This window comes from Centruroides vittatus, unplaced genomic scaffold, assembly GCF_030686945.1.
Source record: "Centruroides vittatus isolate TY-2023 unplaced genomic scaffold, ASM3068694v2 contig_2871, whole genome shotgun sequence".
Taxonomy (NCBI): domain Eukaryota; kingdom Metazoa; phylum Arthropoda; class Arachnida; order Scorpiones; family Buthidae; genus Centruroides; species Centruroides vittatus.
This window is the reverse complement of record NW_027121823.1, coordinates 1-54,330: the sequence shown is the minus strand read 5'-3', so window position 1 is coordinate 54,330 and position 54,330 is coordinate 1. Positions and strand designations below refer to the sequence as shown.

The window sequence follows — 54,330 nt, the reverse complement described above, 5'->3', positions numbered from 1 at the left end:
TTAACAAAATTAAAATATAGCTTATATACTGGTAATATTATTTATTTTTCAAAGACATTCATTACTATTTTTACTATGATGCATTTTTCCCTATTTATAAATAACTAGCAGACCCGACCACGCATTGTTGTGGCTCAAAATGTATCTATTGTAAATGTATAACACTTCCCCCGTGGGGGGAATTTCAAAAAATCCCTTCTTAGTGTACATTCTCTTGATGTACCCTATTAAAACGCAATCAAACACCCATCTAAAATAGTATAATAAAAGTTGAGTTCTTCACAGTAAGCCTTAATCCTGTGTCTCTCCCTCACACGGAAATATCGAAAAAGCCCTTTTTAATGTATATTTTATGGACAAAGTGATTAATACGGGCATTATTCATAATGCCCAGGCATTATGAATAATGAGCAGCAAAATCGGGCATCGTAATAAATTTCAATAATTTATCAAATTGACCAGTCATTATGAATACTGCTATCATATCTAGTCGGGCAAAGTGGTGTTAATAAATTGAGGAGTGATCATACGACATACGCTAGCCAATCAACACTCAATTGCGCGTACGTATTGCGTTTAGTATCGAATTTGGCGGCAGTCGCGACTGTTTGTACTCTCGACAGATTCCTCCCGGAGGGGAGCCACCGGCAGGCCGCCGATTGTTTAACGTCACTAGTTATTTATTCACGGTAGTTCTTGAACACACGTATCAATCACCAGTCTGTATCAATATCTAGTGACGCTAAACAATCAGCTGACTGCCGGCGGCTCCCCTCCGGGAGAAATCCGTCGAGAGCACAAACAGTCGCGACCACCGTCAAGATAGTGCACATAGGTAAAATTTTGTCATTTAATTAATATAGTTAATATTACTTAGTTTTAAAAGATTACATGTTTTTTTTAAAATACTTTGAAATAATTCACAAAAAATAAATATTTCTAAATGAAATAAGTGGAGGTTTTTAAATCAAATTTTAAATTCGGTACTAAACACGATACGTACACGCAACTGAGTGCCGATTAGCTAGCGTATGTCGGATGATCATTCCTCAACTTATTATTATCACTTTGCCCCACTAGGTGATTAGGCAGTATTCATAATGACCGGTCAATATGATAAATTAATCAATATTTATCACACTGCCCGCCCTCTTTGGTCATTATTCATAATGACCGGGCATTATGAATAATGCCCGATTAACCACTTTGTCCATAACATATATTCTGTTGACGTAACCTATTAAAACGCAATCAAAAACGCAAAAGACCGCATGTAAAGTAGTGTAAATAGAAGCCGAGTTCTTCACAGTAAGCCTTAATCCTGATTTTCTTCCCCACAAGGAAATATAGAAAAATCCCTTTTTAGTGTATATTCTGTTGACGTAACTTATTAAAACGCAATCAAAAACGCAAAAAACCGCATGTAAAATAGTATAATAGAAGCCGAGTTCTTCACGGTAAGCCTTAATCCTGTCCATCTCCCCCAGTGGGGGGAATTTCGACATGTATATTATATAAAAACACGTGCGTATTTGAATGCAACATCGTGTCAAAATTTCAAAAGAATCGGTAGGAACAAACGAACGTTATATTTTATTTATATAGATAGATAGAAAATGATCTGCTTTAGTCCATTCTCACAGAAAAGCAAACTTAGGTCGTCGGAAGTTAGCGCCATCTGTTGGACATAAAAGCCTTAATCCATATATAAAGATATTTTTGGAAGGGGGGAAATGGTGGTATTCACATATGCCAGAAACCTTCGCGAGAGTGTATTAAACAACTTCCCAAAGTTTCATGGCAATCGGATAAATGGTATAGTAATGCATGAAGGACAAACAGATACACAGCAGACATACATTCGTTTTTATATACAGGGTGTTTTTTTTAACTGACGGTACTCAGAGACATCTGTAGAGCAATCTAACAGCCGGACTGTCGCCAAATTTGGGAGAGTGACTAAGGACGACTGGGAAAGAGATTCCGAGAAGAAAAAAGTAGTACCCAAATTCGCCGCTAGGGGTGGATCAGCGCCTGGGGAGTGGCACGACAATTGGAAATGATGCCTTCGACGGTATGGCAAGTTCTAAGAAAAGTTCTCAAGTTCTATCCATACAAGATAAGCCACCTGCAAGAATTAAAACCAAACGACCATGCTACACGGTTGACATTTGCTCTGACATTTCTTGCTGTTTCACTGCAACAGCGCCAAATTCACCCCTACCGGCAAATTTGGGTACTACTTTTTTCTTTGCGGAATCTTTTTCCCATGTCGTCCTTAGTCACTCTCCCAAATTTGGCGACAGTCCGGCTGTTAGATTGTTCTACAGATGTCTCTGAGTACTGTCAGTTTAAAAAAACACCCTGTATAAGATTAGAACGAATAATCCATACAGAAAATAAAAAATACTTTCTGTAATGTTTTTCAATTTTAAAATTTATTGTATGTAAAGATGGTCAATTAACTACAAATGTAACTTACTAAAAATACATAGTTAACTATTCTCAACATAGTTAACTACTAGTTACAATTCTAATTACTATCCCAATTTAGTAATTCAACTACTAGATAACTTCAGTAAAACCTGTGTAAACCGGACTCGCACGATACCAAATAATTTTTCCAGTTTGGCAGGTTTCCGTTTTAAATAGGTTTTTTAACACAGAAAATCGCTGTGTTCCGAAGAATTCTTTCTTTTTTGAACAGGTTATACTGTACAGTACATGTTTAGTTTCCACTACTTTTAACTCATTATAATGGTAGCAATTAGGAATGAAAACAAAGACTGCTGGAAAAGTCCAACAACAACATTGCCAGCTTTTTAAATTAGTTGGCAAGAATTTTCAAGTTAAATTGGGAATTTAGGAAACAAAAATGTTAGTTTGAGTGTGTTATACAGCTAGCGGCATGTAAAAAAACATGTATTTTTACAATAAAACACTACCCTCGCCAGTAGTGGTGTAGTGGAACATCTGTTTTCCCTGTCGAGATAAACTTAAACACAACGTTAGATTAAAAAAAAAAATTGGAAAAATTTGTATTTCGAGACTTCAGTTTAAAAAGATTTAAGTGTTTAATGATAATTTAACACTTTTAATACTCTATTTTTGTGTAGTTTAAATGTAGTTAACTAGTAGTAAAATTATACACAGTCTTTATAAGTAGTTAACTACTCTTTATGTAATTAGTGCTCATCATTAATGGTATTCTCTCTCTCGCTGCGTGCCACATCAGAAATTCTGACGTTGGCGAGCACCTGGCGCAGGTTAATAAGTGGTTAGTTAAGGCAACAAGGTATATCCTGGGGAAGTTACAACCAGAGTGTTTCCCGTTACCTTCTCTGGTATGCAATGTAACGCGATGGGAAATGCCTTCCGGGAGGTCTTGTAAAGGAAACTGTGTTACAAACGTGGAGAAAACTCGGAAAACTCCAACGTAGCCAGCCTGTCCGAGCACGGCGCGAACCGCACGACCGAACTCCCAGCGTTTAGCGACGGAACCGTTCGACCATTGGTGGGCCCGTTAATGGTATTAAAATATACATAAATATTTAATTAAAAATATTTAATTTTAATTTAAATAATTATAAAAATAATTAATTTTCCACATTTATTTTATTTATAAATTAATTAAATAAATCAAAGATAATAATTTTGTAACTTACGATGACCAGATGGAATAGGCGGAAGACACCATACGTTTGGAGTTGCACAGGTAACACCAGAAGCTGTTCTTGTAGCATTTGTTATTAAAGTTTGCTCTATAAATTTGAATGCACAAAATAATTTATCTTCTGACACGGGAAGATTATTAATTGTTAGAGCAAGCTGAAAAAAATGTTAATTTTATTTATTCAGAACTTCTTTCTATAATGGCAATATCAATTAAAACAATTTGAAAATCTCGTGCTTATTACAAGGTAATGCTGTAAAATTCAAACATTTTTAAATACATTATTGCTACTGTATTTCATAATCATGCAATATCAGAATACAACTGAACTTGAATACATCTTGAACAATTTATCTAGTAATTTAGAAAAAATTCTCAGTTGTATTTATTATATTTATGTTTCAATAATAATTTAATATTTTATTGATATTTTTGTTACAAAAGGAATCAAGAATTACACAAACAGCATTCTGAAAACATAGATTAGTTTTTTTACACAATTACACTGAAAAATAATATAAAACTGAAATTAATCTTACTTTTTAAAAGCAATTACTACTTACCGTTCGAGCAGTTGTACTTTGGATATATTTTGGCTGGATTTTGGTTATTGTTATACATTTGTCATGTTTATAGGATAGCCAATCAATTGTTTCTTGAGAAATACCAGCACATTCTTCACGTAAACTGCATCTTTAAAAGATAATTTTGAAATTTTAAATATAATCCAATTAAAATTTAATTTAATTATACTATATCAACTAAACTAAAATAATTATATCTAATAAAATAATCGTTGATTTTATATATGTGCATATATATTTGTGAAATTTTGAGCGTTAAAAATGGCTTAAATTAACTTTTTACTAATAATTTTCGATTATTTGTATTAATTGTAAATGTAATAAACTAATATAAATAAATTCAAAATACTCCTGGATCTGTCCTTGTATTTGAACGTGTCTGAGCCCATTGTTCTATTTCAGCAAATGCCTAAAGTTGTTCTTACAAGCACCATTAGTAAACCATTCTTTTTATCTTTTAAGCTGTATTCCATAATTATTTTTATTTCATATGATCTACATAAATCCAGCAACGAGTTTCATAATTTTCCTTGTTGTTAAAAAATTTAATTTTAAAAAATAACTTTTATATTATTAATCATACAGATAATAAATAGTGCGTGGCGCCATCTGTTAAGATTTTAGCATAAAAATTTTTATAGCAGTATTATTAATTATTATAAAATGGGAAAACGCATATTTTTAGGGCAGAGATGAGTTTTCTAAAACAAATAATTGTAGGCTAAATGTTAATTACGAGTAAAATCTTCATCAAGTCCGATTCCTGTCGAGTTATGACAAAAGTACCTCCATTATCATTCCATCCTCTCGATTTTTAACCATTAAAATTTAATAGTATCAATTTCCCTTACACAGGCGCTACCATGCCAAATTTCATTTCTTAATCATTATCTCGTCCTGAGATATTAAACGACAGACTCCAATACACCCAAACATACACATTTATATACATAGGCTACATATCCACAGATGTTCCCCTCTTCGGTTTTGGCGTTTTTTGAATTCAATAGGTTTCAAAACGTAAACGATTGTAAAAAACTTAGAGGGTTTATTTGACACGATTCCAATACTTTCTCTTGATATGTATGCATAACAGCTGGGAAAGTAAAATAATGAGAAAAGTGATATTCAATAAAAACTGTTTCAGTCATAAAAAAATATTATTTATCGACATCCAATAGTTTTCGTGTCCGAAAAGTATAAAGGCAGAAATTATAATTTCCGTTGAAATAAATAAATTACTCATTGAGACTCAAATAATATTTGCACAAGCCTAGTGAACAATTTGATCGAGTATTTTTATTGTGATGGAATTTGTCACTATACCCGGAGATACCCTCTGAGATAGTGACAAATTCCATCACAATTTTGAAAAAATTACAAATAACCATTTTTAAAGATAGAAGAAATTCAAATAGATAGATTGCCAAACATTTTGTTTGATCTACAACTGTAATTGACAAATTTTGCGTTAAAAAGTGATAAGTATAGCACCAAAAGTCAACAGAAAGATCATCAAAGTTATCAGCAAGATATAAATGTACAATTATTACGGAAATTTCTAACAATTGTACAAATTTGAGATCCTTCTTATTATGTCCAGAGGTCTGTTGGCACCTCCAAATGGTGTTTTTTCAAAGTAACTTACGTCATTCGTTTGTCCATCATTCTCCCACTTTCAAATAAAAGTTATAGCCCATTCAAATTTTGATCAGTTTTACATAACAGCATCCCAATTACATTTTTCAATAAATTATGCCATTAGTTTGCTTGCTTTTTAAACATAAATGAATAAAACAATATTTTGCTTACATGGTAATAAATTAGAATTTAAACTGTGACTATTCAGATTCAAGCGAGTGAATATTTCGAAAGAAGGTTAAGTGAGCGAACGAAAATAGACAAGTTATTTGTGACATTATTAGAACGAGTAAACTAAACAGTAGCCCATATAAAAAACAAATAAAAACAACAATTTGGCATTAATTCAGAGATAATGAAAGAATAAAAGATATCGTCATAATTGGGTAACAAACAAAATTTCGAGTTTACTCATATAATTTTATAAATTAAAAGAAAAAAACAGTGTTATCTTGAATTCCGTATAGGTAATAGCTGAATTATTCTTTTAAAATATACTCGCTTATTTGTTTTCCGGCTGTTATGTATACGTAACAAGGGAAAGTATTGGAATTGTGTCAAATTTGACCCTTCAAGTTTACTGCAGTCGTTTTGAAACCCCCTGAACCCAAAAATGTCAAAACAAATAGAAAAATATTTTATGGACATGTGTGTGCTAGCATCTATTTCATTTAATATCACATGATTGAGTAATAATTAAGAAACAAATTTTAGCATGGTAGCTTATACAGTGTATAAGGGACATTTATGCTGTTAAATTATGGTGGTTAAAGGTCGAGGGAATGAGGAACATAGAAAGACAGACTACGTTCATACCTCAAGAGGAGTTGGACTTACTAAAGATTTTACTCATTAGCATTTACAATTTTTTTTATAAAACATCACTACCCTCAAACTTGAGGTTTTTGCCATTTTATAATAATAATAGAAAAGTTTTCAATAATAAAATGTCATAACAGTGGTGCTATATACAATTTTATTTATTATAATTTTAAGAAATAATGTAAAAGTTATTTTTTAAATGAACTCTCATAACAACTGGGGAAGTTAAGCAACTCGTTGCGAGATTTTTTTGACAAGGCCATATTATTTATTTTACGTCAAAAACAAAGTGCGAAAACTTGTAACTACGATAAAAACAGACAATATTAGATATATTCGAGAGCACAATTTCCTGTTATGCGAGCGACATATTCTAGTTTTCGCTTGTGCCTGATTTCACTTTCCAAGACCAAACTCTTAACTTTACATGTGCTCAATTACTCGAGGGATCAACAACAAAAAGTCTAAACTCTAAAAAAGTTATCAAGATATGAAAAACAACTTCTCATTACGCATGTTATCATTAGTTCTACTTCACTTAATATACACTTAAATCTGCATTACAAATAAAAACGATTCTATTAAGGCATTGCCCGATGCCTTCCTGAGAAAGCACCTCTATATTACACAGTCACGAGCTATTGTTAGTCTTTCGAAATCTTTCTCATCAGGGCCGGATTTACATAAGGGCATTTGGGGCCTGTGCCCAGGGCCCCCACAAAATAGGGGGCCCCACAAAACTAAAAAAAAAATTATGTTTAAACATAATTTTTTTTCTATTACCGCGACAGCCTAGTGTGGCCTAATCATGAGGGCAACAGGCAGAGAAAACCAAACCCGGGAAAAAACCTATGAAACATCGGAAAATTTCGGGAAAAAATTTCACATAGGTATTTTTCAGTTAAATTAAAATAATTAGTTTTACACAATAAAATATATGTATATTTACAATAACCTTATTTTTAAATGAAATTTACAACTTCCTAGTTCAAATCTAATTGAAAGTACAGTATTTTGTGTAAATTTTTTAAATCATCAAATTTGCCTACTCTTAAAGGGGGAAGGACTCCCACCGAATTTGTGCCCAGGGCCCCTGGATTGGTAAATCCGGCCCTGTTTCGCATAGCACATTCGTAATAAATAGACTAATTGAACAGTTTACTGGTGGTGTCTTAGGCTACGAATTTTAGAACTAGTAACAATACGCATTCTGGATTGCTTACTATATTATTACGGTCCTGTTCTAGTAGAGATCAGGGTCGTAATAACATAGTAAGCAATGTTTGGCATTGATGATGAGATTAAATAGATTATTTTCTTAACGTAATTCATAACTGTTACAAAAATATGCTTTATTTGTTTTTCATTATAAAACACATACTTGTTTTGTACTGTACACCATCCACAAAATGGGTCATTTGCACCAATGCAATCATCACAAGTATTAAAATTAAGGCACTCTTGTACTTTCATTTTTGTTACCTAAATATTATAAAAATATTAAATAAAAATCTTTAAAAGTTATTTAGAATATTTCAAAATATATTATGTAAAAAGCAACTTTAAAATCATACTTTATTTTTTGTCATGACGTAAATGTTTTGTTCTTTATCAAACAGCATATCAGGGTTGACAGCACTTCCTTCATCAACTATAATATCGCTATACTCATTTGCTGTTGTTGCAGATTCAATTATAATCTGTTAAAACACTTTATTTATGAAAATAAAATTTAATAATTGCAATATAAAAGAAACTTCCTTGCCTTTTTTAAATGTCCTGTTGATGTACCTAGAAATGCTACAGTATTTCTAGGTACATCACTATTGTCATGTATAGGCATTGCTGAAACAGCTGTCAATAAAACCCCACTGTATTGTAAGACTGGCGATGTCTTAACTGGAATAGTTCCTCCTAGTGGGTTATTAACATCCAAACCGCAAAAGTCATCATCAACTTGAACTTGCTAAATTAAAAAAGTACATTGCAGATTATTATTTGTAAATATGTTTTCTTAGTACAAAACCAAAATGAATAGGTAGTTGTATAACTTTTTTCGTTACATCTCAGATTGAAAAATAATTTGATAACAATAAAACGATTGATAACAATAAAACGATTGCAAAGAACAAGTAGATTGCATTAATTTAAATTGAAATTTATGTATAAAATAATGGAATAAATTCTAATTATTCTACACGCAAAAAATTAATTGATAATCATAGATGTATTCAAGGCACAGCCTTCCCTACTGTCTCCTTTTCGTGAGAAAAAGATATACCTGAATATACTTGAACAACTGAAGCACAACTGAAAAGAAAATCAAATGAAATACAAGTAGAGAAGATGATTTGGTTTAATGACAAGCTTTGGCAATCTGCCAAGGGAAGTTTTCTATTGGAAAACAACTCCTATTCAGATGTTGGATACACGAAAAAAAACTCAAAAAACTCCATGCAACAGACCTGTTGATTAGGAGCAAACCCGTGGCCTACTACCAGTGTTCAGTGGTGTTATCTACTGGGTCACTGGTGAGTATCGGAGAGGGTGGACATATCTAGATCTCAACGAAATTTTTGAAAATCTGACTTGGACTTAAATCCACTCTCCCAAGGAAGCGACTCATATAGTTTAGCCCAGTGATTCCAAAACTTTTTTGAGCCACCTTGGTTCCATAAACTTATACCCAACGCCCCCTAACCTGATTTTCCTCGTGTGAGTAAGACTTGGAAACATTCTTAGAAAGACTTTCCTGTGAACATTGTTATCCACATCTGGAAACCATCAAACGCAATCTTTCTTCTTACCCGTTTTAGCAGAAGAAAGGGAAAGGTTGTTCGGTGACCCAACCCTCGCCTATGGTTACCGTTCAGCATCTGCCTCTAGCTCCCCCTGCCGCCCCTATTTACTCACTGCCCACAAGGGTACTGTAGCGCTCGCTTTGGGAATCACTGCTTTAACCAAACTTCGAATATTCGAATGTTTCAAATTTTCAAATACCCTGAATACGTAGTGAACTCAAACTCTGACAATACAAAGTTGAAGGAACTTAAAAATTGGCAATTTGTACTAACAAGTTTCGAATTAAAAAAAGTTTACAAAAAAATAAGTCATGCCATCAAATGGCAAGAGCCAAATTTTTTCTCATTCGGTTTTATCTTCTTTGAATATGTTAAAAAAATTTGTGTTGCTCTACGAGTTTACACAAACGACGACGCAAAACGCGTTCCTGGTGATGATGTATCTTCTGCATTGTCACTTTTCTCGTGTGACTCGGGGAAGCTGGAAACTGTGCTTTATATCAAATAACCTAATACACCATAATAATTATCGACCACGACACACTTCGTATTACATATTAGCCAAACTTTAACATTAAAGTGCCTATTCTCATCCACAAAATCGCAAATATATTTCGCATTAACGCGGACTTCTCATAAATCGATAAACGCGATAAAGTTTGACTGTATAACTTATTTAGTTAAATATTAAATAAGTTATTATTTTAATATATTAATCCTTAAAAATTGGTTTTCTTTTTACAGTACTATTAATAGAAAAAGATTACTCTGTTTGCTTAATAGATTAAACAATGCTTTATGGAATTTTTTACTCTTCCTTCCATGCCTATTTCATGATTGCATGGATTCACCCAGGTTCGTAATAAAATGGTTTTTTTAAAACTTTTTCCGCCCTGTGAGCACTAAGAGGGTCTTTTTTAGCAAGCCCATAATGGGGCGGCCGGATGTTGAGGGACAGAGTCCGACATATCCGAACGGACCACCATCCAAAAAATTCATGGGATTTTCGTTCCGTCCGCATTCATTCTCGAGCGATAGGCTTCCACCTTAACCGCTCGGCCATCCATTCGATTTTATTATATAAATATTTAAAAATCAATACGGGAATTATATTATTGGAATTTTAAAAATTAATACCCATTGAAATATTACTTACAGCTTGTAAACATGGTTGACTAGGATTAATGAAATTTAATCCTCGTTCACCAACTCCATTAAAACAATCTTGAATATTTTGAGTAAATTTTCGATGGATAGCAGATAATGCATAAGCACACAATGCAGAATTGGCACTAGGTTCAAAGTAGGTATCACTGTCAGTTTTAGATTTTGCAAAAACAACATATAGTACATCATCTTGGGCAGTAATACCTAAACTCGCAGCAAGTTCTGATCCAGGATGACCAACATATCCTGCCTGAGCAAGATTATAATGAGTTCCGTCATCAGCTCGACATTCAAGAGGTACTTCTGTATAGGAATAATAATGTACATCATTTTGACAAATGCGAATCAGTTTTGAAATAAAAGGTTTAGGTGACGATGTCTGTTTTCCTTGTACAGTTATAAAATATGAAAATCCTTTTGCGCTAAATCCAAATACATATTTAATGGGATAAATTTCACGCGACATGCTATTAATCATAATTTTAGTTCCAGTTGTGACACCTGTATGTGCAATTGCAAACATGTTTGCGGGATCCAAACTTCGACTGCTGACGGCTGGTATATCAGATCTGTAAAGTTCATTTCCAATGTATGATACACCAACGTAAAGAACATGAGTACGAGATAAGTCTTTTGGACCAGGAGCAATAAATGCTACAGTGGATGCAGTTGCGTTATTTGCTACTACAGATTTATTAGCTGGAGTTTCATATAAAGTCACATTTTCTACATCATGTGATGTACAAACTCCCTGAAAGAGACTTCCACACGCTATCAATTTGCTTTGAGAATAATCTATCGCTAACACTTTATTATAATAATTGGTTGATAATTTTTGTTCACCTGGACACACCCTTGTAACTGGACAATTTGGACTGTCTTCTCTTGGTCCCATTTCCACAGATTCTTGATATTTTAAGTCTTTAGATAATTGAAAAATTCTATTAACTGCCCCAATATACACTTTTCCAGTTTTCACGTTTACAGCAAGTTTATTAAACATTTCTACATCCTTATTTTCATATACTTTATAGTTAACATCTTCTACGCTTCCAGACGTTAGCTCAAAAGCAATTACAATCGTAAATACTAAAATCTCCAAAATATGGAGAAAAATAGATGGTCTCCGCATTTTTCTAAAGCGTTTCTTTATCTGTAAAAAAAAAAAAAGAAAAAGAAAATTGAACAGTATATTAAATCCTTTGTTAATATTAATTTCTTACCACCTGTCTATATCATTGCCGAGGTATAAAATTTCTAAAACTATACTTTTTCTTGTGTTAATTTAATAACCTATGAATTTTTGTGGACTGTTAAAAAATTTTAAATTTCTTCAGTAATTTATTAATAACATTATGTTTTTATTTAAATAATTATTGAATAAATGAAAAATAATTGAGTAATACTACATGTAAACTGTTTTGTGAGGTAATGCATAATTATAGGAATATAAAAATATGTCTAGAAATAGGCATATTTTTTATGCCACAGCTTTCTTCATAAGAAATGCTCATAATACCTTCCACGTGCATCTATGCACGCGCGGAGACGTCAAAACCGACTTCTGCATTCTTTCGAAGGTTTCAGGCCTTCCACAAATGATAATGCAGACGTCGATAGTGCATTGCAATAGCATCGAATTGTCTTCAGGTGACTCCACAGATAAAAATCCAGAAGATTCAGACCGGGCCACACAACTGGACCTACTCTAAATCACAGGCTACTTATCCATCTGTATGGATATGTAGTCTATTATTTAGTACAGCAGGCGCATGTTGATTAATGTGAACTGGAGCTCACTTTAATGAAGTTATGTAAAAGAGTTAATAAGAGTTATGCAAAAAATTTATTTTTCACTTGATACTATCATAAGAGGTTTGATTTCTCGAAAACCACCTTGTTCCGGACATGTTTATATACCTTTCCGTAGTTGTTTCCCTGTAAAATTCATCCCCGAAGTTTGCTTCGGGTATGAATCCCACTATTTCGAAAACACCCTGTATTTATATACATATACTGTATATAATAATTATATGTAATAATTTATATATAATTTTTATATTTTATTGTAAATAATTTACGTATATAATAACTTGTTTTGTGAACTGAAATGTTATGGAAATAACACTTATTTTTAGTTCTAAATTTCAAGAATATTGGAAAAAAATACAACTTAATTGACGTCAACATTATCTTGTAATGAAAATATATTATAATCTTTTCAAGTTATCAGGAAAACAGTTCAAAGAAATGAATTAATCTAACCTATATTAGTTTCTAATAAAGTCAGTTTTTATTAATAAACTTGTAAGGATCAATAGGCCAGATATAAAATGGATAGTATTTTTTTATTAGTGTATTTTCATTTTATTTATAACGTAGCCTATACTGTATATGTTACAGAATAAAGGTTAAGTAAAACAAATTTTATAGCCATTCTGATTAAACTTTGAACTTTTATATCATGTTTTGATAAAAGGATAGTAAATATGAATAAAATATGGCTACACTTCTTAACAAAATATGCTGTTTGTAGCAGCCTAAATATGCAATTAAAGAAACGTTGCATAATTTAAAAATTTTTGGTCAAACATGTTCGAATTATTTGCTTTTGTACGTAGTAGTAATTCACTACATCTATTATGAATTTAGGCACTAAGGAATTATAAGGAACTAGGAATCCTATGTCCTTGGGACGTGGGTTTTTAAAAGGTTCCGGCATCTCAACTGCCTCGGTTATCTCTCCACACTTTCCCGATTGGTCATTTACTTGTTTCCAGGCCAACCGGACATGTTTATCGATCTTTAGGACTTTTATCTTTACATCAGAATTGCGTATTCTCTCTTTACAGCAAGAATTTCTAATCGCCCATTTCTAACGTATTATTTTTCCAGCTGTTATTTATAATACGGGAAAGTATTGGAATTGTCTCAGATTTGACCCTCTGGGGTTTTTTCTTTTTGCGAATCTCGACGTTTTGAAACCTTTTGCCCCCAAAAAGTAAAAAAAGGGAGGGAATTTCGTTGATATGTGTATGTGGGTGTCTATTTCGTTTAATACCACAGGATGGGATAGAGATCAAGAAACGAAATTCGGAACAGTAACTTTGTATATATTAGGCATTATGTTTTTAAATTTTGGTTGTTAAAGGTCGAGGGGGTGGGGAGATAGAGGGGATCATGTGTCGTATCTCGAGTGGGGTCGGACTTAATTAATGAAAATTGTACCCATTATTGGCATTTACAATTTTTAAAAAACTCATCTATATCCTCAAAATTAAGCGTTTTTTGCCATTTTATAATAATTAATAATATAAAAGTTAGTTTTTAATGATATCTCACAACAGATGATGCCACAAATAATCTTAGCTTTGTGCTAATGTCCTAGTGTTCCTCATTAAAAAATCCAGCCGCGGAGTGTATAACTTTTCCGGAAAATCCGGAAAAGTTATGTACCTCGTGACTGGATTTTTTATGAACCTAGCTTAATTCGTTCTCAGTTTGATAATTTCTGAGAACCTTGGAATGAGAGTTCGGACTTCTTCCGAAGCTAACATTAATAGCCATTCATTTGTAACATAGGATTAAGTTTTTTGTAGTATAGTTTAACATTGGAAATTTTCAACGGAACAACAGTAAATAAAGTTCTTTATCCACTTTTATAACAACTTAAAAGAGGTTTTTCGGAAGTGTTATGTCCTTCAAATCCGACGGTTTACTGTAATTGATTTCGAACAGTCCGAAATATTGATGTAGGCTTTGTCGCAGATTGTACCTTTACTGAAGAGGGATCGGCGAGAATTCCGATCCGAAATGCATTTAAGTAAAACATCTGAGAATTAATCGTCTTCTGAGTAATTTTTGAACTCGGGTGAATATCGGATTCGAAGGACATAACATTTCGGTTTATTTGCCCGAAAACTCCGTTTAAGTGGTTAAACTTACGATTTTACCTTTGTTTTTAATGATTTCCTGTTTAATAGTCCTATCCAAATTATAGTTTTAACTTATTAGAAACTATCTATAATTAATCGTTATTAGATGCTAACATTTTTACCATAATGTACAATACTCGGTAAACATCGCATTATAATCTAAATATACGATTTTTATATTTATAAAGAATTAAGTTTGACATTCATTTACATTAAATTTAGGAATTCAATTTTCACTGTTATCAATTCATCACTGTTCAATACTTATAACAGTTATAAAGTACTATATGTAAAATTTTTTTATCCGACATATTCATAGAAAAAAAAAGGAAACTTACATTTGCTTCTTTTACAATCAGTTGTTAGGAAGCAACACTTAGAAGCATCTAATCAGTGACATGTAGTGCACAAGATAGAAAATGATTTGCCTTGACCTAAGAGCTGTCTAAATTGATTTAACCTAAGGTTACTATGACGGATACTTCTAGTCATATCACGTGGTTATATAACTAGATGATTATAAGCGTAAATTTTTTAAAGAGAGTATGCTTGAAAAATAATAAGAAACTTAAAAACCTATTTAGTTCATTAATAATTTGCAAATTTCAAACCATAATAATAATAATAATAATAATAAATTAAAAGTATTGTATACAAAATTTTATAAAAATATAATTAAAAAGAGGAAGAAAGAAAAATACAAATAAATGATATAATTATTACTATTTTCATTTTTTTAACTTTTTTATGTAAAAATCAAACTTCTCCTATAAGAATTTTTTACGCCCATTATGGGTTCGGCCAGCCTATAATAGGAATGGTGGGGCAATGAAAGACGTGACCCAATATGTTTGAGACAGACTGTTCCTAAAAAAATGACAGAGGATTTTTTAGGAACAGTCGGTTTCGATCGCCCACCGGTGACCAAGTGGATAAACTACTGAACACTACTAGTTGTTTGCAGGTTCGCGCTTCATCAACAAGCTGACCATGTGGAGTTTTCCGAGTTTCTTTCACGTATTTAACACCTATGTACGTTTCCAATAAAAAGTTCTCTCGGGAGGGACTCTCTTTGGCAGATCACTCGTGTGTTAAATTACCGTATCTCACTATTCTAAAGCAGATTCCATACAGGATCCCCCAAAGAGGTAGGATGGCTTCTTAAAAATTATGATTGAATATAGCCTGCCTGAATATATTGAATATGTGAAAATAATCTATTTATTGCTGCTATCACTAACAGTGATGAATCATCGCACAGGCGCAAGAAGTGCGCGCATGGGTCCTCCGAAAGTTAGCAGCTTCAAGAAGAGATACATTCTGCGAACCTCCAGCACAGATACCATCTTCGTCTAAACATTTAGGGATATATCTTTAAGGAAGCAATTCACTGATCAGTATTTTTTTATTAAGTATTATATTGATTTGATAGCATTACTTAGTATTTAGAAAAAGGGAGCCTCAAAACTAGGTCGCGCTTGGGCTCTCTGAGTGCTTGGTCCGCTACTAAGGAGACCTTGCAATTACCCTTGTATGTAGCGATAGTGAGTTAAATGCAATATCGAATATATTTACAGAATATATATATATAAATGACCTGACGATGATATATTTGCTTAGCTTTCGATTGATAAGATATCAAAAGTTCCGTGTGATCGTAATTAAAGTACAGCTATTTAACACTGTCTGAAGGAATATGTTACAGTTGTAACTCAACTAAATTTTATATGCTGACGTTTCCGGACATTCAAAAGAGATTTCTGCGGAAAAAATTTAGTTCTTAAAATTACAACTATTGAACTTGTAACGCTACGAGTGATAAAAAAAACACGTATCACATGTGTAATGCATACTATGTTCAAGGCCGTCGAGAGGGAAGCTGGTGAATTTTTCCCCGGTCCGGAGAAAACTTAGGAACCCGAGTGGTTCCTACCCCCTATGAAATTAATGCTATTTTTACTAACAGAAAATAAAATTTTTGAGACTATATTTTATTAATACTGTAATTTAATAAAGAAACACTGTATGTATTTCGTTTGTTTGAAAAGACGTGGTTAAAAGGATCAGCTAAGAAGCAAAAAAGCAGCTAAATAAACTCTTGCTGGGTATAAAATTGTTTATGGCATATGGAATATCATTTATATTACTCCAGAACGACGGACGGTCGGCCGAGACGTTAGTCTATTGCTCCTGAGGATCCGATATAGAGTTCGGTCGATTTGAAAAGACAGCAAGGGCGTCGCCAGCCAATGGGCCAGGGGAGGCAAGATAATATAAATTGATAGAGGGTATGAATTATATGTAGGTAAAATAAAAACGATTCATAAATTTTAAGAAGCTTAAGAAGATTATTTTAATTAAAACATAATCTTCTTGGGTTTTTCGCGCGGGAATTATAAATCGGGCAATAAATGACTTCGCATTTAAATAATTTTTTTCGCATGTCTAGGGAGGGGCAACTGCCCCTCTGCCCCCCTTTGGCGACGCCCTTGAAAGACAGAAATTTTTCAAGTAATCTGTCCCGGATATGTTGGCATCCGTATTTCATTCGGCTACTCGAACCCGCGATGAGCCTGAAAATAAGTCTCTTTACTACCCATACGAAAGAAAACTTATTAAGATTTATTAGGGATATTATTAAGAGAGGAAAAGTTAAAAAATAAAGCTGTCTAGTAGTAGACAAAACCTAATAATTTTACGGTCGGATGGCCGAGAAGTCAAGGTGGCAACCTACCGCTCTGGGGACCCGGAATCGAATCTGGACGGGTCGAAAAATCCCCAGAAATTTTTCGGGGAGTAGTCTACCCGGATATGTTGGGCCCGCCCTATTGCGGGCCTGGCCATTATGGGCTTTTTTAGCAAGCCCATTATGGGCTTGCTAAAAAAATGGTCCTCTTAGTGCCCAGAAGGCGGTAAAAGTTTTAAAAAACCTTTATAAATACGTAGAGTACAGTGGCGTAGCGTAGTGGGGGCGGCAGGGGCGGCCCGCCCCGGGCGGCATTTTTAGGGAGCGGCAAAATTTCACAATACATAATAATAATATATTGTAAAAATTTGAACCTGTACAATACACAATAATGATGATTGTTCTTGCTGAAAAGTTCTTTAGAATTATTGTATATTTTAGTCTTTTATATTGAGATACCTAAATAAGGGGGCGGCAAAATTTTCTTTCGCCCCGGGCGGCTGACACCCAGGCTACGCCACTGGTAGAGTATGTATTATTTTTTAATACTATTTAATTTTTATATATAGAATATCAAAAAGCAATAATAAAATCTAGAAATAACTTCATAAAAATTATCACTTTACAATACGTATTATTTTACGATAAAAACATCTGGCAGCACTGATGATTTTAAGGATGACAAGATGACGAATGGTAAGGTTTACTTCTGGAGACGGTTTATGATTTAAATGTATATGTAGCAAAATTTATTACATTTTACTTTTATATGCGATCTTTTTACATGAGGAAAGCTAAATAGGTAAAACAACATTTATACTAATGCATTTAGTTTTTTTAAATTATGATAATTATATACAAGTAGTACATGACGCATTATTTCTTGATATTTATTTGAAATTGATATTTAAATTGCCGTATCATCTGATAAGATTTAACCTCACTATATGAAAAATTTACTACGTAGTATTTGGTTGATTAAAAATTCATATTTTAGTATGAAATTTAAAAATGTGGGGACTGGGCTGGTTGGCTGAATCCCACATTAACTTTGCATTGGGTGAGTTTCCTTGTCAAACAAGCCAATGACGTAGTTTGTTTCATACAAAACGAACTATGTCATTGGCTTGCTTGCTTAACTGCTTTACAAGGAAGTGAATCTATTGTATTGGCTGTGGACCTTGGCTGTCTTTCGGCATTGCTCAGGCTCCGGGTCGAGACCTGGCCGACAAAAAAGTGAGAAGTGGCTGAGCTACTCGCTACAACTTACCCGAGACCCTGACTAATGCTGGCTGAATGGATAAAACCACTGAATGCTGGTAGTTGGTTGTGGGTTTGTACTTTTCCAACGGACTGGCCACTAGAAGTTTTCTGAGTTTTCTTCACGTTTGTAATGTCAAAATAGGTGTTATTTTCCCATAAAAGCCTCCCCAGAGAGGCATCCTCCATATCATTTTTGTAGTTAATATTGCATCACTTCATTGTGTAGGGTGTATGATTTGGCAAAATGAATGTGCTAAACAAAAGTTATAAAAAAAAAAGTGATAAAAGTGAATTTAAAAAAAACCTGATAAACTATTTTATTTATAAATTTAACATATTTTTCTAATTTAATGTTACTTACATTACAGTTGACTATATTAATTTAAGTCTACTAACAACATAGGTCTAGAATAACAGAGTAATAAGAGGATAGAACAATATTACATCAAATTAAATGTGATCAAAGTTTATACCCATGTTGTGATTATTCAAATACATAAATGTTTATACAAATATGAATCCAGTAAACTATAAGCTGTAACATATTGCTTATTTTGGCATTTACATTTGCCAGCACATCCCAATATGGAATGTGCTTCAGTTATTTCATCCAAAATTTTTGAATGGAAATAAATATGGTTTTTACATAGAATTTTGGATATTGCGCCTTAATTCAAAAAATTTAAAATTTAGTGCTTTCAAGTACAATACACTAAAATCATTTTTAACAAAACATTAGCAAAACAGTTAAGTACTGCATATAGGAAGCAACCCTTTGTCTTTTGTCAAATATAACTGTAAAAACCTGTTTCTGCAAATAATTTCACATGTGTATGCACTTACATTTGGTATTCAAATATGCTTTTATACATGTTTCAGACCTCCTGCTTTATGAAAAAGAACTGCAACTAATAGCAAAGATGATGATATCAAGTGAAAAAAAGCTGATACACTGACACACACAGTAAAATTACTTGTATTGAAAAGTATAGTATACTTCCAGTGACTATGCTGATAGTTGTATAACAATGTAGTAGCATTAAACAAAGTAAAAGACTGTTAATCAATTGTGCCTCTATATCCTTAATATTTTAAATTATTATTGTCTACTAGGACTTTAAAGTAAAAGACTTCCTTTATTGCATTATATTGAACTTGTATTGAATTTTTATCTACTTTATAAGAATCAATCAATATCTGAAACAGTCTAGTTCAATATGAAAAAAACAAACATTTCAATAGTGAGAACCTGAAAAGGCAAGCAAATTAGAGAAGCAATCAAAAATGACAGATATGAAGTGATTACAATGGAATTTCAGATAAAAATGACCTCAAATTTGCCAAAAAATTGAAAACTGAAAAACATTGTAAAATATAATTTTACCTTTTATATTTTAGAATAATGAAAAGAATTATAAAATTAGTATACAGTAGAACTCCGATTAACCAATATTTCTCATTATCCAAAACAAATCTGTAAGTTGAATACACTAATTTCTTTAAACTGTAATTTATAAAAGAATCTTAAAACATGTATTATAAAATGTTGTTTTTGGCATTATTTGACTTCGGTATGAGACAAATCATTCATATTTAAATGTAACTGTATATTTTTATTTTTTGACTATTATAAATATCAGCTATATAATATAAATGACGAAAAATTATTGTTCTTACATAAGATTAAATTCAATAAAGTGTAAAAAGAGGCTTAAATTGATCTTTTATATTCATACCAGTAATTTTTAATCCAAACTGATTGGAACCATTTATTTTATACAAGGTAGCATTGATCCACGTTACCTTGGATAATCAAGGGTTCTACTGCATTATAAATTTCCAGTTATTTGCAGTTTTATCTATTAATTAATTCATAATAAAAGTTACATTAAGTAACTGCATTAATCTAATTAATTATGAATTGTAAGAAAATAGTAAGCAGTAATCTTATATATTTAACATTTTAACGATTTTGTAATAAAATTGAATATTTAATTTTTCAGTATATTCATTTGATGGAGTTATAATATTTGCATTATTGGTTATATGTACAACAGCTTATCTAAGGAAAATTCCTAAAATTAGAGATTTATTTTTATCAGAAAAGAAAGGTTTTCTGGGAATATTTTACAAAGGTTAGTATTTTTATTATAAAATAGCTATAAAATTTATAATACAATTAAAAGATTATTAATAATAGATTTTATTTAAAAATTGGTTTAAGTATGTGTATATTTTTTTATATTATTAAACTATAAATTCAAATAGATCTGCAGATATTCTCTATTCAGTGCCATAGCTATATATTCAGCACCCTGGAGCATGTAGAATCAGTGTGCCACCTAAAATGTTAAATTTATCTATATATATATAAATGAGAATGTTTGTTCGCTATACACTCCTAGGCCGTTTCAACAAATTGCTACAAAACTCGGCAGTTATGTTTAAAATATACCCTTATGTTAGAGAATTTCATAAATCCTATTCAAATATATCTATTGGGTTTCTGTAAATCAATGAATTTCTATCTACATTCGATTTGCTGATTTACACATAGCACCATCTTCTATTGACAGGAAATTTAACAAAATAAAACTAAATATAATTATAAAAAGGATATTATTTTAATAAATATAAATATATATATTAAAATAATAAAATAATATCCTTTTTATAATTGTCACAGTAATTGAGTGAATATATAATATATATATATATATTCACACAATTAGTGCGACAATGATATAGCGCAAAATAGATGCATTTTATCATTACTGAGACAGGTAGCATATAGCACATGCTTGCATGCTATAGAAAGTGTTACCCTATGAAAAATCTGTAAGTCTTTAATTATCCACATCTGACAACTCAGATTTTTTCATTTTTGAATGGTACTTTCTTAATTAATTTTAATAAGCGTCCTTCAGTAGCTGAGTGGGTAAAACCACCAAACTCTGATAGTTAGTTGTGTGTTCGAACATGGCAAACAGGCTGGCCATGTGGAGTTTTCCAGGCTTTCTTCATCTAAATAGGGTCCAGCTTCTCCCCCGGTCAATTGCTCACATGTCGCAATGCAGTAACTAAATAAACCAAACTAATTTTAAGGAGCGATTATTTATTATGACATCGTCACAATGTTGGCCTGCAACTTTTCATCGCAATGTTCTCAATTATTTAGTAGTTGTTTTGCCCCTGTACATCATACTTTTCCCATTAGCAATAGAGTTGTGCTGGTTATTTAACTTTGTGTAGGGGAAATTTTGAATTGAAGTAAAGTGACATCTACAGTAGAGAGTCGAAAATTGGAATCAATTGGGGACTGGGGGTGTTCAGATTAGTCATTTGTTCCCATTACTGACTTTGTACGAAAAAATATATTAACCTGTTCGATGTTCAAATTTTTCTCCGTTGCATATCGCTTCGTGTTGAATTTTTCTCCGTTGCGTGTCGCTTCGTGTTGAATTTTCGTCGATTTTAAGCCTAACGAAAATTTTTATAATAATAATCGAGGCTATCGTATCGTTAAAAATTATTTCTGCATTTTGTACAAACAAAATAAATATATTGAAGAATATAAAAAACATGAAAATTATACTTTAGAAGTAAATTTAGTATCAAAAACGTTCGATTCAGCACGACACAGTCCGACTGAAAACGTCCGATACGTTCCGATTACCGGCGTTCCGATTAACGACTCTCTACTGTATTCCAAACCTGAAGACTCTATATATTTAATCTGGGCTCCTGCCACTAAGCTTTCTACATTTGTTCTCCACTTCTCTCACATGTATCTAACACCTTTTTTGAGACTTTGGAAGGACAGATGGACAACAGTCAAAACTTACAGGTCTACAAGTTTTTCATATTGCAGTTTAATAATTTTTCTATAAATGCCATATTTATGAGATTATACTTCCCACGTAATTAATACAATCTGTTGCAACAATATAAACACCTTATTGTAACATAAAATACTTAATTAATGTGAGAAGTCAGGAGTCAATGGATGCCGGTTTAAACCCCTTGGGTTGGCATTGGGTTGGTTAGACCCGCTCAAGTGTCACTGGATGGCGGTTAGATAGGAGAGTGAGTGGGGAGGTGCGACAAGTCCATTGATAGGGTGACCATTAATTTGAATAAAGACAAGTGGACAGGTTAACAAAATTACAAATTTAATATAAAGTAAAATGATTACTAATCAATTAAAAAAATAAATAAATAAAAATAAAACGATTACACTGGAATACGAATACTAAAGGATAACTTGAATAAATGTTAGGGATACAATTTCTGTGGTCCAATTCTCTTAAAAGTTATCAGACTGAGACAGAGATTTTACAATACTAAAATACCTTTGTTGGGTAGACGATCGTCGACCTCTCATAGTATGGGTTTGTCATCAATCTTTGTATGGAGAATGGCAAACTTGTCTTGGGTTATGGCTTTGGAGAGAGTATTTGCACAGGGTATAGCGGGACAAGAGTCTTTGTAGTCGCCCTGCTACTGTGGTGGTACTGCTATGTCCAGGTGGACAGTTCGTCTTCCTCAAACAGTCTGCCTGGAGCATGGCGGGACAGGCTGTAATCTATGGCTTCTGTTGGAGATCTCTCTATCTTTGAACTGTTTGCCCCAAAGGTCAGATGTGTCATTACATCCTCCATCAGGTGTGGGAATTTGGTCTCGTGACTCGAGACTGTGGTTTTAATGTCTTCTTTTTGTTATTTTTAATGTATTTATTTATTTTTTCATATAAATGGAAAAGTTCTGAAGGGTTGCTGAACCCACAAAATTAACAAATATACATAAAAAAACAGACAACAAATTACATAAAATTAAAAATTATACAATGCATTTCTAAATTTTAATTTAAAACAGAAAACAGGCAGGTGATGAATAAGATTTAGTAAGATGGATTCAAAAGCATTACTAACATCAATATATATAACATAACATGATTGCTTATTTTTTAAACTATTAATGATAAAAGACAAAGTTTATGTCAAGTTCATTGTTATGAAATGATGGTAAATACCAAAATGTTGAAAAGGCCAAAGCTTACTTGTAAAAAGAATAAATTCTATTATAATATATTTCAAATATTTTTAGCATAATGGGTGAAAGTGTAATAGGATGAAAAGTGTTTTTTTTTTTTGAATTTGAATTGGACTAATTATCAAGAAAGCCATTGAGTTAGAACAAAACTTAACTGAGAAAAATGAGTGAAAAGTTTAGAAAGTATAACTGCTGACATAGGTTTCAATGATTTAAAAAAATGACAGGAATTTGATCCAGACTAAATGTAGTGGTGTTAAGTAAATTAATAACCTGAGAAACCTCAAAATGAAAAGGATATTGAATAGAAGTATGAAAAGAAGGTAAATGATTCAATATTGGGAAGAATATTAACAAGTTTTTGTTTAAAATCTAAATCTATATTGTATACTTGATTACCTTGGATTGAGAAAGACTAGCAAGAAATTTTCTTGGAAAACTTAGGAATGAAACTCCAGGTTTTGGAATTAAAGACAAGAGAGTCAATTACTTGATTGAAGTAGCTTAAAAAGGACAAAGAACATTTAAAATATTGTTTTTGAATGATTTGATGTAAATAAAGATCTCTTAGATTACAAAATCTCTCTCATTATTTCTGGAGTAAATTTCATAGTGTTTTTAGTTTATTAGAAAACTATTTATATGAGAAGACATCAATTTTGTATGTTTTTACAAAATTATCAATAGGTAATGTTAAAATATAAGTAAGATTAGTACAAGCAGTGAGTGAAACTTCAAGATTCTAAGAATGTGTCCAGTGTAAAGAACATAAGTATCTGGCAGCTGATTTTTGGTTAAAGTGCAACCAGATTGGGACTTTATAACAAATCTTGTAGTTTTATAGTAATTGGGTTAATAGAAACATCCAAACAAATGGCTGAATGATTAAGAGAGAAATCCATTAGTAAAGGAGTTGGACAACAGACAATTATTGTGAGAAGCTAAATTGAGGTAAGAATTGCTACATGTAGAGGGAAAAACTCCTTGGGAAATTATTTAAAAAATATTAAATTTCATTCAGAAAAAGGATTCGTCTGAATCTAAGGTACAAAAATTCAGACCAACAGAAGTCCAAGAAACATTAGATAGGTTAAAATCACCACATAATATAAATCTGCAGTTGAATATGGATTCAAGAATAAACATGACAACACTGAAGAGTTTGAAATGGACTCATTCTTTTTGAGTAAAGAGCATAATAATAACCAATCAATATAATAATCAGATCATAATATTATCATCAGATCATAATAATAATCAATTTTATATCTAGAATATTAATGACAAGGATTGACTCCCATTATTCAAAAATTTAATTACATAAAGAGATGGAGGTTAGATTAATAAAATTCCACCTCTCTGATATTGATGAGTAAGTGAAATGAATTGGTAACCCATTTGATTAATAAAAGTGGTAATACTGTATCACGTCAATCAGAAGTCTTCCAACTTTTTAATATTATATATATGTGTAATATATAAATATCAAAAATATCATTATTAATACTTGGTTAAAAAAAAAAAACACTTTAATTGACCTAACATTCTGAAGAAAAATTTTAAATGAATATTATGTGTAGATGATTGTGATTTTCTTATGGGCCATTGTAAGAATTGTGTTAGAACAAGGGATCAAATGGTGGAGATTGAAAGAGGGGGAATTAAGAAGTGTTAAAAGAAATCTATTTTCTGGATGATGTGGAAACATTGTGGTTGCTGAATAGTAATTGCATTTTGAAAGTTGGAGAAGAGGTGTTGGGAAAAACTTCAAGGAAGAGATTGCCAGAAGGAAAGGAACTTTGATGGTGGAATACTGAAGTACAAGCCACAGTTAAACAAAAGAAAGAGGCAAAGAAAAGGTGGGATTTGATGGGAAAACCAGAAGATAAAGAAACTTACCATTGGCAAATAAAATGACTAAAAAGGCAGTGGCTATTGTGAAAGCAAAGGCTTTAGAAGAGGCTTATAAAGTTTTTGATAGGAAAGGTGGTGAAAGGCAGTTGATGAGAATTGCCAAAGCAAGAGATAAGGCATCAAAAGATTTTACCTCTATTAAACTGATTAAAGATGATATGGTATGATGGTATTACAAGATTATGAAAAGGTCAAGGAAAGATGAAAATTTTAGGAATTTATTGAATGAAGAAAACCCCAGCACTTTATACAAGAATGGAGAGGCAAATGAAGGAGTGGTGTAAGATATTAGCAGAGAAGAAGTGAAAAGTATGCTTAGGAAAATGAAGATGGGGAAAGCAGTAGGCACTGATTGGATTCTGGATGAGGCTTGGAGAGGTTTGGGTAAGGATGGAATTGATATCCTCTGGGACTTTATGAAGAAACTCTGGCAGCAGGAGAAGATCGCAGATGAATGGAAGAAGAGCATTCTGGTGCTGATCTTTAAAGGTACAGAATTACATAGGTATAAAGTTATTGTCCCATACTATGAAAATTTGGGAGAAAATTGTAGAAAGAAGGATTAGGCAGGAATCTGAGATTGGAGAGAAACAATTTGGCTTTTTGCCAGGAAGGAGTATGACTGATGCTATTTTTGCTCTAAAACAGCTGGTGGAAAGGCACAGGGAAATGCAGGAAGATTTGCACATGGTGTTCATAGATATAGAAAAGCATATGATAAGGTACTAAGGCAAGAGGTATGGAGATGTTTGAGGGAGAAGAATGTTTCAGAAAAATATGTTAGGCTTGTCAACGAAATGTACGAGGGAGCAATGACCCAAGTTAAGAGAAGCGTGTGCATTACAGAAGGGTTCTTTGTTAATGTTGGTTTACATCACAAATCAAATTGGCCCATAGCCCTTATTTGTTTGACCTGATAATGGATGTGTTGGTGGTGATGTGAAATGTGAGGCTCCGTGGAGTATGCTGTTTGCAGATGATATTATGTTGTGTGAACTTCCCCAAACCAAAGCTGAGAAGAAACTGGAAGATTGGAGGAAAGTTTTGGAAGAAAGGGACATGAAGATTAGCAGAACTAAAACAGCTTATATGACTCTGAATGGTGGTAGTATTAAAATGAATGGAGTGTAGTATTAAAATCCAAAATGTGCTGCTTGTTTTGATTCAGAGTTTTAAATATCTTGGAACATTTGTCGAGATGGGAGGAGGATTGAACTCGGAGGTAAGGCATAGAATTCAATGTGGATGGATGAACTGGAGGAAGCTGAGCAGTGTGTTATGGACAAGAAAGTTAGCTGCCATCTGAAAGGAAAATTGTATAAATCAGTTGTTAGACCTGCAATGTTATAGGAGGTGAGAGATGGGCAATAACAAGAGCCCAAGAAAGAAAGATGGAGGTGGCAGAGATGAGAATGTTGAGATGGATGTGTGGAGTGTCAAGGAAGGATAGAATAAGAAATGATTTTATTAGAGGTTCTGTTAAGTTGGGCCCCTTGAGCAAAAAGATGCAAGAATGTAGGTTGAGGTGGTTTGGCCATGTAGAGTGAAGAAATGACAATTATGTTGGAAAGAAGATCGGAAAACTTTTAATAAAAGGAAAGAGGAAAAAAGAAAGACCAAAGATGCGTTGGAAAGATGAGGTGGAAGAAGACTTGAACCAGAGGGGACTTAAGAGAGAAGTTCTTGATGGGGAAAAATGGAAGAAACGTATTAGAGAAGGAAACGCCGACCCCGTATAAACATGGGAAAAGGTGAGGATGAAGAAGAAAGAAGATTATGTGCAGAATACACATTTTAAAAAAAGTATAAATATAGAAATAATAAATAAAATATAATAATAACAGGGATGGTGCTAAAAAAAATCAACTTAACCTGAAAAAATAACAGATAATTGTAAGATGACTTACAATTAATTAGCAACTTGCACCATCAAAATCTTTTGAACAGAATTCAAACTCAGCTTTGCTTGCTGTGCAGTTGCCTTACCAATTATGTTATCTGAATGTGTCTAGTGTGCTGTAACACCTGTGCATGAAAAACAGAAGTTGCTTGTTCAAATTCTTCTGCAGGATGATTTTTCTTTTAGAATTTTCTAACTTATTAAATTTAATTTCAAAATCAGTTCTAATTATCATATCAGATTTCAGTATAACTTTTACTTTTAGATCAGATTCTGTTGTTTAATTAATTTATATAATATAGCCAAAAATTATTCTAGCAATTCAGAGTTCTACTGGTAATTTGTTTAATCATATGGTATTCTTATTTAAATTTATGAGAAAAAATAATTGGATTTAATTAATTCAGTAGTCTTATAAATTGAGTAGCATAATGTTTTAAATTGTTTAATTTAATTACTTTATAAATTTAATATAAATGTTAAATTTTTTTTTACAGCTTCTGTAGTGGGTATCAGATTACATATAGCTGTAGCCAGTTGTTGTGTTGCTTCTACTCTATACCTCCTCCTTATTAAATAAGATGTTGACTTTTTGCCCTATCTGTGCTAATATTTTGACAGTTGAAGAAGGTGGAAGAGGCTATCGATTTGCATGTAGTACATGTCCATACATCCATAACATCTCCAGACGAATTAGCACTCGAAAGTATCCAAAATTGAAAGAAGTAGATGACGTATTAGGTGGAGCTGCTGCATGGGATAATGTAGACTCTACCGAAGAACCGTGTCCAAAGTGTGAACATGCAAGAGCCTATTTCATGCAGCTACAGACACGATCAGCTGATGAACCAATGACCACATTTTATAAATGCTGTAATCCTCAGTGTGGTCATCGCTGGAAAGATTAATTACTGTGGAAATGAATTTGAGTTTGAACTTTGAAAATATTTCTCTTGATAATTTATACTTTAATTTCAGGAAATGGTTAATAATAGGAAGTTAACTTCAGGTAATTATATTGATGCAAGTTATTACAATTTATATATTAATTCTGGAAATATATTATTAAATTGTATTTATCAATAAAATTAAGAGTTTGACTTTAAAATATGATGTGTTCTGTTTTCTTTTCTATTTATTTTTTAGAAAGAGACTTATTACAGTAAAAAAATTGTTCTTCATCTGTAAGAAGTTCATAATTTATCTTAATGTAATTTATTGAGACATCATTTTGACACAATTATAACAATAAAGAATAAAATCTAAAATATTGCAAACAAAAAATTTATAAATTATGAATTTTTAATAACAACTTTTACTTAGATGATTAAAAAAAAAACATTTTTTTCATGTAAAAGTCCATATCTTCATGTTATTTTTGAAATATGCCTTTAATAGTATTTTTTATTGCTTACCTATTTTCATTAATATTTTCTACAATGTAATTTTCAAATGAACAATATTTATTACTTAAATTTGCTGTTTTTTTTTTTTTATTGTACTTTTAATATTTTTATAGCAAAATTAATTTCCTATGTACAGTACATGCTATTTTAGTAATGATAATTTTTCTTTTAATTTACAAGACATTAAATTCTTTAAAAAAAAAAACAGTTGTGTTACAAAATTTTAAAAGACTGCTTTGAATTATTATAATTCATTTAAATTTTAATTAACATATGTTGTTAATGGCATATGCTTTGTAGTATCATAGACAGACATATGAGCCCTTTGTTTTTTGTAAACATGATAACAGAAAAATATTGTAACAATCAGCCCGCTAACAAATGCAATTGAACCAACACATATTCCTGCTATGGCTCCCGGAGATAGAGCACCTATAAAAATGAATACATAATTTATTTGATTTTCCAAAATTAAGAAAGAAGGAAGAAAAAATAACAAAATTTACCATATTTTGCTCCTGATGCTCTTCTTCCAAAATCAACTCTGTCCATTTGACTTGTCACACACAAAATGCATTGTAATGTAACTGTAAATTATAAAGTTATGAATATTATTGATGAGTTCTCATGTAGTGATTTAAATTTTCAAATTTAATCAAATGTTTATATAGTTGATTTAAAGCATAAAATTATATGAACTCAAAAAGTAAGATAAAGACAGCCTAAAAATGCAAAATATCACTTAAAACTAGTATATTTTCATTGAATTATTCTAAATATTTCTGAAATTTCAATAATTGTTCCATGACGCTTGTTTAAGGTTAATTTGAACACTTGGTATCCAAACTCGTTCTTATTCACTTATTTAAAAATTCATTAGTATAAGATAAGAAACACTTTATGAAACTATTTCTCCTGCGAATTCTTTGCACTTATAATTTATTTGGGAAATTATTGCAACCGGAAACAGAACGAAATTTTTGAGACCTTTTGTCTTATTTTTTAGGATTAAATTGACGGAATAAGGCAACACTGAGAAGAATGCCTACCAAGAGGACTTATACATAGGGAACTAGTCTCTATTTAGGTGTTACAAACGTATAGAAAATCCGGAAAACTCCACGTGGCCAGCCTGTCCCGACAAGGTGTGAACCCACGATCAAACTACCAATGTTCGGTGGTTTTATCTGCTGGATGGCAGTGCTGAACTACCACTGATGGACGCACATTTAACTTTAACACGCTAATTTTATAGTTTTTATCAAAAAATGCGTTTCTGAAAAACTTCAATCATTTTTTAATGCAAAATAATTAAACTGTATTAATTGAAATGCATTTTTTTCAAGATCTTTTAAATATTACACTTGAAAATTTTTTAAACCTAATGGTTGAAACATAGTCATTTAATTTTCGACCTATCGAATTTTAATAGCTCTAATTTTCTGAAAATAAAATTGAAGTTGCCAATTTGAAATTTTTCTCTAAATTTTCTAAGATTTCAAAATCTAAGTTTCTTACATTATTTATACTTGATTTAGTTTTCTGCTAAGTATAAAATATAATCAGTTTGTAATGCAAACACGGGAAAAGATAACTAATCTTTTAATTGATAAAAAAAATTCTTGAAAAATGACTAATAAAGTAATAACTCTTAGACAAATTTGTATTCTGAATCATATTCATTCAGAAGTTGAATTTATTGCAAATTCAAACTATTATCTCAAACATTTTGTATGTTCGATGAATTAGAAAATATGAACTAGAACATTTCGAAATCTACATTATTCAAAAATCCCAATGTTTCTCTCCCAAGATATAAACACATTTTTATTTTATCCCATACTTCCAAAATTAGGAGTAAAACAATTACACTATACTGTACATAAGAACACCACTCAAAATCCGACAATGAGAGAATTTTCTTATTCATTTATATAGTCTATGAAAAACCGTCTGAATTAACATATGCTATGTAAAAACATTTGTGTCAGTGCTAATAATACCTCTGTTCTGTCTACTTCCTCCTCAGCGAGCGAAAATAAATCGACTGTATGTCTAACTGTAAGTCGTCTCCATCTCCCTCGCCCGGTCCTGCCGAGTCCCGAACTTGATTGATCCGCTCTTCCTAATATATAGAGGAAAAGGACCAAAGTCGGATGTATCCCTCTACTTCTAAGTAGGACCTCCGCCTTCTTTCGCGTAAGAAGTATTGCAGACTCTGTTAAGAGGAATAAATACCTCAGAGTCTTGTCATAAATCTGTGGAATCGTTATTATTCAATTCTGGTTTGTATGTGATTCACCAAATTGTTAGAACGTGACTTTATGATCATCACTTACTTCTAAACAGGTAAGAGTTTGTTTCTCATGACAAACATGTAATAGTATAATAAAATTAACAGATTATGTGCTTCGTTAACCGCTTCTTACACATACTACGACAATAATTGACGATGTCACATTCTTCCAAAACATTACCTTTTCGTCGGACCCCACGCGTTTCAAAGTAGGATCCCCAATATTTTGAACTGACTAATTAGGTCGATTTTATATTTAAACTGAAATTAATGGCAGACTAATGGAAGGAGAAAAAAGAAGAGACTAGCATGGCCTCAGAATTCATGACTAAAGTCATAAAATCCACGAGAGAGATGGAATGGAAAAAGCAGTAAAAATATTTCATGTTAGAAAAACTACTTTAATAAAATTATTACACTGAAATGATGCTGTTCGCATGTTTGTGACTTTTCGTCACAAACATGCAAACAGCGTTATATCGTCATTAGATTGCTGCAGTAAACTACGGGTGAGATGTGTAAAGTGCACTGATTCGCCCCATGTAGAATGTTCATGAGCATGGGCAACTGAATATACTTTTGCTTTTTGCCAATAAACAGTTTCATTCTTCAACGTATTTTTCCATAAAATTTCATTTATATTGGGGATCTGAATTTGAAGCAATTTTTCTACCCACTATTTTTGACACGGTTTGTTAGAGCGGCCGGATGGCCGAGCGGTCAAGGTGGCAGCCTACCACTCTGGGGGACCGGGATCGAATCCGAACGGGTCGAAAAATCCCCAGGAATTTTTCGGGGGGTGGTCCGTTCGGATATGTCGGGCCCCGTCTCTCACCACCCGGTCGCCCCATTGTGGGCCTGGCCGAACCCATAAAGGGCCTACTAAAAGAGGCCCTCTTAGTGCCCACAGGGCGGAAAGAGTTAAAAAAAAGACACGGTTTGTTAAATTCAAAAATGCTCTTTACAAGAACCCAGCAAAAAAATTAAAATTGTGTGTGACTCCCATTTGTTGAGATTTTATTTTAAAAACGTTTTATCTTATTAATTAATGTAAGATGGCAAAAAGCTCTATTTTGAGGGTAAAGATTAGTTTTATAAATAATTTTAAACGCTTATAAAGAATAAAATCTTAAGTTCGACCTCACTCGAGATATAACGCATCACCCCCTCTATCTCCCCACCTCAACCTTTAACAACCAAAATGTAATAGCATCCCTCTCCTTAATACATAAATCTCCCTGCAAAATTTCTGAAATTTTCGACAAGGGCACAGGAATTATTCTTTAAAGTGGGTGAACAAAATGTGAACAAAAGTGGGTAGGGGTAAAAAACCGAATTTTTTGCATTTCTCGACGTTTCAAGATTCCCTGATTCCAAAAATATAAAAATCACGGGAGATAATTTTTTTACCGGTTACCATACTTTTCCTCCGTTATTGATATATAAAACAGCAAGAAAAGTAAAAATTTTATAATCGTTTTTAATGAAGGAAATTCTTGAACAATTAATCAAATAATGTTTTGTTTTAAAATTATTAAATTTACAGTCGTAAAACGGCTGGAGGTTCGATTTTGGAGCATTTTCTACATATGGATTCACCTCGATGCCCGCTCCCACAAACTTAGAGAAGTATCAGGAAAACGGTCGTAATTGTCATTCACACGTGCAGTTAAATTACATAACACAAAATTATTTTCTTCAACACTAATATAAAAATCTCGTCTTAACAACAATCAATAGGCCGGATGTCCAAAGCAGTAAATCATCGTCCTACCATTCTGAGGACCTAGAATGGAATCAGGACGGTCGAAAAACTCCAAGAATTTTTCGGGGATGAGTCTCTCCAGAATATATCGGGCCCCGTCTCTCAGCATCTGGCCCTCTCCATTGTGGGCCTGGCCAAACCCGGGATGGGCTTAAAAAATGGGTCCTTGATGCCCAGAGGAAAGAACTTTAATAAATTCATAACGATTTTTAATATATATGTAGACCTGTTGATTCCTAACCAAGTAGCAACTAACAGTATTGAACGTTATTACCCATTCAGCCAGCAAAATGGTTAGAAACCATTTGTGAAACTGATTTATCTGAGATATTATATCGATGTGAAATTATTCATGAATAAAATGTTAATTGTTTGTAGACAAATCAGAATTTCAAAGTAAATGTAGGCCTATTATTTTGAACTAGTTGATAAAATTAATAAGTGCTTTTCTTATCGTTAGTTAATCTAATTCAAATACTTCAAGGTAATGATTTCATTCAGTATAGATTAATTCATTCATAAGAAGAATAAGACATAAAAGGCTTTATTTCAGAATTCTGACATTATTCTTTAAGGTATTCAACACTTAATGCTTGAAATTACATGAGTTATTGTGATTAATGGAACTGTTGATAATTACTAGTTTGAACTGAAACTTTGATATTGTATTAATATTAAAATATTGTCCAAATAAATAAAAAATAATTTAGATAAATTATAGTTATTTAAGATGATCTTTGTGCAAAGCTATTTCTTTATTTCTTTCTATCGTGCATTTCTGTGATTATAATGGAACGAATTGATAAATCCATCAATTATGATAATTTCTAGTTTGAACTTGAACTTTGATACTTATATAGTTGCAAGTAAGAGAAAAATTGATATCTCAAGTAGAAAAATTTTTATATAACATCCACCACGTAGAAAACAGAAGAAAACAAAAATTTAATTCATAATTTTAAACTCAAATATTCGTTAAATACAAAAAATTATAAATATAGAAATCAATGATAATCAGATGAAATTGAAAGGGGGGGGTAAGGAAATAATAAAAATATATGATTTATTATTTTTTTAAATATATCTGTGACGAAAATGAAATATTGTTTAAGATATTGCTTCGAGAACTTTATATTCGTATCTCTTTCTTTTGGTACAATCCTAATTATTTTTCCTCATAATCATTAGGATTCTCTTCAATTCTGAAGGTCGAAGGTCTTCTTCGAAGGTCCTCATCATTTAGCGTTTTTTTCTTATGTTTTTCTATCCATAGCTTCTTCGTTTCTCAGTCTCTCTTCGTGTAGTACTTTTGTTATTTCATTTTTCCATTGTCTCTTTGGTTTTCATATTCTTTTTCTTCTGTTTTCCTTGGCAGAGCGGGGTCTAGAGGTATTTTTTTTACCTGAGGCATAAGGATAAATTTCTGCCACTATGTATAGTTATTTTTTTTATTATTACTTATAATAAGAATTAAATAAAAATAATTAAATAAATGATTTTGGGAACAAAATATATTTATTAATTATTGAATAAAAAGTCACAGAAGCAGTAATAGTAGCCTACAACAATATTAGGAACATAAAATTATACATATTACAAATAAAATTACAGCAGCATGTTTTGATCATTTTTAGCTTACTGAAACCTCTTTCACCAGAAACTACAGGTAGTGTTAGGTGTATTCTCAATGCAACTTCCAAATTTGGATAGGACTGAACTAAACTATATTCATGAATCGTTTTTAAAAGATCTAAACTTATAGTCCGGAATTAACGTCATTAGCGAGGTTGAGGCCGAAGTTTTCAACGCGGAAACGTGTACGTCGGACGTTAAGCGCCGCTTTCCTGTAAGCCTAAAAGTTTGGCAATGGCGTTTGGAATGTCGAGCATGATTCCACTGACTTTCCAAACGCCATTGCCAAACTTCTAGGCTTACAGGAAAGCGGCGCTTAACGTCCGACGTACACGTTTTCGCGTTGAAAACTTCGGCGTCAACCTCGCTATTGCCTGATTTTTTTAAACGGATTATTCCTGATAATAATTCTACAGAATTTATATCATTTGGATATTTAAGGGATAAAGCTTACTAGAGCACATCATACGAGAAAACGCGTGTATCGAGCGAGAGCTTCTGACATAAATCCTTAGTGTGGTTAAAGTATTTGACGAATATTGCAAGATACATTTGCAATTTATTAATTTTCATTTTTCACCAATTTGGTGCTCTTTCCCATTGTTCAACTGAGGCAGGTGCCTCGTTTGTCTCACCCTTGTCCCGGCTCTGTTCTTTGGCATTCCATTCAGACAGCATTTTGTAGTCTCTCTTCACTCATTTTTGCAAGGTTTTCCACTTCTATTTCTTCATTGACTTCACGATTTTAACTTGACCTTTCTACTTTCTGTGCTTTAATAATTAAAGAATAATTTAATCTGAGTCTGAAAGTTTTGCCATTCTTTTCAGCTGTTAATTCCCTTTTCATTTCTTTTTCTGTCATATGAAAATCTATTCTATCAACGATGAAATTGCTCTCGTCTTTCAATTCTTCTCTATCTTTTTTTAGTAATTTGTCGAAGAGCAATTTTCAGTCTTTCTTTCCTATCAAGTTTATCTACGTTTTGTATTTTTATGTTCTTGTTGCCTTTAAGATCGACTACGCTCCTGCTGATTGTTGAAAGCTCAGGTTTGGACCCTAACACTTCACATCTTTACCATTCTTCGTTCTTTTCGATGTTCAGTATTTTACTCAGATTTTGTTTAAGCTTTTGTGTTCATATTTTGGGAGTTCATCTATCTAAAATGTCCCTTTTCCCGCTCTTTATCAGTTCCAGCTGCATCTCAATTAGCTTTTTTTTTTTTTTTTTTTTTTTTTTAATTCTATAGTTTGTTGCCATAAACTTCGTATGCTACTTTTATTCTTTTTTAAACAAGTAACCACAGATTCCTTTAGTTGTATGGCTGTACATCTAATCTATTTCTGTTTTCATTCTGTGCACTTAAATCATTCTAAAATCTTACACTTTCATTTTTGCAATAGTTCTATTTTAAAGAATTTATTTCCAATTTTCTCTATATTATTTTTATTACTTTTTGTCATGTTTTTGTTTCTGGCTTCTCTATTTCTATAGACATAGACATAATATCAATACGTAGTGGACTGATCACAATCAGCTTCCTTCTAACCTTTAGTATCCTGTATTTCTACCGAACTGTTTTTGATTATCACATAGTCAATGATGGATATTAGCTCTCGTGTTTCTTGGCGCCATGTATACTTTCAATTGTTTTATGTTAAAAGAGCTGATTTGTTTTGACTGTTGTTCACACAGTTAAATCAACCTGTTGTCGTTTTTCTCTATTTCTTCATATTTTCTCATCACACCATACTCCACAACACGCACAATCAAGTCACCCATAATAATTTTTCCTTCTGTTTTAAATTTTCTTCGTTATGTTAATCAACTCATTTCAGAATCTGTCTGTATAACTACTATTATCACAGTTTCTCTTCAAAACAGGATCCTGGATTCACTGATTTTTTTTCATTTACATGTCCAATCTCTTATCTTTTCCTCGTGTATTTTTGGTAAGGAAAATTCTCTAGCTTTGATCATTTCCTTTTTACTTTACTTCAAAGATGTATGAAATTGTCTGTAATATCTTCGCCTTTTTTCTTTTTTCTTAGCTTTCTATATTAAATTTCTTTATCTTCTTGTGATACAAGTTCAATTTTCTTGACAGTCCTTAAACACTCCAGCATCAAAATTCGTAATTCTTTTCCATTTTCAAAGTCATTTAATTTTTCCGTCTTGTTTATCATATCTTCAGTTTATTATAATAAGTGGTTCATTACTTGAGTGCCTAATCTCAATTGTGTAAGTAGCAACACGATTACACGAACGTGTTGAAAATATCACATGGAACCATTTCGTTCGGTGAGACCATTTGCTGAATGAGTACGTGGCACGTGATATTCCCAATACACTGGTGTTACTACCTACATAACTCGAGACTAGGCATCGAGGTAGGAGAGCTGACTCAACGCAGTTAAACTAATAACTTTTAAAATTATTTTTAAGTACGGGCACCAAAGGAAAAACAAAGTTTTAAAATTTTATTTGGTAATATTGAATTATGAATCTACTTTAATTCAATACATCGTGGAAATAAAATAACTAGCTGCTTGTGCCTGGCGTTCCTCGGGCTTGGCTTTTGAAGGGGTGGAAGATTGGTGAGATTGAGTTGGGAGAGGGTGATGGTCTTAATAACTTAAATGTTTATTGAGCTCAGTATTTACAATAATCAAACTGCAAAACACAAAAAATGCTGCTCGGACTAAAGTTAACATGGTACTCCTATGTTAACTTTACCCCAAGCAACACGATCCCGACATGTTTGCCCCATAGACATAATATTGTGCCTTTTCCACTTCGCTACGCCTGAAACATTGCACCTTTCTCAAATCTCTCTTCAGCAGCACCATCTACAAGAGCTTTAATTTGATATCTGAACCGCATTTTTAGCCCCAGCCGTTTACTCAAACTAAATCGGACAAATTGAAATCTTCTTTCAAAATATGTAGAGATATCCAGAAAAATATTTAACTTTACAAACATAAAATCAATTTAAAAAGTTGTATAATTACAAAAAATGCAATAAATAGTGTAGTAGAACAGATCATTATCAGAATAAATAGACAAAAAACAAATTCTAAATTGGACGAATCAGTTACAACGCTTAACTTTGGCGCTTGTTTAATGTATCACACTGATATAAAGCGCCAAAGTTAAACACTTGAGTCAGATTGAGATGATAAGGGAAATGTGAATAAATTACGATTTGGAAATCGGATCCTAGCCGCTAAAAATTTTACATGTTCCGCCTAAAATCTCCATACATTTCGACTGCATCATTTAAACTAACACAACAATTAAACTTTAATTAATTAACTTTCGAGTTTAATTAGTTCATAAAATTTTTAAGTTAAAACAAAAATCTCTTAATTTACTGAATTTCACATTAAATATAGGGAATTTCTTACTATAAATACTATTTGATTTGATTCCATTAAAAAACTACAACTGTTTAAATTATGTTATATATACAATAAAATACATAATATAAAAGAATTTCCGAAAAATTAAGCAATTTTAAATTTTATTGACGCAATCTTAAGATAATTATATTTCATTATACTGGATTTTCAGATAACTCATTCTCGAAATACGAATCATGCCATTGAATAGGACTATTAATTAATTGGAATTAAGAACTATACAGTTTTAATTAACCTATTATTATATTACTTCATAAAAATATAAAATACAGTGAAACGTGTGTAAACCGGACTCACGTTGTATCGAATATATTTTTCGGTTAACTGTATTAAAATTATTCATATCTTTAACGCCTAAAATTATATTTTAAATTGAATTAATGGGTATAAGATATTAAATAAAGTGTTAACTGAAATCGTCTTATCAGGCTATCATAGACGAAGCCGTTAGAGTTATCTACTATTCAAATTACAATTAACCTAATTTTCATTTATTAAATTTTATGAGTAATTCCTTATAAAAATTCATATTCAAATTCAGACTCACTGGTTAAAATAAGGTATCCAGAAAAAGTCATTTCGATTATTTTTCTTTCTGTACTTGTACTTTCGAACGTTGCAAATATGAAAAGGCGTCGGATCGCTCTTAATCACTTGTAATCAGAAAATTTCATATTTATCTTCTGATAATAACACTCCTTAGGTAACGTCATAGATAAAATTTTGACTCATAGAAGCAATTCAGTCGCGTACAGGTGTAGTTTAGAAACGCGTTGTAGTGTTATAACAGTAGCCTATTACGGCGGATCTCGTATTATCTATTATTAAAGATGGTTTTTTTTATTAGTAGACGTATATTTATATACCTTACGATTGAAATAATATTAGCAATAAGTATATACCGTATATTTCGCCTTATAAGATGCACCGTTGTATTGGACGCAACACATTTTTCACCTCGCTTTTATGGGGAACAAATATTCTTCACATTATAAAACGCATTTGACATCACAATTTTTAGACGAAATTTCAGGTACATACAAGTACTTCTTTTAAGGAAAAATACGATAGTTTTATTACACAAAAGCTATTTCGTAATTTTATGTTAGTGCTATGTTTATATGGAACATGAACATTTTCGAAATTCACAGCTATATGGACTGTGCTCTTGCTGTGAATTTCGTTTCCGATGTTTATTTTACTCTTTTTCTTTTAAGAGATTCTTTATTCTCATAGGAGAGGAAGAGACAGTTCGGTCTTTTAACAGAACGACTAAATTATCAATATTATTATTATTTTATATCAATGTTACTTTTTAAATGTTCACTACAATCTAACGAATCAATATCAAAAAGTCCTGTTTCTGAATTGAATGCCCCGGCAAAAAAATAGTTGTTTGTTTAGTTATGGCAACGCAACACTCCGGCGATCTGCCTAGAGGGGATACCTTTCGGGAGGTTTTTTAAGGGAAACTGGCTCCTATTTAGGCGTTACAGACGTGGAGAAAACCGGAATGTGGCTAACCCATCCGAGTGTGGCGCGAACCCACGACCGCTTGGCTACTGGTGGGCTTTACCCGGCAACAAAAGAACTCTCATTTGAATTTCCCTTGGAAAATATCTGTGAAAACGTTCCGATTTTAACAGTTTTCTGTCTGGTAATTCTACTACTACTAACAAAGAATCCCATGGTTGTTTTTAACTGTCCGCTCCGCGGCACTAAGTGGGCCTCATTTAGCAAGCCCATTACGGGTTCGGCCAGGTCCATAATGGGGAGGCCGTGTGGTGAGGATCGGGCCCGACATATCCGGACAAATCACCCCCCGAAAAATTCCTGGGGATTTTTTGACCCTGTCCGGATTCGATCTCGGGTTCCCCAGAGCAGTAGGCTGCCACCTGCACTCTGCTTTTGAATCCGGTGGTCAAGGGTGTAAGAATACATGTACAGTACAGTACGTACTGTACTGTACTGTACGTATATGTACTCGTAAATTTAGATTACTTTTTTCTGTATTGTATTAAAAACTAAAATTTATTTGTTTGTAAGCTTAAAATAGATTCTTATTAACCATATATTATTAAAAATGCATTTATAAATAAAACACAGAACTAGGAATGGTAATTTGTGGTTTAGCCTAGTGACAAGTAAATTCGACTTACGTCGCCTCTTTTGGAACCAATTACCAACGAGGAAATACCTATATTTTACCGAGGCGAGGAATACCTATATTTTATTATTATTGTTAATTGTCTACTTGGACTTTACTTATTAATAGGACTTTATACTGGTGTTTAAAGATTGGCACAGTAATGAGAGTTAGTTCAGGAAAGAACAAAATTTCTTTATTATATCACCTGTAATAATAATTTCTGTTTTTTACAGATATTATACGTGTTTCGGGCTAGCATGCCCCTCATCAGCAGTATTACTACCAAACGTGTAAATACATATTCCAGTCCCAAGTATAACTGGATATTTCTCGTTTTACAATTAAACATTTCAATCAAGGTTTCGTTTGCCACCATTCAATAGCGTTATCGCTACTGGTTTATTGTTTGCCACCATTTAATAGCGATAACGCTATTGAATGGTGGCAAACGAAACCTTGATTGAAATGTTTAATTGTAAAACGAGAAATATCCAGTTATACTTGGGACTGGAATATGTATTTACATGTTTGGTAGTAATACTGCTGATGAGGGGCATGCTAGCCCGAAACACGTATAATATCTGTAAAAAACAGAAATTATTATTACAGGTGATATAATAAAGAAATTTTGTTCTTTCCTGAACTAACTCTCATTACTGTGCCAATCTTTAAACACCAGTATAAAGTCCTATTAATAAGTAAAGTCCAAGTAGACAATTAACAATAATAATAGAATTTAAGGACAGTAAGGCTTTTACAAATACCTATATTTTATTTATTAACGAATAATACAATAAAAATTTAGGAATCCAGTTTTACTTTAAAAAGTAAGGGGAGAAAAAGTCTGTATAGTGCAAACATTTTTTTGCAAACTCTGTATACTTTGTTTTAATTCAAAGAACATGTCGTACTGTACATTTAATAAAAATTAATATGATAGGCTACCCTTTACCGAAAAGTTTTGGCCCTAAAAAGAGCCGTTTAATATTCTGAAGTTTACTTTGAACTGGGGTACTTAATTACAGTTTTAGCACCCTCCGAAACAACGTGCTTGGCCAATTCTCAGGGCAACAAAAGAAGGCAGTTTGGATTTCGTTCTTCACGGGCGGTCTATCGATCTTCCTTCTTCACCCCTACGGGCTGACTCGGATCTTCCTTCTTCGTTCTTCCGGGCGGTCTATCGATCTTCCTTCTTCACCCCTACGGGCTGACTCGGATCTTCCTTCTTCGTTCTTCCGGGCGGTCTATCGATCTTCCTTCTTCACCCCTACGGGCTGACTCGGATCTTCCTTCTTCGTTCTTCCGGGCGTCTATCGATCTTCCTTCTTCACCCCTACGGGCTGACTCGGATCTTCCTTCTTCGTTCTTCCGGGCGTCTATCGATCTTCCTTCTTCACCCCTACGGGCTGACTCGGATCTTCCTTCTTCGTTCTTCCGGGCGGTCTATCGATCTTCCTTCTTCACCCCTACGGGCTGACTCGGATCTTCCTTCTTCGTTCTTCCGGGCGGTCTATCGATCTTCCTTCTTCACCCCTACGGGCTGACTCGGATCTTCCTTCTTCGTTCTTCCGGGCGGTCTATCGATCTTCCTTCTTCACCCCTACGGGCTGACTCGGATCTTCCTTCTTCGTTCTTCCGGGCGGTCTATCGATCTTCCTTCTTCACCCCTACGGGCTGACTCGGATCTTCCTTCTTCGTTCTTCCGGGCGGTCTATCGATCTTCCTTCTTCACCCCTACGGGCTGACTCGGATCTTCCTTCTTCGTTCTTCCGGGCGGTCTATCGATCTTCCTTCTTCACCCCTACGGGCTGACTCGGATCTTCCTTCTTCGTTCTTCCGGGCGGTCTATCGATCTTCCTTCTTCACCCCTACGGGCTGACTCGGATCTTCCTTCTTCGTTCTTCCGGGCGGTCTATCGATCTTCCTTCTTCACCCCTACGGGCTGACTCGGATCTTCCTTCTTCGTTCTTCCGGGCGGTCTATCGATCTTCCTTCTTCACCCCTACGGGCTGACTCGGATCTTCCTTCTTCGTTCTTCCGGGCGGTCTATCGATCTTCCTTCTTCACCCCTACGGGCTGACTCGGATCTTCCTTCTTCGTTCTTCCGGGCGGTCTATCGATCTTCCTTCTTCACCCCTACGGGCTGACTCGGATCTTCCTTCTTCGTTCTTCCGGGCGGTCTATCGATCTTCCTTCTTCACCCCTACGGGCTGACTCGGATCTTCCTTCTTCGTTCTTCCGGGCGGTCTATCGATCTTCCTTCTTCACCCCTACGGGCTGACTCGGATCTTCCTTCTTCGTTCTTCCGGGCGGTCTATCGATCTTCCTTCTTCACCCCTACGGGCTGACTCGGATCTTCCTTCTTCGTTCTTCCGGGCGGTCTATCGATCTTCCTTCTTCACCCCTACGGGCTGACTCGGATCTTCCTTCTTCGTTCTTCCGGGCGGTCTATCGATCTTCCTTCTTCACCCCTACGGGCTGACTCGGATCTTCCTTCTTCGTTCTTCCGGGCGGTCTATCGATCTTCCTTCTTCACCCCTACGGGCTGACTCGGATCTTCCTTCTTCGTTCTTCCGGGCGGTCTATCGATCTTCCTTCTTCACCCCTACGGGCTGACTCGGATCTTCCTTCTTCGTTCTTCCGGGCGGTCTATCGATCTTCCTTCTTCACCCCTACGGGCTGACTCGGATCTTCCTTCTTCGTTCTTCCGGGCGGTCTATCGATCTTCCTTCTTCACCCCTACGGGCTGACTCGGATCTTCCTTCTTCGTTCTTCCGGGCGGTCTATCGATCTTCCTTCTTCACCCCTACGGGCTGACTCGGATCTTCCTTCTTCGTTCTTCCGGGCGTCTATCGATCTTCCTTCTTCACCCCTACGGGCTGACTCGGATCTTCCTTCTTCGTTCTTCCGGGCGGTCTATCGATCTTCCTTCTTCACCCCTACGGGCTGACTCGGATCTTCCTTCTTCGTTCTTCCGGGCGGTCTATCGATCTTCCTTCTTCACCCCTACGGGCTGACTCGGATCTTCCTTCTTCGTTCTTCCGGGCGATCTATCGATCTTCCTTCTTCACCCCTACGGGCTGACTCGGATCTTCCTTCTTCGTTCTTCCGGGCGGTCTATCGATCTTCCTTCTTCACCCCTACGGGCTGACTCGGATCTTCCTTCTTCGTTCTTCCGGGCGGTCTATCGATCTTCCTTCTTCACCCCTACGGGCTGACTCGGATCTTCCTTCTTCGTTCTTCCGGGCGGTCTATCGATCTTCCTTCTTCACCCCTACGGGCTGACTCGGATCTTCCTTCTTCGTTCTTCCGGGCGGTCTATCGATCTTCCTTCTTCACCCCTACGGGCTGACTCGGATCTTCCTTCTTCGTTCTTCCGGGCGGTCTATCGATCTTCCTTCTTCACCCCTACGGGCTGACTCGGATCTTCCTTCTTCGTTCTTCCGGGCGGTCTATCGATCTTCCTTCTTCACCCCTACGGGCTGACTCGGATCTTCCTTCTTCGTTCTTCCGGGCGGTCTATCGATCTTCCTTCTTCACCCCTACGGGCTGACTCGGATCTTCCTTCTTCGTTCTTCCGGGCGGTCTATCGATCTTCCTTCTTCACCCCTACGGGCTGACTCGGATCTTCCTTCTTCGTTCTTCCGGGCGGTCTATCGATCTTCCTTCTTCACCCCTACGGGCTGACTCGGATCTTCCTTCTTCGTTCTTCCGGGCGGTCTATCGATCTTCCTTCTTCACCCCTACGGGCTGACTCGGATCTTCCTTCTTCGTTCTTCCGGGCGGTCTATCGATCTTCCTTCTTCACCCCTACGGGCTGACTCGGATCTTCCTTCTTCGTTCTTCCGGGCGGTCTATCGATCTTCCTTCTTCACCCCTACGGGCTGACTCGGATCTTCCTTCTTCGTTCTTCCGGGCGGTCTATCGATCTTCCTTCTTCACCCCTACGGGCTGACTCGGATCTTCCTTCTTCGTTCTTCCGGGCGGTCTATCGATCTTCCTTCTTCACCCCTACGGGCTGACTCGGATCTTCCTTCTTCGTTCTTCCGGGCGGTCTATCGATCTTCCTTCTTCACCCCTACGGGCTGACTCGGATCTTCCTTCTTCGTTCTTCCGGGCGGTCTATCGATCTTCCTTCTTCACCCCTACGGGCTGACTCGGATCTTCCTTCTTCGTTCTTCCGGGCGGTCTATCGATCTTCCTTCTTCACCCCTACGGGCTGACTCGGATCTTCCTTCTTCGTTCTTCCGGGCGGTCTATCGATCTTCCTTCTTCACCCCTACGGGCTGACTCGGATCTTCCTTTTTCGCCCTATCGGGCTGACTAGGTTCTGCTATAAATGTGTTTCAATTGATCAGACGTAATTCTATTTTTGATTTCCTATAAATGAATAATAACAACCTACTTACTGAAGGTTATTTTTAATGAAAATTCTTTTGGAAAATGTCATAAAAAAAGAAAAACGAGAAAATTTCCTCTTAATGAAAGTTAAATGTTTTGCAGTGTTATTGCAGAGATATTTGCATACCTTGCGAAGCATAGAGTAAGTATACACTATATTTATTCCATGCTGCTAAGGTGATACGTTGCTAAATGCGTATGACGGGATAGTTACATGGGGTTTCTTTCAATCCAGCGTAAAAGTAGTTCTGGGCTGTCTGTTATTTCTGTTAAAAAATGATTGGGCCTTATTGGTATATTGGTAAATGTCACAAATTGTAACCTCTGCTTTTTTATTGAGAAAATGAAATTAGTTTTTAGCTAATTTCGAGGTAATATTTTGTTGTTTTTTTGTAATTTTTAACCATACAGTTTGGTTTATATTTTGATTTGATTTGTATTTAGGTTTCTTGGTTAGCTCACAAATGGTGGTCTTTTCGCTATATAAGTGTGTTTTGTATTTTTCCATCTTGGGAAACTATCCATTGGATTGACGTAGAATTAAATTTTTGTGTTTGCTTTTAAGTTTGGCGGTTACACTTCTTTGTTTTTTTCTCTTTATGATTTAAAATTTTTAAATATTTAATTGTTTTTTTAATCAATTTTGTTTATGTAATGCTGTAGTTAATTAATCAGTTTGTTCCTGGCAAGAGGCTTCTTAATTTTCACAGCAACACATTATGTCACTGAGAATTATTTATTCACTTTAACGAACGTTTTCAACCTGTTCTACCCGTCATCTTTATTTATTTTAATGTATGGAACATTAGTTTTTTTTCGAATATAACAATTAAGAACACATTTAAAATATAAAAATCTTTGGAATATATTGCAATATTATATTAAACTTGTAATAATCCTTTATGGTAAGAATAGTGTTGTATTACCGGCATCGTGTTTGAAATAAGTATACCAAATAAATGAAGTGACAGGCCTAATACTTAGTAGGGGTTACCGAACGTTTATTTTATGAATTATGTAAAAAGCGGTCACTAAAGGTACGAATTGCTACGCAGCTCGTTCGGAACGAAAATTATTTTGTTACACGAAGGACGAGAACCTAGCTTACAAGGACCTTTTGTCTAGGGCTCTAGGCTATCGCAGGTTCGGCCGGGTGGTAAGGGACACAGCGCGATATATCCGATTTACCCACAAAAATTCTCGAGTTTCTTAGCCCACCCGGATTCGATACCCGGTCTTCACAGCCATAGGTTGATGTCTCAACCGCTCTGGTTTCACCAAAGACTATTAGTCTATTAGTACCTTTTTTATAGAATGAAACCGTATCCTCGAATTCTTGGTTTAGATGGGGAGACATATATTTATACAATTTCACGTAGACAGTCAGACGGTCGAACCGTAACGGTGACAGCCTACCACTCCGGGGAATCCGGAGATAAGGGAATTTCATAAGGAAAATTCTATTTTGTTTTTTCGGCACAATGAAGTGCAGTTGATTAATTAAGATTCGTGCTGAAGAAACAAAGTAAATAAGAAGACACGGTTTCAAATTTAATCGAGTAAATCCAATAAGGAAATTTTGTTCCCTTGAGGAAACGTACGAAAATATTCCGATAATCTACTTAACACTTATATTAAATAAAGTGATTTACCCGTAATACGAATTCGTTTAAAACGGATTCCTTCTACAATAATTTGTTGCGAGTTGGCTAATGTCGACATCCAAATGTTTCATTTCAGTTTTGTTTCCTTTACTGAAATACGGTGTTTCTGTCTTTCCCTTTTATTTCGATTATTCTGCAAGTTCTCGGCTTTTTTCTTCCGTTATTTCTTCTAAAACAAGAAAAAATTTCGGTATTTTCCTTGGAAAGTGCCGGCGATACGAAAATGGAGTTTGGATTCAGACCAACAACAATGGCGTTTGTATTGTTGATTCGGTAACAATTACAGATGAAGCGGAAATTTAATTGTTGACGTCGATGACGTCTGGCGAATGACGTCACGAGCAGTGTTGGCCAATTAGAAATCAGTTTCGGTGTGTTCGCTGTAAAGCGCTTCTCGAGCGCTGCATAAAGAAACGCGGCCTATAATATTAATGTTGGATGTTCTCAGGATTTCTGAGTGCTCTTTCCGAGTCAAGAAGAAAAGGAATTAATGAGAATTATATAAATATAATTATGGAAATGTACAGAAGTGTTAGGCTAGATTAAAGTTAAGAAAAGAGGATTTAGAGTTTATCAAGTTTAAGTCCAATAATTATAAATATTAACTTCGAAATTTAAGAAATTATTATTTAATTAATAAAACGAATTAAATTCTCAAAAAACAAAAGGAAGTTTTGATAAAGCCACTACTCATTTCCGTCTCCAGGTGGTGTTCTATATTTCACGCATGGTAGACTCACGTGGTATACTTTACTGTATAGTGTTTTGTAAAGCATCCTCCAACCAATCAACCGACCATAACAACAACAGCTGATAAGTTAATATTTATTACGATGTCAATCTTTAGTACTACCACATCAGTTCTATACGCGATTTCCAGAAACACGTTGTAATCGTGGACAAGATATTGAAATTTAAACAGTCAAAATGAGTGCATTAAAAGCAGACAGGAATTGTAACGAAGAAAAAATCATTCAAATACATCCTGTAGATACTAAAGATGCTTATTCAATTACAGTTCTGTTCTGTTTCAAGATAGATCATTTATCAAATTCTCTAAAAATTCTCATTTGTTCTTTCCTTCTTTTTGTATTTTTTATTATCTATGGTTATTTGCAGGTGAGTGGAGTTATTAAATAGATTACTGTGATTAATGCCGCCTACATAAATGCTGTCTTTGTGTCTTGAATTGATTTTTCAGTTAGAAGAATTTAAACCTTTTGGAATGTATCTAACTTTCATGCAATTTTTATTATATTCTTTTATATCTTTTCTAGAATGATGTGTAAATAAAAATTGTCGTAGAAGGTAAGCTTGAATATTTTTTGAGTCAATTATGTAATTCTGTTAATTCGGCTTTCTGTATTTGGTAATTATATAGTTTCTTACCATTATGCATTTTTTTCTAGTTTGTTATTTAAAACGTGCATACTTGATAGACGTTTCCAAAACACATAGAATTATTTGTGCCGACTCGTATGAAAAATGCTATAAATAAAAGCCAATAGGACTAGTCGCCGACCCTACACCGTTTGGGCTGCCATTGCTTAAGTTTATTTTCATTGTGGAGCAGTTCGGTGTATGAGGGAAATGCACAAAATATGTTACGTGACCTGGCTTCGACGTCACTCTACTACGTGACTACCTAGAAACGTCGGCCACGTAACGACTCTGACGTATTTGCCGAGAACTTTTCGGGCTCCGAAGAGTTTGTGGACGATAGTTTGTTAAATTTGTTGTTTCCAGTAATACTGTAATATTCTGAAACAAAACTCGTCGACTATTAACTTCGTAAAAAACAATAAATACATTGTAAAATTACTTGTGTAGCAGCCTTATAACTTCAAATACATTAAGTTCTCGGGAAATACGTTGGAGATGTTACGTGACCTACATTTCTAGGTATTCACGTCACGTGACCGAGTGACGTTGAAGCTAGGTCACGTGACAGATTTTGTACGTGTTCTCCACTCGTTGTGCTGCTCCACAACGAAAATAAACTTAGGCAATGATAGCCCAAACAGTGCAGAGTCGGCAAGTAGTTCTATTGGTTTTTATTTGTAGCATTTTTCATATGATTTGGATAAATAATTCTGTGTTTTGGAAATGTGTGTCTTTTAAAAAACAAGTTAGAATGAAAATGCATAATGGTAAAAAACTATATACTCTGCACTTTTTATTAAATTAAAGTAAATTAATTATTCTTAATATGTCTATATCAACTTCCCGAAGCTTGATGTATTGATACAAAGCCAAACGATTACTTAGTTTCTAGTTATTAATTATAGCATAATAATAGCCCGATTAATTATGGCGATCGTTTGCCTCAGTATTCTTAATACATTTCATAAATTCTGCTATAATTCTAGTCTTGTTAAGATGTAGTACTTGATTAAAGATGGATATCATCATAAGAGTAGTACGTTATACACAATCTAAAATTTTTTATTTATTAACTTAAAATAATTTAATATTCTAAAAATAATGAAAAAATGAACATACTTTTTCTTCAGACCACTAAAATTTTTCAGCCTTCAGCAAAGCGTGTAAAATGCTTTTACAAATTCACAAATGTTTTCAGAATCCACTCGATTCATTTCAAATTGGCAGTGGTGCACCCTGGAATTGGCCAAAGGGTCTTCACATCTCCAAAATTAAAGGAAAAGAAACATTGGTAAATTTTCCAAAAAATATTACATAATACAAAAAAGTTACATAATGTTGTTATACAACCTGTCAGTACCACCACAAACAATCTATAGACTAGTACTAATCTGAGAACCATCTTTTAATGTAATTTAAACAGGGTTAAAACAATTTTAATGATACATACTGCAAACATATTAGAATGTGTGTTAAATATTAAATCAGTTTATATACTGGATTTTCGTTTTCATCTAACATAAAATATTTAAATCTGTATTAGTAACCCAATACTGTATTTTCCAATTTCACTGAAACTGTTACTTCAGAAAATGCAACGTGTTCAACTGAATGACAGTACATGCAGCAAATAGCATTATTTGTATCAGAATATAAATTTATAAAAGAAATAATTAAAAAATATGCATTAAATTTCAGTTGAATTTTTCCTATTGAATATATTCAAACAATCTTGTATGGCTGTTGTTCCTGATAAAAGAAAATACCAAGTAGAAGAGGAAAATAATTTTTTGTAGTCTTCTAAGCAAGTAATCATTTATTGTACGTAATATCGCAGCAGAAATCTTCACAATAATTAATAAATAATAATAATTTAATTAATATAAATGTTTTTGAAAAATAATTCAATCAGCTTCGCTCTTGAAACACCGTACAGTACATACCAAAAGAGCCACAACATGGCGACTGCCGTGATGCATCACGGTATTGTGTCTCGATCTTTATAGACCTTGGCGCATTCACTAACTGATGCTGCCATCTATCGATAAAGTTTTAAGTTTTCTGTACACTTATCTTCAATTTTCTGTGAAACAGAAAGCTAACATCTAATTACTAATTGATAATCTTGAATAATAAATACATGTATATGAATTAAGATTTGAATTTTAATTTATAGAATTTTTAAAATTTAAATTAACTATTAAAAATGCACGAAAGTTTATTTAAACTATTAAGGTTGCTAATATTATTGTTAATTGTCTACTTGGACTTTACTTATTAATAGGACTTTATACAGGTGTTTCAAGATTGGCACAGTAATGAGAGTTAGTTCAGGAAAGAACAAAATTTCTTTACTGTGCCAATCTTAAAACACCAGTATAAAGTCCTATTAATAAGTAAAGTCCAAGTAGACAATTAACAATAATATTAGAAAGTAAGGACAATAAGGCTTTTACAATTATTAAGGTTACTGTTGTAATTTTAAACTATTTGTTTAAAATTAGTGCAAACTTGTAGCACAACTTTGACTTTGAAATGACCTTCAACTTTTCTTGCCGATGTGTTATATAAAAGTTATTTGTTTTTTTTTAGTTTTATTTTGTATTCATAAAAACAGAAGGTTAAACAGAAGGTAAGATGTAATTAGTAAGATTGAAAACGAAATTAATATAAAACAGATTTATTATTCAACGAACTTTTTAAACTCTTTCCTCCCTGTGGGCACTAAGAGGACCTATATTAGCAACCCCATTATGGGTTCGGCCAGGCCCACAATTGGGCGGCTGGGTGGTGAGGGATGGGGCTGACGTCCAGTCGGAACCCCTTCAAAAATTCTTAAGGCATTCAATGAATATTAACGCAAGTTACTTCTTTTATATTCTCCAAAAATGTTGCAAAATTTCATTGCACAGTGGTTCAGGGAATCTCGATAATAGTCAAAAATATAAAACGCATCATTTTTCAACTGTTCGTTAAATAAATATTACATTTAATATTGAATTCAAGACTTTATGGATATAAGGGAGATTAATTAAGGTGTTGGAACTACTCTAAGCAATATGCCCACCTTAAAAGTTCTGGTAGATTCTCGTTAAAGTAACCACATTATTTCTGAATGTACAACACTTTTCTTAGAATGTATGCGCAATTGCTATCGAAAAAGTTTTGAATTAAAAAAAACGTGACTTTCACTTTGCATCAGAAGTTCATATATGATAATTTAAGGCTTCCTGACCCTGAAATTTCCACATCTAAAAGTGAGAATTTATTGATCGACAATTTTTTTTTCAAATTGCAGCTCCCTGAGGTCACGGATGGATGCGAAGTAACGGATTGCAATGTTTAGAATGTCGAAAGGAAAAATCCAGCTCTGACTCTGACTCTCGTAGACATGACAAAATTTGAAAATAAATGTAGCATTCCTTCGAAATTGTCGCGTTGTAATGAAGGCAAAAAAATATTCTTAGCCATCAGAAAATAAAATATCGTGGCGAGCGAAATTTTCAAAGTTGGATCAACACTCGATGACCAAGTCGAACGGAGCTGTCATTTGATTAACCCATCAAATTAAGACTTTAGGGGAGAGATCCTTTAAAAAGTCAGAAATTCAAGGAGAAAGAACGGTCGCTCCTCCCTAACTCAATCTGTTTATTCTCTGTCGGTTTTCCTGTTGTCTCCAACTTCATTTTCGTTCGGCCGTATTATAAAGGTTTTTCCGTTTTTTTAAATATTAACTTTATTTAGTTTGATGTTGCATTAATATGCGAAACGTGTAACCCGCGACGGCGACTGACGAATCTCTCCGAAAAGCGAAATAATATCGGCCGAAATCCTGAGAATTTTATTTATTTCATGCGATGACCCTAGACGTAAGAATTTATTTAATAGCGAACCATTATCGTCTCACCCGGAAGAATTTTCTGCCGGGTTAGCGTTAACAATTTAGAAAAATTTTTTCTTGAGAACTATACATCTTAGACATATGCAGTTTTCACGATTGTTTTCTTCTGTCTTTATTTTGTATGGTAAAAAATATTTGGGATTTTATTTTTAAATAAATTTGTCATTTTCGATTTTTTAAGTAAACATACTGCTTTGTTCATGTCAAGGTCACGTTAGTGTAGAGGTAAATGTTCCTTTTTCTGTCTATTTCTTTAATTTTTTGCTAATTTTTGTGATATTACAAATTTCTTTAGTTCATCACGTATTTCCATTATACTTTTCATGATTTCTAATGATACTTTTTTTTAAACGCAAATGCAATGTATAAAAGTCACTCTTGTTGATTTTTTTTAAATTATTTCTTAGTTTTTGTACTAAATTAAGCTGTTATATGTTTGTTATTGACATCTTTCTGTTATTTTTCACATTTTTATTCAACTTTGTCAATTACTTTACAACGTATAATAATGACAAATATTGTAAACAAAAGCACGTGTTTTTGCGGTCACGTGACAGCAGAAACGCCTGGTGACACCATTCTACTTCCTGTGACTTCCTATCACGTAATATTTAAAACATCAAAATAATTGCAATAATTGCAAATATGGGCAAGCATTTTCTCAGGAATTTTTCATTGATAGTCTATCTCAGATAGGTGGAGTCCATCCATTAGCATCCAGTCATCCCACTATGGGCCTAGCAAAACCTATAATACGTATGGAATAAAAGGCCCTCCCAGTGACTACAAGGCAAACAAAGTTTAAAAATAGTTTTATCATTACTTGAATGATGTCATTAACAAATGCTAAGAATTCTGTCTGCTTATGATTTGAGTAAATTACATTTTAAATATTCATAATTTTAATATATTTAAAATCGTATATATTTTAAAAATCATAATTAATACCTATATAATTGATATTTTAAACTTAAAGAACAGCTAACTGTTCTGGGGATCCAGAAATGAGTCAAAATAGATCAATAAATCCCAGAAATTTTTGAAAGTGGTCCATCCCAAATATGTTCGTCCCTCATCCATCATCATCTGACAGTCCAGTTATGAGCCTAGCAGAACTCAATAAGCTTCATAAAAAAACCACATTTTATTATTTTTTTGCCAGAGAGTTGAAATACTCAATATTAATAATAGATTTGCTAAGTGTCATGTTTTCTTAGAACAAAGCAAGATTTGGATACTTAAAAGAAAAGTATGATGTACACGGATAAGCCACTGGTAATTTCAGGTGGAGAGCACATATTTTAAATTAATTTAAAATACAATTAAAAATGACGCTTTGGAGTTTACAGTTTTCGCCCATCTCTCTTCAGTCTATAAACAATAAAATTGTTTTCTAGCATACAGTTAATAATTTTGCTTTTTAAACAAAGATGTAAAATATGAAAATAACTTACAAAGGTACAATCCGCCAGAGAGTTTACACCGATATTTTGGGCCTGTCGCCATCGCGTAACATTGTTCTTTTATTTTTATATATGACGTCATCTATTAACATTCTGCTATTCAAATTAGTTAAGATATAATTATTTTTAATCGCTACATGTTCTACAAATTTCTGCAGATATACATGGTGTTGTAGAAATGAAATTTTAATATTATTTTTATTGCATTGCGATTCGGTATTTTTTAATTTAAACTCGAACGGATCACCGGTGTTCTCTTCCGCACTTAATATTCCGTTAATTAATTAACTCATCTGCCCGTGTTTTTCTGTAATCCGAGTACGGGCCACCGCGTAATTTCTTTACAAGATATTCTTCTAAGTAGAATTGCGAAAATGTACTAACGGTGGTCTACATTTCCCCCTCCCCCCGGGTTTATGAGTTTTGAATGTAATTTTTAATATATGCGTTCTACTCTTTGATAGAATTTCAGTTGTGGAACACTCTTCTAGTTCTATAAAATCTTCATTCTTTCCCATTAGCAACTAAACTAAGTTATTCTGCTTTATCCGCCCGAAGAACAATTATATTATTTTGTTGTAGGCTTAGGGAAACATTTTCAACTCCTTCCTGTCGACCAACTGCCGAAATTTAAATTAAAAGAAACACGTAATATTTTTTGTAATAAATAATAGATTTTGAGACTTGAATATTTGAAATGTATCTAAAATAAAATCGATATAAAATAGTTTTTCTTTCGTATTCAAATTTCCGTTTTCCGCAGGAAATTCTTCTCCAAATTGCCGCGGGCCAAGTCTAAATGCAGCCTGTCAAATCTTTGGCGACTTGTCGCTGATTTCTGGTGTTTACGATTGGAATAATTTCCATGCGTTTCTTCTTAAGACCGCTCTCGCGCAAGAAAAATCACTACGGAAAAGTAATGCGGAAAAAGAATACAGAAAAGTAATTCTATAGTGGTTCTGTGCGAAATATACATCGTGTCCTCGTCAGATCCGGAAAAGAATTTACGCAATCGGATATTATTGTAATGACGTCACGGCCGAGATGGAGGAAAACGTTATTGTAGCATTTAGTTGGCATGTCTGCGTGTCGATGGATGGAATCTCTTCTATAGACGATTGCATAAAATTCCGATTGCTCTTTTACTTCAAATACTATATTCCTTCGAAACTCTTTATTATGCAGTGGTGATGACGTAAATCTATACTTGATTGCTATCGGTGCAAGAAAGTCCTTTTCCCTATTACGTAAAGGGAAAGTTAGACACGATTTTCTGCACTGGTTTTGTGGTACGGAAAGGGAAAATTTCTCTAAATACGTTTTCCGCAATTTTTTCCTTAAGGGGCTTTACTCAAAACCATTATCTGCCTATAAAGAAATAAACAAAAATCGACACAAATCTTACGGTTCT

At 33.6% G+C, this 54,330-nt stretch overlaps 4 protein-coding genes and 1 long non-coding RNA gene across 5 annotated transcripts; 2 read left to right on the top strand and 3 right to left on the bottom strand.

Moving 5' to 3' along the window:
* Positions 1-3,665: 3,665 nt before the first annotated feature.
* LOC136972237 (plexin-B2-like) lies at positions 3,666-8,498 on the bottom strand (the record flags this gene model as incomplete). The annotated part of the gene is made up of 4 exons (XM_067266792.1): positions 8,295-8,498; positions 8,102-8,202; positions 4,237-4,366; positions 3,666-3,828 (listed from the first exon to the last, which is right to left on the bottom strand). Coding segments are annotated over exons 1-4 (442 nt in total), but the record flags the coding sequence as incomplete, so codon positions are not given.
* On the bottom strand, positions 8,410-11,835 carry LOC136972236 (plexin-A2-like). Its single transcript, XM_067266791.1, has 3 exons — positions 10,678-11,835; positions 8,512-8,686; positions 8,410-8,420 (listed from the first exon to the last, which is right to left on the bottom strand). Exons 1-3 carry the CDS (start codon positions 11,818-11,820, stop codon positions 8,410-8,412), a joined length of 1,329 nt encoding a protein of 442 aa, XP_067122892.1. The 5' UTR covers positions 11,821-11,835.
* A 6,138-nt stretch (positions 11,836-17,973) lies between these two features.
* Positions 17,974-28,168, top strand: ksh (transmembrane protein 167A-like protein ksh). The gene is made up of 3 exons (XM_067266793.1): positions 17,974-18,005; positions 20,576-20,707; positions 27,936-28,168. The coding sequence occupies exons 1-3, from the start codon at positions 17,996-17,998 to the stop codon at positions 28,016-28,018; spliced, it is 225 nt and encodes a 74-aa protein (XP_067122894.1). The 5' UTR covers positions 17,974-17,995; the 3' UTR covers positions 28,019-28,168.
* Positions 28,020-28,346, top strand: Polr3K (RNA polymerase III subunit K). Its single transcript, XM_067266790.1, has one exon. It carries the CDS (start codon positions 28,020-28,022, stop codon positions 28,344-28,346), a length of 327 nt encoding a protein of 108 aa, XP_067122891.1.
* A 633-nt stretch (positions 28,347-28,979) lies between these two features.
* On the bottom strand, positions 28,980-38,630 carry LOC136972238 (uncharacterized). The gene is made up of 3 exons (XR_010880303.1): positions 38,506-38,630; positions 29,351-29,431; positions 28,980-29,276 (listed from the first exon to the last, which is right to left on the bottom strand). It is a non-coding gene; the product is annotated as an uncharacterized lncRNA (long non-coding RNA).
* Positions 38,631-54,330: the final 15,700 nt, after the last annotated feature.

Bases quoted from the DNA above. Each gene is read 5' to 3' on its own strand.
- ksh (XM_067266793.1), top strand. The intron at 20,708-27,935 runs GTTAGTATTTTT...TTTTTTTTACAG, and splicing joins TCTGGGAATATTTTACAAAG to CTTCTGTAGTGGGTATCAGA.
- LOC136972236 (XM_067266791.1), bottom strand. From the start codon at position 11,820: ATGCGGAGACCATCTATTTTTCTCCATATTTTGGAGATTTTAGTATTT. The intron at 8,687-10,677 runs GTAAGTAATATT...TTTTTAATTTAG, and splicing joins GTCAACCATGTTTACAAGCT to CAAGTTCAAGTTGATGATGA.
- Polr3K (XM_067266790.1), top strand. From the start codon at position 28,020: ATGTTGACTTTTTGCCCTATCTGTGCTAATATTTTGACAGTTGAAGAA.